Source organism: Phalacrocorax aristotelis, unplaced genomic scaffold (genome assembly GCF_949628215.1).
Source record: "Phalacrocorax aristotelis unplaced genomic scaffold, bGulAri2.1 scaffold_71, whole genome shotgun sequence".
Taxonomy (NCBI): domain Eukaryota; kingdom Metazoa; phylum Chordata; class Aves; order Suliformes; family Phalacrocoracidae; genus Phalacrocorax; species Phalacrocorax aristotelis.
Window position 1 is genome coordinate 388,284 of NW_027441314.1, and position 67,981 is coordinate 456,264.

At 56.3% G+C, this 67,981-nt stretch overlaps 1 long non-coding RNA gene across 2 annotated transcripts; it reads left to right on the forward strand.

Annotated features, from left to right (window-relative positions):
• The first annotated feature begins 24,610 nt into the window (after positions 1-24,610).
• On the forward strand, positions 24,611-47,405 carry LOC142051345 (uncharacterized). 2 transcript variants are annotated; one of them, XR_012658429.1, is made up of 4 exons: positions 30,781-32,886; positions 33,087-33,165; positions 47,061-47,118; positions 47,340-47,405. It is a non-coding gene; the product is annotated as an uncharacterized LOC142051345 (long non-coding RNA). The 2 variants fall into 2 exon arrangements; XR_012658430.1 differs by lacking the exons at positions 47,061-47,118; positions 47,340-47,405 and adding an exon at positions 24,611-25,277 and having other exon boundaries at positions 31,131-32,886; positions 33,087-33,423.
• The last annotated feature ends 20,576 nt before the right edge of the window (positions 47,406-67,981 follow it).

The window sequence follows — 67,981 nt, forward strand, 5'->3', positions numbered from 1 at the left end:
GTCTAGGTTTTTCTCTCGGCCTCTCTCTCTGTCCGGCTCCCTCTCTCTGTGTTCTAAGTCCACGTTCTCTGTCACGTAGACCCGTGCTATTTGTTTGTCCTCATCTCTCTCTGTCCAGCTCCTTGCTGCGATGTTTTATTTCTTCCCTCTCTGTCTGTCTTTGTAGCCCGTTGCCGTTGTTGGTTTTGTTTTTTTTTTTCCCACTTGTTTCTTCATGTGTCTCTGTCTGCCTCCCAGTGCCTGATCTTTAATTCCTCCTTCCCTGTAGGCCGCTGTTCCTTTTTTCCATTCTACATTGTGTTCTCTTTGGTCTGCTGTTCTTATTCATCGATTCCCTCCTCGCTGCCCTGTGGCTTGTCCCCATTTATTGTTGCCTCTCTCTCCCTCTCTCTGGCTTCTTGCCCCTGTTTTTAAAATTCCTCCCTCTCTTCTCTCTTCCCTGTTGGCCGTGTGATCTTCAGCCTTTCTCCACCTCTTTCTGCCCAGCTCTCTGCGTCTATTCATTAATTCTTCCCTCTCTGCCCTGTAGCCTGTAGCTTCTGTCCTTTCTCCATCTTGCTGTCTCTGGCTTCCCCGTGACCCTCTTTTAGAATTGTTTCTCTCTTCTCTCTGTACGCATTGCGATTCCTTTTGCTCTCCATCTCCCTTTGTTTTGGTGTTTTTTTTGTTGTTTTTCTGGCTTCCTGTCCCTAATTGTTAATTCTCTGCCTTCTCATGCTCTGTACCACGTAGCCCCATGGTTTGTTTTGTGGTGTTCCCTCCCCGGCCCCTTCCCTCCGTCGTTGGCCGTCTCGGCTCCCTGTCCCCGTGGCTTCATTCTTCCCTTTCTGCCCTGTTCTTGTCGCTTATCTTGTCTGTCTCCATCTCGCTCGGTCCAGCTTCCTGCCCCTGTTCTTCTTTCCTCCCTCGCTGTCGTGCTGCCTGCCCCAGGTTCTTTGTGCGTCTCCAGCCTGCTCCTCATCCTTCTTTGTTGGTCTGTGTCCTGCTCTTCCCCTCTCTCTGCTGCTTTTATCTCCACCTCCGTCAGGCTCCCTGTCCTCCTCTGGCCATCCTGTTCCCTGCCTCGTGCCTTCTCACTACACGCACACACGCCCCCCCACCCCCACCCCCCCCGCCCCCCCCCCAGCCGGGTGCCGCTCTTGTCTTCTCTCCTCCTACTGTCCTGTGCCCTGCTCCTCACCTTTGGTGGCCTCCCCCTCTGCCCAGCAGCCCGTCGCTCCAGGAGCCAGGCGACGGACGGTCCGTTCCCTGCCAAACCGGGACAAGCGCGTGCCGTGGCTTAGCCTCAGCTGGCAACTCTGCACCAGGGAGCTGCTTGCTCGCTCCACCCTCAGTGGGCTGGGGGAGAGAGCTGGAAGGGTAAAAGTGAGAAAAATCATGGGTTGAGATCAAGACGGTTTAATAGGTAAAGCAAAAGCTGTGCGTGGAAGCAAAGCAAGGAATTAATTCGCTCCTCCTTTTCGGCGGGCAGGTGTTGAGCTGTTTCTGGGAAAGCAGGGCTCTGTCATGTGTAACGGTTACTTAGGAAGAGAAATGCCGTAGCCCCCAAGGACTCCCCCTTCTTCCCCCAGCTGCGTGTGCTGAGCATGATGTCAAATGGTATGGAATATCCCTTTGGTCAGTTAGCTGGGAAAGCTTTCCCAGCTGTGTCCTCTCCCAGCCTACTTGCTGGTGGGGCACTGAGAGAACCAGAAGAGGCCCTGACTGTGGAAGCAGTGCTCAGCAAGAACCAAAACATCTCTACATTATTAACGGTGTTTTGAGCATAAATCCAAAACTTATCCCTTCCTAGCTACTCTGGAGAAAATGAGCACTATCCCAGCCAACACCAGCTCCGTGCGGCTGCGGCAACGGCGGCCGAGGTGGCCTTGGGGCAGTGGGAGCGTTGGGGACCCTGAGCCACGAATGGCTCCTGGGACTTGTTACGCGTGTGCGCCTGCACAAACACCTGCCCTCTCGTTTGCCCTCAGGGCTGCGTTTGCGCTGCCTTTGCGTGGGGCAAGGGGCTGTGATGGAGCCCAGGGGAGGAGGTGGTGCACTGTGGGGGTGAGGGGAGGGGGCCCCCCGTTGCTGCTGTGCCTCAGCTGCGCGCGGGGGCTGGAGGAGCCCCAGGTGCGGGCAGTGGGGCTGATGGTGCCGGCTCCTCCCTGGAAAAGGGGTGGTGCCGTGCTCCGGGGGGCCAGTGTGAGCCGAGGGCGGAGCGGAGCGGAGCTGTGGCCGAGCGTCAGCGGGCTGCGACTGTAGCGAGGGAGAAGGTGAGCGGGGGCTGGGGGGTGGGCCGCTGGGTCCCGGGTAAAGCCCCGAGGAGGGCTGCGGCGGGGCAGCGCCGGGTCGGAGCGGAGCTGTGGGGAGAGCGAGGCTGTGGTGAGGGCTCGGTGGGGGTTCCGGGTGCATCGGCGGGAGGGACGGTGCCCCGCAGGGTCAGAGAGCGGGAGGGCGGGCTCGCGGCATTCCGGGAGCTGTGGTGGTGTGGCTGTGGGCTGGCCGGGCGGCCGTGTTGTGTCGCAGAGCATGCCGGGAGCTGCAGTCCTTGTGGCGCGCGGCTGCGGTGCGGCCGTGTTGTGCCGCAGAGCATGCCGGGAGGTGTAGTCCTTGCGGCGCGCGGCTGCCGGGCGGCCGTGTTGTGGCGCAGAGCATGCCGGGAGGTGTAGTCCAGGCGCAGTGGCTGCCGGCGCTGTCACGTGGTTCGCCGGGGCGTGGCGGGAGGCGCGGTCTTCCGGCGCTCGGGTGCCGGGCGGCCGTGCCGCGTACGGTACGCGCGGTGTATTTGGGGTTGGATTCGTGTTGATTTCTGGGGGCTTGCGGGTGCGGCCGCTCCCCGAGAAGCGGTGAGTTCCCCGGGAGCTGACAGAAGGGAAGAGGGAAAGGAGGAGGACGGTGACCTTTTCCCCGTGCCCAGGGCGCAGATGATGGCCGCCTCCCCGGCTCGCCGGAGCTCCCGCTCAGCCTCCCCTTGCCCCCCCCTTGCCCCGTGCGCCTGCCCCCAGCCCCGGCACCTCCCCTGCAGCGTGCCGCGTAGCCCTTGGCCGCCCCCAGGCCCTGTCGTGAAGGCAGCGAGCCGGCCCTCAAGCGCACTGGATTCCCCCTCGGCGCAGGGGCCCTTAGCAGTAGCGCGGGGAAGGGGCGCTGTGTCCAGAAGCCCCTGCGCAAGGAGAGGCTTTGGCCAGGGTCGATCGACGGTAATGACGGTCGCTGTTTCTTCTTTCCCTCTCCCAGAGACCGTGCTGAGGACGTGGTTGTCTGTCCTTCCCCCGGGGATGCCGTTGACTGCGGCCGTCTCAGGCTCGCGTGGCTTCTCTCTGCCCGGCCTCGCCGTCCTTGCAGCGCAGGGCCGAAAAGGGATAGACAAAGCCCTTCCCGGCTGTGGAGAGGAGCTGCCTCGGCTGAAGCTGGAGACGCCAACGAAAGGTAAAGCAGAAGAAACTGAAGGCGCTCTGGCTGCCAGCTGCTTTCCTGCTGCAGGCAAGAGAGAGCCTGTCCCTGCAGGTGAGGGAGGAAGGATCCCCCTTCATAGCCCGCAGCGGGCCAGGCCACCAACGTGCACCGCAGGGTCTGTACGCGTAACCCGCAGTTCGGTACGGGCGTGTAGTGCACGAGCGAGCTAGGCTATGTGCCTAGGAAGCCTCATCTCGTAAGAGCTGTAAGACACCCCCGTGTTCTCTTCAGGTGGAGGTCGGCCTAGAGTCTGGAGCTGCAGAAGAGGCAGGGAGGAGAGGAGGGGAAAGAAGCATGTGAACGGCTAAATTGTGCCAGCAGCGCTGAGAGCGAGAGTCGCGGTGAGTCCTGGGCCAGTGGGGCCCCGTTGCCTCTCTTGTACGTCCTGGGCCCTCCCTGTCTCTCCCCCGGTCCCCTCTCTTTCCTTACCTGCTGCAAAATTATTTTTTTTTTGCGCCCCCCCCCCCCGCACCTTCTTTCTCCGTCTCGCTCTGAGTGGCTCCCTGCCTCCCCGTCTTTTCAGTCCTCCCTCTCTCTGTCCTGTAGCCTGTGGCTACTTGTTCTTTCTCCGCCTCTCTCTGCCTGGCTCTGGCTCCGTTTTTATTTTTTTACTCCTCCTGCTCTGTCCTGTAGCCTGTCGGTATTTTTGTCTTTCTCTGGCACTCTCGGTCTGACTCCCTGTGTTACCGAAAAACGCGGTAAAATAGGAAACAACTCCTCAAGACCAATTTAGTATTAAAGAGCAGGCATTCTTTATTCACGGCGCCGGATGCACGGGGGATCGCTCCTCCTGGCGTGCGTACCTCACGCACCTTTCCCGTTCAATTTGTAGATCAAAATTTTACGTATTCATACGTATTCATTATTGTCCTGTCTGCTGATCGGTACAAACTTGCTCGTTCCGTATGTAAATCGCTGCGCAGGCTCGGTGGTGGTCCGTGAGTTGGTGGTCGCGATCTCCCCCTGCCAGAATTGCCTTTTACCTTCTTGGCTGTTGATCTTGGCAGTCTTGGCTAGTTCTCTCAGTCCGCTCCACGAAACCGCGTTTTGTCGTCCTTTTCTGACAGAAGCACGTTGTCTGTTGTTCTGCTGACGTTAACGATCGCCTAGGGACTAAAATGCAGATCAACAGGTGCGCTGATTCGTACGCTCCATGTTCCCGTAATGGAACACCGTCTCTGGTTGGCTGATTTCATCGCTTTGGTTACACCTGTTCCTGTTGTTCAGTTTCTTCTTTTTTGGCTTTGTGTGATTCTCTCTGTGATTCTGTTTTTCTCTGCCTCGCTTTTCCCAGCTCCCCGTCCCTCACTTGGAATGCCCGTTGTCCTTCACCAGCTCACTCTCCCTTGGTTGCCATCCCCGTTTCTGAATTCCTCCTGCTTTGCCACGTAGCCCGTGACTTTTTTCTTAATCTCTCTCTGTCTGCCTCAACGCTCCCCCCGCGCTTTTTCATTCGTCTGCTCTGCTCTGCACCCTGCTACTGTTCTTGCCTTTCTGAGTTCTTCTCTGTCGAGCTCCCTTTCCCTATTTGTGGATTCCTGTTCTTCCTGCAGCCACCGCTGTTCCCTGTGACCTCCGTCTCTCTCTGTCCAGCTCCCTGTCCCTAGGTTTTAATCCCTGCCTCTGCCCGCTGTAGCCCGTCTAGGTTTTTCTCTCGGCCTCTCTCTCTGTCCGGCTCCCTCTCTCTGTGTTCTAAGTCCACGTTCTCTGTCACGTAGACCCGTGCTATTTGTTTGTCCTCATCTCTCTCTGTCCAGCTCCTTGCTGCGATGTTTTATTTCTTCCCTCTCTGTCTGTCTTTGTAGCCCGTTGCCGTTGTTGGTTTGTTTTTTTTTTTTTCCCACTTGTTTCTTCATGTGTCTCTGTCTGCCTCCCAGTGCCTGATCTTTAATTCCTCCTTCCCTGTAGGCCGCTGTTCCTTTTTTCCATTCTACATTGTGTTCTCTTTGGTCTGCTGTTCTTATTCATCGATTCCCTCCTCGCTGCCCTGTGGCTTGTCCCCATTTATTGTTGCCTCTCTCTCCCTCTCTCTGGCTTCTTGCCCCTGTTTTTAAAATTCCTCCCTCTCTTCTCTCTTCCCTGTTGGCCGTGTGATCTTCAGCCTTTCTCCACCTCTTTCTGCCCAGCTCTCTGCGTCTATTCATTAATTCTTCCCTCTCTGCCCTGTAGCCTGTAGCTTCTGTCCTTTCTCCATCTTGCTGTCTCTGGCTTCCCCGTGACCCTCTTTTAGAATTGTTTCTCTCTTCTCTCTGTACGCATTGCGATTCCTTTTGCTCTCCATCTCCCTTTGTTTTGGTGTTTTTTTTGTTGTTTTTCTGGCTCCCTGTCCCTAATTGTTAATTCTCTGCCTTCTCATGCTCTGTACCACGTAGCCCCATGGTTTGTTTTGTGGTGTTCCCTCCCCGGCCCCTTCCCTCCGTCGTTGGCTGTCTCGGCTCCCTGTCCCCGTGGCTTCATTCTTCCCTTTCTGCCCTGTTCTTGTCGCTTATCTTGTCTGTCTCCATCTCGCTCGGTCCAGCTTCCTGCCCCTGTTCTTCTTTCCTCCCTCGCTGTCGTGCTGCCTGCCCCAGGTTCTTTGTGCGTCTCCAGCCTGCTCCTCATCCTTCTTTGTTGGTCTGTGTCCTGCTCTTCCCCTCTCTCTGCTGCTTTTATCTCCACCTCCGTCAGGCTCCCTGTCCTCCTCTGGCCGTCCTGTTCCCTGCCTCGTGCCTTCTCACTACACGCACACACGCCCCCCCCGCCCCCGTCCAGCCGGATGCTGCTCTTCTCTCCTCCTACTGTCCTGTGCCCTGCTCCTCACCTTTGGTGGCCTCCCCCTCTGCTCAGCAGCCCGTCGCTCCAGGAGCCAGGCGACGGACGGTCCGTTCCCTGCCAAACCGGGACAAGCGCGTGCCGTGGCTTAGCCTCAGCTGGCAACTCTGCACCAGGGAGCTGCTTGCTCGCTCCACCCTCAGTGGGCTGGGGGAGAGAGCTGGAAGGGTAAAAGTGAGAAAAATCATGGGTTGAGATCAAGACGGTTTAATAGGTAAAGCAAAAGCTGTGCGTGGAAGCAAAGCAAGGAATTAATTCGCTCCTCCTTTTCGGCGGGCAGGTGTTGAGCTGTTTCTGGGAAAGCAGGGCTCTGTCATGTGTAACGGTTAGTTAGGAAGAGAAATGCCGTAGCCCCCAAGGACTCCCCCTTCTTCCCCCAGCTGCGTGTGCTGAGCATGATGTCAAATGGTATGGATTATCCCTTTGGTCAGTTAGCTGGGAAAGCTTTCCCAGCTGTGTCCTCTCCCAGCCTACTTGCTGGTGGGGCACTAAGAGAACCAGAAGAGGCCCTGACTGTGGAAGCAGTGCTCAGCAAGAACCAAAACATCTCTACATTATTAACGGTGTTTTGAGCATAAATCCAAAACTTATCCCTTCCTAGCTACTCTGGAGAAAATGAGCACTATCCCAGCCAACACCAGCTCCGTGCGGCTGCGGCAACGGCGGCCGAGGTGGCCTTGGGGCAGTGGGAGCGTTGGGGACCCTGAGCCACGAATGGCTCCTGGGACTTGTTACGCGTGTGCGCCTGCACAAACACCTGCCCTCTCGTTTGCCCTCAGGGCTGCGTTTGCGCTGCCTTTGCGTGGGGCAAGGGGCTGTGATGGAGCCCAGGGGAGGAGGTGGTGCACTGTGGGGGTGAGGGGAGGGGGCCCCCCGTTGCTGCTGTGCCTCAGCTGCGCGCGGGGGCTGGAGGAGCCCCAGGTGCGGGCAGTGGGGCTGATGGTGCCGGCTCCTCCCTGGAAAAGGGGTGGTGCCGTGCTCCGGGGGGCCAGTGTGAGCCGAGGGCGGAGCGGAGCGGAGCTGTGGCCGAGCGTCAGCGGGCTGCGACTGTAGCGAGGGAGAAGGTGAGCGGGGGCTGGGGGGTGGGCCGCTGGGTCCCGGGTAAAGCCCCGAGGAGGGCTGCGGCGGGGCAGCGCCGGGTCGGAGCGGAGCTGTGGGGAGAGCGAGGCTGTGGTGAGGGCTCGGTGGGGGTTCCGGGTGCATCGGCGGGAGGGACGGTGCCCCGCAGGGTCAGAGAGCGGGAGGGCGGGCTCGCGGCATTCCGGGAGCTGTGGTGGTGTGGCTGTGGGCTGGCCGGGCGGCCGTGTTGTGTCGCAGAGCATGCCGGGAGCTGCAGTCCTTGTGGCGCGCGGCTGCGGTGCGGCCGTGTTGTGCCGCAGAGCATGCCGGGAGGTGTAGTCCTTGCGGCGCGCGGCTGCCGGGCGGCCGTGTTGTGGCGCAGAGCATGCCGGGAGGTGTAGTCCAGGCGCAGTGGCTGCCGGCGCTGTCACGTGGTTCGCCGGGGCGTGGCGGGAGGCGCGGTCTTCCGGCGCTCGGGTGCCGGGCGGCCGTGCCGCGTACGGTACGCGCGGTGTATTTGGGGTTGGATTCGTGTTGATTTCTGGGGGCTTGCGGGTGCGGCCGCTCCCCGAGAAGCGGTGAGTTCCCCGGGAGCTGACAGAAGGGAAGAGGGAAAGGAGGAGGACGGTGACCTTTTCCCCGTGCCCAGGGCGCAGATGATGGCCGCCTCCCCGGCTCGCCGGAGCTCCCGCTCAGCCTCCCCTTGCCCCCCCCTTGCCCCGTGCGCCTGCCCCCAGCCCCGGCACCTCCCCTGCAGCGTGCCGCGTAGCCCTTGGCCGCCCCCAGGCCCTGTCGTGAAGGCAGCGAGCCGGCCCTCAAGCGCACTGGATTCCCCCTCGGCGCAGGGGCCCTTAGCAGTAGCGCGGGGAAGGGGCGCTGTGTCCAGAAGCCCCTGCGCAAGGAGAGGCTTTGGCCAGGGTCGATCGACGGTAATGACGGTCGCTGTTTCTTCTTTCCCTCTCCCAGAGACCGTGCTGAGGACGTGGTTGTCTGTCCTTCCCCCGGGGATGCCGTTGACTGCGGCCGTCTCAGGCTCGCGTGGCTTCTCTCTGCCCGGCCTCGCCGTCCTTGCAGCGCAGGGCCGAAAAGGGATAGACAAAGCCCTTCCCGGCTGTGGAGAGGAGCTGCCTCGGCTGAAGCTGGAGACGCCAACGAAAGGTAAAGCAGAAGAAACTGAAGGCGCTCTGGCTGCCAGCTGCTTTCCTGCTGCAGGCAAGAGAGAGCCTGTCCCTGCAGGTGAGGGAGGAAGGATCCCCCTTCATAGCCCGCAGCGGGCCAGGCCACCAACGTGCACCGCAGGGTCTGTACGCGTAACCCGCAGTTCGGTACGGGCGTGTAGTGCACGAGCGAGCTAGGCTATGTGCCTAGGAAGCCTCATCTCGTAAGAGCTGTAAGACACCCCCGTGTTCTCTTCAGGTGGAGGTCGGCCTAGAGTCTGGAGCTGCAGAAGAGGCAGGGAGGAGAGGAGGGGAAAGAAGCATGTGAACGGCTAAATTGTGCCAGCAGCGCTGAGAGCGAGAGTCGCGGTGAGTCCTGGGCCAGTGGGGCCCCGTTGCCTCTCTTGTACGTCCTGGGCCCTCCCTGTCTCTCCCCCGGTCCCCTCTCTTTCCTTACCTGCTGCAAAATTATTTTTTTTTTGCGCCCCCCCCCCCCGCACCTTCTTTCTCCGTCTCGCTCTGAGTGGCTCCCTGCCTCCCCGTCTTTTCAGTCCTCCCTCTCTCTGTCCTGTAGCCTGTGGCTACTTGTTCTTTCTCCGCCTCTCTCTGCCTGGCTCTGGCTCCGTTTTTATTTTTTTACTCCTCCTGCTCTGTCCTGTAGCCTGTCGGTATTTTTGTCTTTCTCTGGCACTCTCGGTCTGACTCCCTGTGTTACCGAAAAACGCGGTAAAATAGGAAACAACTCCTCAAGACCAATTTAGTATTAAAGAGCAGGCATTCTTTATTCACGGCGCCGGATGCACGGGGGATCGCTCCTCCTGGCGTGCGTACCTCACGCACCTTTCCCGTTCAATTTGTAGATCAAAATTTTACGTATTCATACGTATTCATTATTGTCCTGTCTGCTGATCGGTACAAACTTGCTCGTTCCGTATGTAAATCGCTGCGCAGGCTCGGTGGTGGTCCGTGAGTTGGTGGTCGCGATCTCCCCCTGCCAGAATTGCCTTTTACCTTCTTGGCTGTTGATCTTGGCAGTCTTGGCTAGTTCTCTCAGTCCGCTCCACGAAACCGCGTTTTGTCGTCCTTTTCTGACAGAAGCACGTTGTCTGTTGTTCTGCTGACGTTAACGATCGCCTAGGGACTAAAATGCAGATCAACAGGTGCGCTGATTCGTACGCTCCATGTTCCCGTAATGGAACACCGTCTCTGGTTGGCTGATTTCATCGCTTTGGTTACACCTGTTCCTGTTGTTCAGTTTCTTCTTTTTTGGCTTTGTGTGATTCTCTCTGTGATTCTGTTTTTCTCTGCCTCGCTTTTCCCAGCTCCCCGTCCCTCACTTGGAATGCCCGTTGTCCTTCACCAGCTCACTCTCCCTTGGTTGCCATCCCCGTTTCTGAATTCCTCCTGCTTTGCCACGTAGCCCGTGACTTTTTTCTTAATCTCTCTCTGTCTGCCTCAACGCTCCCCCCGCGCTTTTTCATTCGTCTGCTCTGCTCTGCACCCTGCTACTGTTCTTGCCTTTCTGAGTTCTTCTCTGTCGAGCTCCCTTTCCCTATTTGTGGATTCCTGTTCTTCCTGCAGCCACCGCTGTTCCCTGTGACCTCCGTCTCTCTCTGTCCAGCTCCCTGTCCCTAGGTTTTAATCCCTGCCTCTGCCCGCTGTAGCCCGTCTAGGTTTTTCTCTCGGCCTCTCTCTCTGTCCGGCTCCCTCTCTCTGTGTTCTAAGTCCACGTTCTCTGTCACGTAGACCCGTGCTATTTGTTTGTCCTCATCTCTCTCTGTCCAGCTCCTTGCTGCGATGTTTTATTTCTTCCCTCTCTGTCTGTCTTTGTAGCCCGTTGCCGTTGTTGGTTTGTTTTTTTTTTTTTCCCACTTGTTTCTTCATGTGTCTCTGTCTGCCTCCCAGTGCCTGATCTTTAATTCCTCCTTCCCTGTAGGCCGCTGTTCCTTTTTTCCATTCTACATTGTGTTCTCTTTGGTCTGCTGTTCTTATTCATCGATTCCCTCCTCGCTGCCCTGTGGCTTGTCCCCATTTATTGTTGCCTCTCTCTCCCTCTCTCTGGCTTCTTGCCCCTGTTTTTAAAATTCCTCCCTCTCTTCTCTCTTCCCTGTTGGCCGTGTGATCTTCAGCCTTTCTCCACCTCTTTCTGCCCAGCTCTCTGCGTCTATTCATTAATTCTTCCCTCTCTGCCCTGTAGCCTGTAGCTTCTGTCCTTTCTCCATCTTGCTGTCTCTGGCTTCCCCGTGACCCTCTTTTAGAATTGTTTCTCTCTTCTCTCTGTACGCATTGCGATTCCTTTTGCTCTCCATCTCCCTTTGTTTTGGTGTTTTTTTTGTTGTTTTTCTGGCTCCCTGTCCCTAATTGTTAATTCTCTGCCTTCTCATGCTCTGTACCACGTAGCCCCATGGTTTGTTTTGTGGTGTTCCCTCCCCGGCCCCTTCCCTCCGTCGTTGGCTGTCTCGGCTCCCTGTCCCCGTGGCTTCATTCTTCCCTTTCTGCCCTGTTCTTGTCGCTTATCTTGTCTGTCTCCATCTCGCTCGGTCCAGCTTCCTGCCCCTGTTCTTCTTTCCTCCCTCGCTGTCGTGCTGCCTGCCCCAGGTTCTTTGTGCGTCTCCAGCCTGCTCCTCATCCTTCTTTGTTGGTCTGTGTCCTGCTCTTCCCCTCTCTCTGCTGCTTTTATCTCCACCTCCGTCAGGCTCCCTGTCCTCCTCTGGCCGTCCTGTTCCCTGCCTCGTGCCTTCTCACTACACGCACACACGCCCCCCCCGCCCCCGTCCAGCCGGATGCTGCTCTTCTCTCCTCCTACTGTCCTGTGCCCTGCTCCTCACCTTTGGTGGCCTCCCCCTCTGCTCAGCAGCCCGTCGCTCCAGGAGCCAGGCGACGGACGGTCCGTTCCCTGCCAAACCGGGACAAGCGCGTGCCGTGGCTTAGCCTCAGCTGGCAACTCTGCACCAGGGAGCTGCTTGCTCGCTCCACCCTCAGTGGGCTGGGGGAGAGAGCTGGAAGGGTAAAAGTGAGAAAAATCATGGGTTGAGATCAAGACGGTTTAATAGGTAAAGCAAAAGCTGTGCGTGGAAGCAAAGCAAGGAATTAATTCGCTCCTCCTTTTCGGCGGGCAGGTGTTGAGCTGTTTCTGGGAAAGCAGGGCTCTGTCATGTGTAACGGTTAGTTAGGAAGAGAAATGCCGTAGCCCCCAAGGACTCCCCCTTCTTCCCCCAGCTGCGTGTGCTGAGCATGATGTCAAATGGTATGGATTATCCCTTTGGTCAGTTAGCTGGGAAAGCTTTCCCAGCTGTGTCCTCTCCCAGCCTACTTGCTGGTGGGGCACTGAGAGAACCAGAAGAGGCCCTGACTGTGGAAGCAGTGCTCAGCAAGAACCAAAACATCTCTACATTATTAACGGTGTTTTGAGCATAAATCCAAAACTTATCCCTTCCTAGCTACTCTGGAGAAAATGAGCACTATCCCAGCCAACACCAGCTCCGTGCGGCTGCGGCAACGGCGGCCGAGGTGGCCTTGGGGCAGTGGGAGCGTTGGGGACCCTGAGCCACGAATGGCTCCTGGGACTTGTTACGCGTGTGCGCCTGCACAAACACCTGCCCTCTCGTTTGCCCTCAGGGCTGCGTTTGCGCTGCCTTTGCGTGGGGCAAGGGGCTGTGATGGAGCCCAGGGGAGGAGGTGGTGCACTGTGGGGGTGAGGGGAGGGGGCCCCCCGTTGCTGCTGTGCCTCAGCTGCGCGCGGGGGCTGGAGGAGCCCCAGGTGCGGGCAGTGGGGCTGATGGTGCCGGCTCCTCCCTGGAAAAGGGGTGGTGCCGTGCTCCGGGGGGCCAGTGTGAGCCGAGGGCGGAGCGGAGCGGAGCTGTGGCCGAGCGTCAGCGGGCTGCGACTGTAGCGAGGGAGAAGGTGAGCGGGGGCTGGGGGGTGGGCCGCTGGGTCCCGGGTAAAGCCCCGAGGAGGGCTGCGGCGGGGCAGCGCCGGGTCGGAGCGGAGCTGTGGGGAGAGCGAGGCTGTGGTGAGGGCTCGGTGGGGGTTCCGGGTGCATCGGCGGGAGGGACGGTGCCCCGCAGGGTCAGAGAGCGGGAGGGCGGGCTCGCGGCATTCCGGGAGCTGTGGTGGTGTGGCTGTGGGCTGGCCGGGCGGCCGTGTTGTGTCGCAGAGCATGCCGGGAGCTGCAGTCCTTGTGGCGCGCGGCTGCGGTGCGGCCGTGTTGTGCCGCAGAGCATGCCGGGAGGTGTAGTCCTTGCGGCGCGCGGCTGCCGGGCGGCCGTGTTGTGGCGCAGAGCATGCCGGGAGGTGTAGTCCAGGCGCAGTGGCTGCCGGCGCTGTCACGTGGTTCGCCGGGGCGTGGCGGGAGGCGCGGTCTTCCGGCGCTCGGGTGCCGGGCGGCCGTGCCGCGTACGGTACGCGCGGTGTATTTGGGGTTGGATTCGTGTTGATTTCTGGGGGCTTGCGGGTGCGGCCGCTCCCCGAGAAGCGGTGAGTTCCCCGGGAGCTGACAGAAGGGAAGAGGGAAAGGAGGAGGACGGTGACCTTTTCCCCGTGCCCAGGGCGCAGATGATGGCCGCCTCCCCGGCTCGCCGGAGCTCCCGCTCAGCCTCCCCTTGCCCCCCCCTTGCCCCGTGCGCCTGCCCCCAGCCCCGGCACCTCCCCTGCAGCGTGCCGCGTAGCCCTTGGCCGCCCCCAGGCCCTGTCGTGAAGGCAGCGAGCCGGCCCTCAAGCGCACTGGATTCCCCCTCGGCGCAGGGGCCCTTAGCAGTAGCGCGGGGAAGGGGCGCTGTGTCCAGAAGCCCCTGCGCAAGGAGAGGCTTTGGCCAGGGTCGATCGACGGTAATGACGGTCGCTGTTTCTTCTTTCCCTCTCCCAGAGACCGTGCTGAGGACGTGGTTGTCTGTCCTTCCCCCGGGGATGCCGTTGACTGCGGCCGTCTCAGGCTCGCGTGGCTTCTCTCTGCCCGGCCTCGCCGTCCTTGCAGCGCAGGGCCGAAAAGGGATAGACAAAGCCCTTCCCGGCTGTGGAGAGGAGCTGCCTCGGCTGAAGCTGGAGACGCCAACGAAAGGTAAAGCAGAAGAAACTGAAGGCGCTCTGGCTGCCAGCTGCTTTCCTGCTGCAGGCAAGAGAGAGCCTGTCCCTGCAGGTGAGGGAGGAAGGATCCCCCTTCATAGCCCGCAGCGGGCCAGGCCACCAACGTGCACCGCAGGGTCTGTACGCGTAACCCGCAGTTCGGTACGGGCGTGTAGTGCACGAGCGAGCTAGGCTATGTGCCTAGGAAGCCTCATCTCGTAAGAGCTGTAAGACACCCCCGTGTTCTCTTCAGGTGGAGGTCGGCCTAGAGTCTGGAGCTGCAGAAGAGGCAGGGAGGAGAGGAGGGGAAAGAAGCATGTGAACGGCTAAATTGTGCCAGCAGCGCTGAGAGCGAGAGTCGCGGTGAGTCCTGGGCCAGTGGGGCCCCGTTGCCTCTCTTGTACGTCCTGGGCCCTCCCTGTCTCTCCCCCGGTCCCCTCTCTTTCCTTACCTGCTGCAAAATTATTTTTTTTTTGCGCCCCCCCCCCCCGCACCTTCTTTCTCCGTCTCGCTCTGAGTGGCTCCCTGCCTCCCCGTCTTTTCAGTCCTCCCTCTCTCTGTCCTGTAGCCTGTGGCTACTTGTTCTTTCTCCGCCTCTCTCTGCCTGGCTCTGGCTCCGTTTTTATTTTTTTACTCCTCCTGCTCTGTCCTGTAGCCTGTCGGTATTTTTGTCTTTCTCTGGCACTCTCGGTCTGACTCCCTGTGTTACCGAAAAACGCGGTAAAATAGGAAACAACTCCTCAAGACCAATTTAGTATTAAAGAGCAGGCATTCTTTATTCACGGCGCCGGATGCACGGGGGATCGCTCCTCCTGGCGTGCGTACCTCACGCACCTTTCCCGTTCAATTTGTAGATCAAAATTTTACGTATTCATACGTATTCATTATTGTCCTGTCTGCTGATCGGTACAAACTTGCTCGTTCCGTATGTAAATCGCTGCGCAGGCTCGGTGGTGGTCCGTGAGTCGGTGGTCGCGATCTCCCCCTGCCAGAATTGCCTTTTACCTTCTTGGCTGTTGATCTTGGCAGTCTTGGCTAGTTCTCTCAGTCCGCTCCACGAAACCGCGTTTTGTCGTCCTTTTCTGACAGAAGCACGTTGTCTGTTGTTCTGCTGACGTTAACGATCGCCTAGGGACTAAAATGCAGATCGACAGGTGCGCTGATTCGTACGCTCCATGTTCCCGTAATGGAACACCGTCTCTGGTTGGCTGATTTCATCGCTTTGGTTACACCTGTTCCTGTTGTTCAGTTTCTTCTTTTTTGGCTTTGTGTGATTCTCTCTGTGATTCTGTTTTTCTCTGCCTCGCTTTTCCCAGCTCCCCGTCCCTCACTTGGAATGCCCGTTGTCCTTCACCAGCTCACTCTCCCTTGGTTGCCATCCCCGTTTCTGAATTCCTCCTGCTTTGCCACGTAGCCCGTGACTTTTTTCTTAATCTCTCTCTGTCTGCCTCAACGCTCCCCCCGCGCTTTTTCATTCGTCTGCTCTGCTCTGCACCCTGCTACTGTTCTTGCCTTTCTGAGTTCTTCTCTGTCGAGCTCCCTTTCCCTATTTGTGGATTCCTGTTCTTCCTGCAGCCACCGCTGTTCCCTGTGACCTCCGTCTCTCTCTGTCCAGCTCCCTGTCCCTAGGTTTTAATCCCTGCCTCTGCCCGCTGTAGCCCGTCTAGGTTTTTCTCTCGGCCTCTCTCTCTGTCCGGCTCCCTCTCTCTGTGTTCTAAGTCCACGTTCTCTGTCACGTAGACCCGTGCTATTTGTTTGTCCTCATCTCTCTCTGTCCAGCTCCTTGCTGCGATGTTTTATTTCTTCCCTCTCTGTCTGTCTTTGTAGCCCGTTGCCGTTGTTGGTTTGTTTTTTTTTTTTTCCCACTTGTTTCTTCATGTGTCTCTGTCTGCCTCCCAGTGCCTGATCTTTAATTCCTCCTTCCCTGTAGGCCGCTGTTCCTTTTTTCCATTCTACATTGTGTTCTCTTTGGTCTGCTGTTCTTATTCATCGATTCCCTCCTCGCTGCCCTGTGGCTTGTCCCCATTTATTGTTGCCTCTCTCTCCCTCTCTCTGGCTTCTTGCCCCTGTTTTTAAAATTCCTCCCTCTCTTCTCTCTTCCCTGTTGGCCGTGTGATCTTCAGCCTTTCTCCACCTCTTTCTGCCCAGCTCTCTGCGTCTATTCATTAATTCTTCCCTCTCTGCCCTGTAGCCTGTAGCTTCTGTCCTTTCTCCATCTTGCTGTCTCTGGCTTCCCCGTGACCCTCTTTTAGAATTGTTTCTCTCTTCTCTCTGTACGCATTGCGATTCCTTTTGCTCTCCATCTCCCTTTGTTTTGGTGTTTTTTTTGTTGTTTTTCTGGCTCCCTGTCCCTAATTGTTAATTCTCTGCCTTCTCATGCTCTGTACCACGTAGCCCCATGGTTTGTTTTGTGGTGTTCCCTCCCCGGCCCCTTCCCTCCGTCGTTGGCTGTCTCGGCTCCCTGTCCCCGTGGCTTCATTCTTCCCTTTCTGCCCTGTTCTTGTCGCTTATCTTGTCTGTCTCCATCTCGCTCGGTCCAGCTTCCTGCCCCTGTTCTTCTTTCCTCCCTCGCTGTCGTGCTGCCTGCCCCAGGTTCTTTGTGCGTCTCCAGCCTGCTCCTCATCCTTCTTTGTTGGTCTGTGTCCTGCTCTTCCCCTCTCTCTGCTGCTTTTATCTCCACCTCCGTCAGGCTCCCTGTCCTCCTCTGGCCGTCCTGTTCCCTGCCTCGTGCCTTCTCACTACACGCACACACGCCCCCCCCGCCCCCGTCCAGCCGGATGCTGCTCTTCTCTCCTCCTACTGTCCTGTGCCCTGCTCCTCACCTTTGGTGGCCTCCCCCTCTGCTCAGCAGCCCGTCGCTCCAGGAGCCAGGCGACGGACGGTCCGTTCCCTGCCAAACCGGGACAAGCGCGTGCCGTGGCTTAGCCTCAGCTGGCAACTCTGCACCAGGGAGCTGCTTGCTCGCTCCACCCTCAGTGGGCTGGGGGAGAGAGCTGGAAGGGTAAAAGTGAGAAAAATCATGGGTTGAGATCAAGACGGTTTAATAGGTAAAGCAAAAGCTGTGCGTGGAAGCAAAGCAAGGAATTAATTCGCTCCTCCTTTTCGGCGGGCAGGTGTTGAGCTGTTTCTGGGAAAGCAGGGCTCTGTCATGTGTAACGGTTAGTTAGGAAGAGAAATGCCGTAGCCCCCAAGGACTCCCCCTTCTTCCCCCAGCTGCGTGTGCTGAGCATGATGTCAAATGGTATGGATTATCCCTTTGGTCAGTTAGCTGGGAAAGCTTTCCCAGCTGTGTCCTCTCCCAGCCTACTTGCTGGTGGGGCACTGAGAGAACCAGAAGAGGCCCTGACTGTGGAAGCAGTGCTCAGCAAGAACCAAAACATCTCTACATTATTAACGGTGTTTTGAGCATAAATCCAAAACTTATCCCTTCCTAGCTACTCTGGAGAAAATGAGCACTATCCCAGCCAACACCAGCTCCGTGCGGCTGCGGCAACGGCGGCCGAGGTGGCCTTGGGGCAGTGGGAGCGTTGGGGACCCTGAGCCACGAATGGCTCCTGGGACTTGTTACGCATGTGCGCCTGCACAAACACCTGCCCTCTCCTTTGCCCTCAGGGCTGCGTTTGCGCTGCCTTTGCGTGGGGCAAGGGGCTGTGATGGAGCCCAGGGGAGGAGGTGGTGCACTGTGGGGGTGAGGGGAGGGGGCCCCCCGTTGCTGCTGTGCCTCAGCTGCGCGCGGGGGCTGGAGGAGCCCCAGGTGCGGGCAGTGGGGCTGATGGTGCCGGCTCCTCCCTGGAAAAGGGGTGGTGCCGTGCTCCGGGGGGCCAGTGTGAGCCGAGGGCGGAGCGGAGCGGAGCTGTGGCCGAGCGTCAGCGGGCTGCGACTGTAGCGAGGGAGAAGGTGAGCGGGGGCTGGGGGGTGGGCCGCTGGGTCCCGGGTAAAGCCCCGAGGAGGGCTGCGGCGGGGCAGCGCCGGGTCGGAGCGGAGCTGTGGGGAGAGCGAGGCTGTGGTGAGGGCTCGGTGGGGGTTCCGGGTGCATCGGCGGGAGGGACGGTGCCCCGCAGGGTCAGAGAGCGGGAGGGCGGGCTCGCGGCATTCCGGGAGCTGTGGTGGTGTGGCTGTGGGCTGGCCGGGCGGCCGTGTTGTGTCGCAGAGCATGCCGGGAGCTGCAGTCCTTGTGGCGCGCGGCTGCGGTGCGGCCGTGTTGTGCCGCAGAGCATGCCGGGAGGTGTAGTCCTTGCGGCGCGCGGCTGCCGGGCGGCCGTGTTGTGGCGCAGAGCATGCCGGGAGGTGTAGTCCAGGCGCAGTGGCTGCCGGCGCTGTCACGTGGTTCGCCGGGGCGTGGCGGGAGGCGCGGTCTTCCGGCGCTCGGGTGCCGGGCGGCCGTGCCGCGTACGGTACGCGCGGTGTATTTGGGGTTGGATTCGTGTTGATTTCTGGGGGCTTGCGGGTGCGGCCGCTCCCCGAGAAGCGGTGAGTTCCCCGGGAGCTGACAGAAGGGAAGAGGGAAAGGAGGAGGACGGTGACCTTTTCCCCGTGCCCAGGGCGCAGATGATGGCCGCCTCCCCGGCTCGCCGGAGCTCCCGCTCAGCCTCCCCTTGCCCCCCCCTTGCCCCGTGCGCCTGCCCCCAGCCCCGGCACCTCCCCTGCAGCGTGCCGCGTAGCCCTTGGCCGCCCCCAGGCCCTGTCGTGAAGGCAGCGAGCCGGCCCTCAAGCGCACTGGATTCCCCCTCGGCGCAGGGGCCCTTAGCAGTAGCGCGGGGAAGGGGCGCTGTGTCCAGAAGCCCCTGCGCAAGGAGAGGCTTTGGCCAGGGTCGATCGACGGTAATGACGGTCGCTGTTTCTTCTTTCCCTCTCCCAGAGACCGTGCTGAGGACGTGGTTGTCTGTCCTTCCCCCGGGGATGCCGTTGACTGCGGCCGTCTCAGGCTCGCGTGGCTTCTCTCTGCCCGGCCTCGCCGTCCTTGCAGCGCAGGGCCGAAAAGGGATAGACAAAGCCCTTCCCGGCTGTGGAGAGGAGCTGCCTCGGCTGAAGCTGGAGACGCCAACGAAAGGTAAAGCAGAAGAAACTGAAGGCGCTCTGGCTGCCAGCTGCTTTCCTGCTGCAGGCAAGAGAGAGCCTGTCCCTGCAGGTGAGGGAGGAAGGATCCCCCTTCATAGCCCGCAGCGGGCCAGGCCACCAACGTGCACCGCAGGGTCTGTACGCGTAACCCGCAGTTTGGTACGGGCGTGTAGTGCACGAGCGAGCTAGGCTATGTGCCTAGGAAGCCTCATCTCGTAAGAGCTGTAAGACACCCCCGTGTTCTCTTCAGGTGGAGGTCGGCCTAGAGTCTGGAGCTGCAGAAGAGGCAGGGAGGAGAGGAGGGGAAAGAAGCATGTGAACGGCTAAATTGTGCCAGCAGCGCTGAGAGCGAGAGTCGCGGTGAGTCCTGGGCCAGTGGGGCCCCGTTGCCTCTCTTGTACGTCCTGGGCCCTCCCTGTCTCTCCCCCGGCCCCCTCTCTTTCCTTACCTGCTGCAAAATTATTTTTTTTTTGCGCCCCCCCCCCCGCACCTTCTTTCTCCGTCTCGCTCTGAGTGGCTCCCTGCCTCCCCGTCTTTTCAGTCCTCCCTCTCTCTGTCCTGTAGCCTGTGGCTACTTGTTCTTTCTCCGCCTCTCTCTGCCTGGCTCTGGCTCCGTTTTTATTTTTTTACTCCTCCTGCTCTGTCCTGTAGCCTGTCGGTATTTTTGTCTTTCTCTGGCACTCTCGGTCTGACTCCCTGTGTTACCGAAAAACGCGGTAAAATAGGAAACAACTCCTCAAGACCAATTTAGTATTAAAGAGCAGGCATTCTTTATTCACGGCGCCGGATGCACGGGGGATCGCTCCTCCTGGCGTGCGTACCTCACGCACCTTTCCCGTTCAATTTGTAGATCAAAATTTTACGTATTCATACGTATTCATTATTGTCCTGTCTGCTGATCGGTACAAACTTGCTTGTTCCGTATGTAAATCGCTGCGCAGGCTCGGTGGTGGTCCGTGAGTCGGTGGTCGCGATCTCCCCCTGCCAGAATTGTCTTTTACCTTCTTGGCTGTTGATCTTGGCAGTCTTGGCTAGTTCTCTCAGTCCGCTCCACGAAACCGCGTTTTGTCGTCCTTTTCTGACAGAAGCACGTTGTCTGTTGTTCTGCTGACGTTAACGATCGCCTAGGGACTAAAATGCAGATCAACAGGTGCGCTGATTCGTACGCTCCATGTTCCCGTAATGGAACACCGTCTCTGGTTGGCTGATTTCATCGCTTTGGTTACACCTGTTCCTGTTGTTCAGTTTCTTCTTTTTTGGCTTTGTGTGATTCTCTCTGTGATTCTGTTTTTCTCTGCCTCGCTTTTCCCAGCTCCCCGTCCCTCACTTGGAATGCCCGTTGTCCTTCACCAGCTCACTCTCCCTTGGTTGCCATCCCCGTTTCTGAATTCCTCCTGCTTTGCCACGTAGCCCGTGACTTTTTTCTTAATCTCTCTCTGTCTGCCTCAACGCTCCCCCCGCGCTTTTTCATTCGTCTGCTCTGCTCTGCACCCTGCTACTGTTCTTGCCTTTCTGAGTTCTTCTCTGTCGAGCTCCCTTTCCCTATTTGTGGATTCCTGTTCTTCCTGCAGCCACCGCTGTTCCCTGTGACCTCCGTCTCTCTCTGTCCAGCTCCCTGTCCCTAGGTTTTAATCCCTGCCTCTGCCCGCTGTAGCCCGTCTAGGTTTTTCTCTCGGCCTCTCTCTCTGTCCGGCTCCCTCTCTCTGTGTTCTAAGTCCACGTTCTCTGTCACGTAGACCCGTGCTATTTGTTTGTCCTCATCTCTCTCTGTCCAGCTCCTTGCTGCGATGTTTTATTTCTTCCCTCTCTGTCTGTCTTTGTAGCCCGTTGCCGTTGTTGGTTTGTTTTTTTTTTTTTCCCACTTGTTTCTTCATGTGTCTCTGTCTGCCTCCCAGTGCCTGATCTTTAATTCCTCCTTCCCTGTAGGCCGCTGTTCCTTTTTTCCATTCTACATTGTGTTCTCTTTGGTCTGCTGTTCTTATTCATCGATTCCCTCCTCGCTGCCCTGTGGCTTGTCCCCATTTATTGTTGCCTCTCTCTCCCTCTCTCTGGCTTCTTGCCCCTGTTTTTAAAATTCCTCCCTCTCTTCTCTCTTCCCTGTTGGCCGTGTGATCTTCAGCCTTTCTCCACCTCTTTCTGCCCAGCTCTCTGCGTCTATTCATTAATTCTTCCCTCTCTGCCCTGTAGCCTGTAGCTTCTGTCCTTTCTCCATCTTGCTGTCTCTGGCTTCCCCGTGACCCTCTTTTAGAATTGTTTCTCTCTTCTCTCTGTACGCATTGCGATTCCTTTTGCTCTCCATCTCCCTTTGTTTTGGTGTTTTTTTTGTTGTTTTTCTGGCTCCCTGTCCCTAATTGTTAATTCTCTGCCTTCTCATGCTCTGTACCACGTAGCCCCATGGTTTGTTTTGTGGTGTTCCCTCCCCGGCCCCTTCCCTCCGTCGTTGGCCGTCTCGGCTCCCTGTCCCCGTGGCTTCATTCTTCCCTTTCTGCCCTGTTCTTGTCGCTTATCTTGTCTGTCTCCATCTCGCTCGGTCCAGCTTCCTGCCCCTGTTCTTCTTTCCTCCCTCGCTGTCGTGCTGCCTGCCCCAGGTTCTTTGTGCGTCTCCAGCCTGCTCCTCATCCTTCTTTGTTGGTCTGTGTCCTGCTCTTCCCCTCTCTCTGCTGCTTTTATCTCCACCTCCGTCAGGCTCCCTGTCCTCCTCTGGCCGTCCTGTTCCCTGCCTCGTGCCTTCTCACTACACGCACACACGCCCCCCCCGCCCCCGTCCAGCCGGATGCTGCTCTTCTCTCCTCCTACTGTCCTGTGCCCTGCTCCTCACCTTTGGTGGCCTCCCCCTCTGCTCAGCAGCCCGTCGCTCCAGGAGCCAGGCGACGGACGGTCCGTTCCCTGCCAAACCGGGACAAGCGCGTGCCGTGGCTTAGCCTCAGCTGGCAACTCTGCACCAGGGAGCTGCTTGCTCGCTCCACCCTCAGTGGGCTGGGGGAGAGAGCTGGAAGGGTAAAAGTGAGAAAAATCATGGGTTGAGATCAAGACGGTTTAATAGGTAAAGCAAAAGCTGTGCGTGGAAGCAAAGCAAGGAATTAATTCGCTCCTCCTTTTCGGCGGGCAGGTGTTGAGCTGTTTCTGGGAAAGCAGGGCTCTGTCATGTGTAACGGTTACTTAGGAAGAGAAATGCCGTAGCCCCCAAGGACTCCCCCTTCTTCCCCCAGCTGCGTGTGCTGAGCATGATGTCAAATGGTATGGATTATCCCTTTGGTCAGTTAGCTGGGAAAGCTTTCCCAGCTGTGTCCTCTCCCAGCCTACTTGCTGGTGGGGCACTGAGAGAACCAGAAGAGGCCCTGACTGTGGAAGCAGTGCTCAGCAAGAACCAAAACATCTCTACATTATTAACGGTGTTTTGAGCATAAATCCAAAACTTATCCCTTCCTAGCTACTCTGGAGAAAATGAGCACTATCCCAGCCAACACCAGCTCCGTGCGGCTGCGGCAACGGCGGCCGAGGTGGCCTTGGGGCAGTGGGAGCGTTGGGGACCCTGAGCCACGAATGGCTCCTGGGACTTGTTACGCGTGTGCGCCTGCACAAACACCTGCCCTCTCCTTTGCCCTCAGGGCTGCGTTTGCGCTGCCTTTGCGTGGGGCAAGGGGCTGTGATGGAGCCCAGGGGAGGAGGTGGTGCACTGTGGGGGTGAGGGGAGGGGGTCCCCCGTTGCTGCTGTGCCTCAGCTGCGCGCGGGGGCTGGAGGAGCCCCAGGTGCGGGCAGTGGGGCTGATGGTGCCGGCTCCTCCCTGGAAAAGGGGTGGTGCCCTGCTCCGGGGGGCCAGTGTGAGCCGAGGGCGGAGCGGAGCGGAGCTGTGGCCGAGCGTCAGCGGGCTGCGACTGTAGCGAGGGAGAAGGTGAGCGGGGGCTGGGGGGTGGGCCGCTGGGTCCCGGGTAAAGCCCCGAGGAGGGCTGCGGCGGGGCAGCGCCGGGTCGGAGCGGAGCTGTGGGGAGAGCGAGGCTGTGGTGAGGGCTCGGTGGGGGTTCCGGGTGCATCGGCGGGAGGGACGGTGCCCCGCAGGGTCAGAGAGCGGGAGGGCGGGCTCGCGGCATTCCGGGAGCTGTGGTGGTGCGCCTGGCGGCTGGCCGTGCGGCCGTGTTGTGTCGCAGAGCATGCCGGGAGCTGTGGTGGTGCGGCTGTGGGCTGGCCGGGCGGCCGTGTTGTGTCGCAGAGCATGCCGGGAGCTGCAGTCCTTGTGGCGCGCGGCTGCGGTGCGGCCGTGTTGTGCCGCAGAGCATGCCGGGAGGTGTAGTCCTTGCGGCGCGCGGCTGCCGGGCGGCCGTGTTGTGGCGCAGAGCATGCCGGGAGGTGTAGTCCTTGCGGCGCGCGGCTGCCGGGCGGCCGTGTTGTGGCGCAGAGCATGCCGGGAGGTGTAGTCCAGGCGCAGTGGCTGCCGGCGCTGTCACGTGGTTCGCCGGGGCGTGGCGGGAGGCGCGGTCTTCCGGCGCTCGGGTGCCGGGCGGCCGTGCCGCGTACGGTACGCGCGGTGTATTTGGGGTTGGATTCGTGTTGATTTCTGGGGGCTTGCGGGTGCGGCCGCTCCCCGAGAAGCGGTGAGTTCCCCGGGAGCTGACAGAAGGGAAGAGGGAAAGGAGGAGGACGGTGACCTTTTCCCCGTGCCCAGGGCGCAGATGATGGCCGCCTCCCCGGCTCGCCGGAGCTCCCGCTCAGCCTCCCCTTGCCCCCCCCTTGCCCCGTGCGCCTGCCCCCAGCCCCGGCACCTCCCCTGCAGCGTGCCGCGTAGCCCTTGGCCGCCCCCAGGCCCTGTCGTGAAGGCAGCGAGCCGGCCCTCCTCGGCGCAGGGGCCCTTAGCAGTAGCGCGGGGAAGGGGCGCTGTGTCCAGAAGCCCCTGCGCAAGGAGAGGCTTTGGCCAGGGTCGATCGACGGTAATGACGGTCGCTGTTTCTTCTTTCCCTCTCCCAGAGACCGTGCTGAGGACGTGGTTGTCTGTCCTTCCCCCGGGGATGCCGTTGACTGCGGCCGTCTCAGGCTCGCGTGGCTTCTCTCTGCCCGGCCTCGCCGTCCTTGCAGCGCAGGGCCGAAAAGGGATAGACAAAGCCCTTCCCGGCTGTGGAGAGGAGCTGCCTCGGCTGAAGCTGGAGACGCCAACGAAAGGTAAAGCAGAAGAAACTGAAGGCGCTCTGGCTGCCAGCTGCTTTCCTGCTGCAGGCAAGAGAGAGCCTGTCCCTGCAGGTGAGGGAGGAAGGATCCCCCTTCATAGCCCGCAGCGGGCCAGGCCACCAACGTGCACCGCAGGGTCTGTACGCGTAACCCGCAGTTCGGTACGGGCGTGTAGTGCACGAGCGAGCTAGGCTACGTGCCGAGGAAGCCTCATCTCGTAAGAGCTGTAAGACACCCCCGTGTTCTCTTCAGGTGGAGGTCGGCCTAGAGTCTGGAGCTGCAGAAGAGGCAGGGAGGAGAGGAGGGGAAAGAAGCATGTGAACGGCTAAATTGTGCCAGCAGCGCTGAGAGCGAGAGTCGCGGTGAGTCCTGGGCCAGTGGGGCCCCGTTGCCTCTCTTGTGCGTCCTGGGCCCTCCCTGTCTCTCCCCCGGCCCCCTCTCTTTCCTTACCTGCTGCAAAATTTTTTTTTTTTTGCACCCCCCCCGCACCTTCTTTCTCCGTCTCGCTCTGAGTGGCTCCCTGCCTCCCCGTCTTTTCAGTCCTCCCTCTCTCTTTCCTGTAGCCTGTGGCTACTTTTCCTTTCTCTGCCTCTCTCTGCCTGCAGTGGATTCCCCCTCAGTGCAGGGGCCCTTGGCAGTAGCGCGGGGAAGGAGCGGTGTGTCCAGAAGCCCCTGCGGAAGGAGAGGCTTTGGTCTGGGTCGATCTGCGGTAATAACGGTTGCTGTTTCCTCTTTCCCTCTCCCAGAGGCTGTGCTCAGGATGGGGTTGTCTGTCCTTCCTGTTCGTCTCTTCCTCTCTCTATTCCTTTGCACTGGTCCCTCTCCCTATTGTTTATTGTTTTGCTTCTCTGAACCTTTTTTTTATTCCCAGCATTTTCCCGTGACAGGAGCGGCGAAGAAGGGAGCGGAGTATCGGGGTATCTGTGGAGAGAGCATCGGGTGTTCTCCTGTCTTTGCGGGGCTGACCCTGAGGAAGCGTGGCACGTGGGTCGATAGCATGAATATATATATTTTGTGGGTGCACAAATCCTTTTCAGAGTGTCAGAGGGGTAAGGGTTTTGTTCTGTTCAGCGTAAACATTGTTCTGTTTGGTGTATTTGTCGAAGACGAGAGTTTAGTGGGGGAGGAAGTCAGCTCTCTAGCTGGTTTGAGGTGGGCTATACGTGTTTGTCGGTCATCTCTCTCCTGCCAGATGTTTTGAACTAGTTGTATCTGGTTTTCCTAGGGAGTCACAAAGGGGTTTGGGGCTCCCCGGTGGCGGGTGCTGTGGCCAAAAGAGAAAGCAGGGTCACAGAGTGCTTCATTTACGGGGCTGGCCTCGGACATCTCCTGCACAAACTTCTGGTATGTAGTGATCGGGATTCGATTTCCTGAAGAAGGAGAGGATGATGGAGCTCATTATAAGAGCATAATCATTTTCTCTTCCTTTGGCAGTACGGGCACCCGAGGGCCAGCCTGCTTTTGAGGAACAGCATGAGGATGTCGGTGTCGACGCTCAGCAGTGGAAGGAAGCTTCTTTTGGAGGCCAAGAAGATGAAGTAGAGTGCGTATTTGTTGTGTTTGATTTTCATTGCGGGGATGGGGAGGGGTGGGACATGGAAAACGCGGTCCCGGGCAGGGGAGGTGTCTATGATGTGGGAGGCCGTGAGAGAGATCATGGACGCTGCTGGACAGGCGTTAGAACCCGTTGCTCAGGTTGGACGGACTCGGCAGAACCACCGCACCATCTTAAGTAATGCCTGCTCACGTACTGAGATTTTAGTAGTTGCCCCCGCATCAGCTTTGGCTTTTCCTCGTCGAGCTTGTGTTTTGGCAAGAAGCGTCTTTCGTTAAGCATTTGGGTCTAAGGGGTGTCCGTGAGGCTACGTGGTGCCCATCCCCATGAGATTTTGTGACCATCAAGTGATATTTAGCATCCATCTTATGCCCGTCTCCTGTAACTACTCTGCAGTTTTCGCTTAAGGCTTGATAGCGCAGCGTTAGCTGAGGGCGGCATTTACCCCGCTGGCCCTTCCACGCCGATGGCGTTTCCCCTGCCGGCCGCTGTCCGTTCCCTGTAACTGTGACTCTTGTCCCGGCAGAACCTTTGCCAAAGCCACCTTTGTGCTCCGCAGCAGTCTGTTTTCTGTCTCGAGTATGTTTCTTTTCGGTATCCGATACCCCAGAGCTGTGTACCGTTGGCTCAGGTCTCTCCTTGAGCTTCTGCGAGAAGAGAGAGCCTTCATCTGTTTTTATCCATGTGTCTCCTGGGGTGTTTTTTTGTTGTCCTTTACAATTTAGTTTTGCCCCAGCTACTGAGGTGTTAATTTAGCTGCTTCATACGGTTCCCGATACGCTTGTGTATTTCCACGTTTCTTTTCATGTTTTTTGTCCTTTGAGACTGATCCAGTTCTGTTAAGGGACTGAGCGAGAGAGAGCGTTGAGGTGACTCCGAATGGTTGATGGTTTTACAGTAAATGATTGACTTTATAACCAGAGATATTTTTTGAGAAGGGGTTCTTAAAAAATTTCATTCTGCTTTGCCATTCCGCTGGCGTAGATGAGCCCCAGCCTTTTTTCGGGAGGCTCATTCTGCTCCTGGGCTTCTCTGGTACTGTTCCTTGAGTTGGTTGCAGGTTTTGAGCTGTCTAAGATCTTTGGGTAGGTGTGTTTTGACATTCAGAGATGGGGAGGTTTCTGGCTGAGGTAAGAGATTAAGGAGCAGTCAAAGTTGAGCAGCAGATATATATTAGAAAGTACACTTGTACGAGCTTTTGTTTTTCCTTGGGTCAGTAAGTTTGTGTTGGGTGTTCAGGGGTAGCAAGATGGTCTGATAGATTGTTTTGGATTATTTGGTTTTGTGGGGGTGTTATGGTTTTGTCTGGGTTTTTTTGTTTGTGGTTTGTTGTTCTTTTGTGTGTGTGGTAGGTTTTTTTGTTTGGTTGTTTTGTTTTCCCGGAATTTTATGACTTGACCAAAGGTAGAAGCTTATATTTTTTCCACCGGTTTTGCCTGTGTGTTGTGCAAGTTGTTGACGTTATCTCTCAATAGGACTGACGGTGAGATGCTGCGGTAGGGGTTAGGGTGAGCGTGTTGTACGTGTCTGTATATGGAGCTCTAGCCTTCCTTCAGAAAGCAGCAGGGGCGTAATGCATAGTGTGTGTCGGGTTACGGAACTGCTCGTCGCCTTTCCCGATCGCCCGCAGAGTACCACGTTGTCCCGAGAACCTCTGCAGCTTGCGGCAGGTCCCTCGTAGATTATAAGCATCAGGGCTTCCGTTATTTTGTGGGCCTGTAGAGAGCACAGAGTCTGCGGGAAGCCGGAAGGTGGGAGGTGCTCGCAGAACGCGGGGCAGAGGTGGGAAGGGCGGCTCCCGAGGAGCGGCTGACAGAGGGGCTTTAGGGGTGCAAATACAGGGCAGGAGCTGTCGGGAAGGAGTGAGGTTCCTTCCCTAACAGTTCAGGAGGAGAGGAGGGGTTTTTGAAGTCTTGGTACCGGGGGATGGTTGGGAAAGGGGTGTTTAAGTGTTAGCTAATGGCCGCGTTCTGTGTGCAAGCAGCCTCCGGTAGCCCAGTCTCCTTCCCCGTATGTGTCAGCGCGGCCACTCGAGCGTGCTGTCTGCCGAGAGGTTCTCCACCCAGCTGTTCATGGAGTCGCTCAGGAGTGAGTTACCTACAAAGGGAGTGTGTGTCACTACACCAGCCATGCCCGTTTGCTTCCCGTATTGCTTTTGGCATTTGCCCTATCGGTGTCCGCCTGTGCTTGAGTCATCTGACACGAACTGTAATTTTTGTGTGTTGCGTGGTTTGACTTTTTCTTGCAGCTCAAGTAATAGGTCTAGGGTTAAGCAGGACAATTGAGTGAGGCGTGACAGCAAAGGCGAGCAGATGGCGTCGTGTGCTGTGACGGGGCAGGCTGTGAGGTCACTCGTCTGGGATTTCTGCCTTTGGGGTCTCTGTGTTGCCGAACAAGTCAGTCAAAAGGATTTGTTTGTTTTGCGTGGTGAGCTCTTGCTTTTGGAAAGCAGTGTCTAATATCTGTGTGCCTCTCCGTATTTCCCCAGAAGTGGGCCCAGCATTGAAGGTGACGGTTCCCCAGCCATCGGGGACGGACCGAGTACGTGAGCAGGCACCTGACGTGGCCACTGACCCGGGAGGCACGGATCGGGAGGTGAGGGAACCGTGTTGGCATGGCAGGGGAAAGGATGAGTCTGGAATGTGGCTGTTGGTGGAGATGCATGGCAGGGAGCCGGACACGGGAGGGAGGGGGCGAACAGAGCATCGTGAGAAGGTAGGTCAGCACGTGACAACGGAGGGGTCGTGCAGTGCGAGCACCTATGTGACTAGTTAATGAAGGGACTCACAAAACTATATGCAAAGCGGGATGTCTGCCCCGAGCTCATCGGGCAAGGTGAGCGATGAACAGGAAACCGTAGCAGCTGTTATTTTTGAGGTGTGGAATTGTTTGTGAGCGGGCGGCCGCTTCCAGGCGCAGCGGTCACCTTGTCTCTCTGGTTCTGTAGGCACCGTAGGTGGCGGTGGCCACGACATCCAGCCTCATTAGAGCGTGGGGGAGCGGAAGTTCACGGCGCTTCCGAGGAGGCTGTTGTTGCGGAAGTGGCCGGCGTTGAGTGGTGTGACACTGAGTGATGGCACCGCACATTTGGAGATGAAGAGTATCCGTGTGACCACAGCCCCATCCTACATAGCCTGTGTGGCCTTCTTAAAGGATGGCTTTTGAGCCCCCGGATTTGGAAGGGAAGCTGAGGGGCCGATGCTGTCTTTGTGCAGGTGGCCGGTCGGTTGGGGGAAGCGCAGGTGGGGCAGGCAAGGGTTGTAAAATCAGTGGAGGGTACCGTTCAGAGACCGGACACGTTTGGGCCGAGGGAGGTTGTGGTGTCCTTTCTGCAAAACAGAAGCATCTGCCAGGCAGGGGAGTTCCTGCCTGTGCTTGTGCTGTTGTGTGGATTTTGTAGTCTGTTCCTTACTGTACTTGGGTCTCGATGTGTCTGTTGTTCTCCGTGCTGAGCAGGCACCTAGGTAGCAATATTGAGGGTTTTGCAAGCCCTGGCTCATCGGCATAATGGTAACCGAGAGCTTCCTTTCTCGCATTTTAAGTCTACTGCATAGATTTGTCTTGTGTCTGAAATATTAGACCTTTATAGAAGGTCATCTTTTTGCGGCGGTGATTAAGGCGGCCTCAGTACTGCTGCTGAAGAGCAGTCTGAATACGCAGGGCCCTTTTCTGGGACCTGTTCCCTGCACCTGTACGTTCTGAGGTCTTTAAGAGTGGCTTGTCGCTCGTGCATCGTCCTAGTTGTGGGTATATGGTTTCATCGCAGGTGATGATGGTACGTGACTTCTCTGCGGATGCTATAGCTTCTTCCTCGCTGCCGTATAGATCTTCTCGCCCGGTGGCATCTCTGGGCCGGAAGTCCGTCGTCTCGGTGAGAGTTTTCTTAGGTGCCTCGATCGCGTCGCTTGTAGTATTTGTGAGCGGTGTCGGTCCGTGCACGTCGATGCCTGTGTCAGAGCTGCTCCGCCTGGGGGTGTAGCAATGGTAGAGCGGAGGAAAGAATAGCAATAAGAGTATATGGTTAATGTTAATATGCGTAGACTGTTTTGGCAACGCCCGTACAACCCTCGTCGGAGCGAGTGGCCGTTGGCAGCGGGCGAGGATGGTAATTTCCGGGGTGTTTTGTGGGTGCCGAGGGGATGACCGTAGCTGCCTGGGAGAGGCAGCTAGAGTGCTAGCTGAGCAGAGGGCACCTCTCAGCTGTTCAAGCTTGTACGTGCGTGGGGCTTAGCATTTGATTGAAGGTATTTCCTTTAATGGCATGCAGTAGTTGGGCTCTAGATGGTATTCCTACGTGGAAGCAAGACCTGTGGAATGGTTAAGCTGTTGCTGTGCGTCCAGGTGACTTGTTCTATCATGCTGTTCTTGCAGAGGATGAAGATGGAGCTGTGCAGGGTGATGGAGCAGAGCTGAGTAGAGCACACTAAGGCGGCGGGTCCGTGTGCGGGATTAAAGGGAAGATGCGACCGAAGGCTATTTGAGGAGCATTTCAGGCGAGCTGGGTCGCAGTGAGGGGGCGCATGGGGCTGGTGACTTTGTTCTCTTTGCTCTCAGGAGCACAGCGCTATCCCTAGGGGCTGGCAAGGTTCTAATTGTGGGGCCGGCGCCCATCGGGTGCTTCTTTTTGCGTTACAGTTTAAAGCGTGGATCGCTCTGATGTTTGAGGAGTTTCTGGGCAGTTGTCGTCTGCGGCGTCGTTCCCAGATGCGTGAACAGCTCTGCTCTGTCGCTGTCTGTTTTCAGGGAGCGTGATTTCTTTCCTGCATCCTTACATTCTTAGGTCTTGTAGCTGGGCTTCTTGTGCCTCCTCCCTCTCAGTTTTGAGAGGAACTTCTTGTCACGGGCCCTGACGCTCTTCTAATCTTTTTGGATCGCGTTAGGGCCTCCTTGCGTCACTGTCAGGGTTCTGCAGGTCTTGTTGCTGGACGAGCTCTTCCGTCCAGTTGTCTCTGTGTTTGCCGAGAGCGTTCTCTCGTCTCGGAGGCGCGCAGTTTGTAGTGTTTCTCATAGCATTGGTGTGTGCGTTTGAGTTTGTCTCGGACCGCCTTGTTGGCCGTGTAGAGTCGGGTAGGTGGCACAGCGATGAGAGGTTAGGGTTCATCTGTTGCTGTGCCAAGGCTGTTGGGGGAAAAGGTCGTACCGTCATCTCAGATTGAGTGGCCCTCCTCAGCGGGCGAGGACCGTTTTGTGGGCTCGGAGGCCGTGACCGTGGCTATCTGGGAGAGGCAGCTAGAGTTCAGCTGAGCAGATTACCTCTGCAGGGTGTTCAAGCTTGTACGTGCGTAGGGCTTCATGTTTGATGTCATATGTTTGTTTTTAATGGCAGGTTATAGTCGGTCTTCAGGAACCGTTAAGGTACTGCTGTGCAACCAGGCGACTTGTTTGGTATTGGTTTTGGAGATGCCGAGGGACGAGTCGTGCAGGGCGACGGAGGGGAACTGAGGGGACCGATGTAAGCGGGTGAGTCGGTGCGTGGTGTATATAGAGGGAAGATGTGACCGATGGCTCTATGACTCCGTTGCTCCTTGCGTTTGTCTTTTGTTTTGGTTTTGAAGTAGCGTAGCAATGAGCAAAGGAGGCAAGTCGAGCAAGGCGAGTGGTGATTGGTGGGCTGAAGTAGCAGCTCTTCTGAGGTGTTGTGTTGCTGGGGAAGTTATAAGCAACGCGCGTTGTTCGGGTGTTACGGACGGCGGGCGAGGTGCTGTGTTCAGCTGCAAGTGACGTAGGCCGGGTGGGAGGCTGTCGAGGGAAAGGGGTGCAAGACGGGGATTGGTGCGGGCAGGCTGTGGCATCGGGCAGCATCTCAGGAGGTGCCTTTTCGCTTGGCTTTTTGCAGGTGCCGCTGGCAGGCTCGGAGCGGTGCTGCCGCATGCCTATGAGAGGTCTGAGAAGGTGGGGCAGCGGCCAGCATCTAAGACCAGAGAATGCTGTGGTCCGTCGTCGAGCTCTTCAGTTTTGTAGGTAACACGTGGGCCGTCTTTGGAACGGCGTATGAGCATTAGAAGTGAGCTGGGTAGTAATGAGGAAGTCATGGGGCGGTGATTTCTCACGAGCGTAACGGTAGTTTACTGTGTGTTCATACATTTGGTGCCACAAGCGATGACGGAAGCGGGGTGTGATGCTGGAATCTGTGCAGAGCAGGTGAGCCGATGGGCATGTTCGTTTTGATGAGGGGGGTGCTCTGGTAGAGATCTGTGTTGACCTGTGTGATACTTATTGCTGGCCCTGGTGTTTTTTGGTTTTTTTTTTTGTTTTTTTTTTTTATTTTTTTTTCCACGTGATGAAGAGGCACCTGGCCACTGCGAGAATATCCTGGTTAGCTGGTGTGTTTCTTGTTGTGAAAGGATTCATAATCTGGCCCATCTGAAAGCCCCGCAGTGTGACTTTTGTTAGGAAGAGATTTTATAAAATTGAGATATTTCTTATTCAGTGAGGTTGCATTCTATGAACTTGCCATCAGAGTGCATCTTAGAGACAGTGTCTTTGTCAGCAGAACTCATCAGCACAAGACTTGCAAAGTATTGCTTTTTTTTTTTAAGATAAAAAAATCAATGGTCCTTGCGGAGATCCAAGCACAGCACATACTCCAGATGTTGATGGCATTGGTAGTGCTTGGGTTCCCAGTTGTAACAGTCGAGATACCATAAAAATACGGTTCCCCTGTATGCTTCGGTACAGCCGAACGCATTAGCAGGTCTGCCGGTCCTTCTTGGTAGCCCCGTGTATTGCAACACTGGGGATTTGATTTGCGTGTTTTTTTTGTTGTGGTATTTTTTTTCCCCAAAAAAAGTAAAACCGTATCGGGGATCTCTTCACGCACCGATTCTTCTGTCATAAATGAAAGTTTAAAAAAAGCTAACAGTGTCTGATTTACGACGTGACTTGCGCTGTTTCAGCTGTAACTGCCAAGCAGATGTAGGGTACGATTTGTTAGGTGTACTTAAGCGCAGGTAGGTATTTGTTGTGAATATTTAATGAGGGGCGACTGAATGTTGGGGGGCGGGGGGGTTTCCTGCCGGTATTTTGAGGGAGCGCTCTTAAGTATTTTATTTCAGTCTCGCTTTCGACGCGCGTTTCCCTGGCAGTTCAGCAGCACCTCTTGGGCGGGGCAGCTGGGCGGACGTCCCTCCCGACTCCGTAACACGCCAAAACCCCCCAGTCACGTTGCTGCTGTGTATTTTGGAGATAGATAATCTTATGGCGGGCGTGAACGGCTGTGCGAGTTAAATGAACGCAGAAGGAAAATGGAAAGCTTTTATAGCCTAGACGCTCATATTGGATGTGCGTAAACACGCGCCCGCCTTCTCAGCACAAAGTGAATTACTGAGACTTATTCTTAATTTTTTACGTTACTCTTTCAAGTTTGACGCTTCACTTCAGGCTTCGTGGAGCCAGGCAGCAAGACGTGCGGCGGCAGGGCGAGGGCTGTAGCTGCTGCGGTGGATCTGTAAGCGGAGGTTCCGGTACAACTTTGCCCCGCAGCCTCACGGGGTTATCTCCCCGCAGCGGTGCCGTAAGGAAGGGATGAGACGTTTTCCAGCACCAGCCAGAGCGTTCAGTGTTACACGAAGAATCTGTTCAAAATGGTATCGGTTAGTCTTAATACTGTTTTCAAGTGTTCCAATCACTCTAGCTTTTAAAGGATGTGTTGTGTTTTGAGATGACCTGTTTGCCTAGGATCTTGCTGCGGCTCAATTTCCTTCCTATCCCTTAGGCTGACTGAGCTCCTCCGTTTTCTTCTGTGCTATTTTATTAACGTGCTGAAATATAGTTTGGGATTTCTGTTTTTCAGATGTCTTCTAAGTGTCTCGTGATGCTCAAGAGATGCCCCCCGGCCCGGGTTTGCCTGCTGGTCGTTAAGCGTGGTGAAGGTAAGGGGCCATCCCTCTGCCTGGAGGCTCCCGGCTCTGTCTCCAGCAGGTGCCCCGCAGGTGCGGCCGCAAGGGCTGCCTGGAGGGGAGAGTCGGGGCCCCCAGGGACCGGGGCTGTTTGTTGCCCCAGGGAGCCCGTCCCAGAGCGGTAACAGAGTGGGAGCATGGCCGAGCAGAGCCTGAGAGAGATGTGACACTGTCCTCTGGCACGCTCCCGCTCCGCTGTGGGGTGGCCGCCAGCCTGCGGACAGGGGCTGGGGGGGCTGCCCCACCTTTTAGATATTAGCAGAGCTCCCCTTTTTTGGGGGGGTGGGTGGGGTGGGTGTGTGTACCTTTGTAAATGACACTATTAATGAGCTGCAGGTTGGAGCAGATTCCCTTGTTTAGTGCCCTTCTTGGGGTTGAATCACAGATTCTTAGGTTGGAAGGGACCTCAGGGATCACCTAGTCCAACCTTACTATAATAAAATAGGGGGAGTCCTGGGCGGGTGATGATGTCATGCAGGGCACCCCAGTGTCAATGGGGGAGCTGATAATGCATCAGAGGAGCAGGTCAGTGTGTGTGGGTCATCTAGGGGTTCCCCCCCCTCAAAAAGGGGGGTTGCAGCCCAAAAATGCCAGAAAATTCAGGGGGCTATTAAGAAAAATATTTTAAGAAGCAAACGTGGGTGTGAGGCACTGAATTAGAGAAAACCTCTTATTTTATATATATTGAAAAGTATTATTACTTTATAGATGTATAAAGGGATTTTAGGATAGAAAGAATTCTACATTGAGATACGGGATTTTAAAATACAAAAGTAACTCGCCTGTCTACATATATTTAAAATAAAAAATAAAGGCGTTTAAAATGAAGAAAAAGGATTTATGAAGGAATTCAAAATAGAAGGAAGTCTGACTAGAGCGAGCATCTACACTTACTGTGTATTACATAGTCTAAGTAGATGTCTAAATAGAGAAGTTGAAAAAGATTCAAGTGTCAGAAAAGTATAAGTAAGCAGATAGCTAGTCTAAATAGGTGTTCTATGTATGTATTGATATGTAAGTCTAAACAGGTATGTGGAAATAGCTATTCTGTGTAAGTGTAAATAGTCTAAATAGATGTGTAAAATATATGTATTCCATAAGCATATGGATGTGTAAGTACACACATAAGTGTAAATGTCTATGCTATATAAGGTTTTTAAAATGCAAAGAAACCCTATTTATACATAGGATTTATAAATTGGACAACGCCCCTCAACTCCCCCCATCAACTCAAGACACAAATGTGCTTTCAAATGCTGCCCCTCTCGCCTTCTCCTTTTCCTATCCCAGTGTGGGCCTGATTCCCCCAAATGGGGATTTTCCCCTATGGGGCCGCATATGCGGAGTGGGAGCTGCTGCCAGGGTACAAAAGAACCCCAAACCTTTTGAGTCTGGGTCTGCAGTGGTGGGGGGTGGTGGAACCAAAGCAAACTGGAAGAGTCAACTCCAGGTGGATTTGTGCAGCTGGAAAGCAAGAAAATGGCTGGGGGCTATGAAAGGGGGAAGGGGCTCTTAAGATGCAAAACCAGAAGTTAACTGTTCTATCTCTGAATGCTTATCCAGCTGAAAGTTAATTGTTGCGGAACGCTTGTCTAGCCACTGTGTAAAATAATTAGCAAGGAGGCCTGGAATCCACTTGCGAAGGACAAATTCCTGAGAAGGATGGAAAATTGTCTAAAGAACCAGGTAAAACAGTAGTTTAGACAAGTGTCAAGAGATAACTGAGTCTGCGCAAAACCAAAAGGTTACTAGCGGTGATGAAGAGGAGCCAGCAGCCTTCATCTTTACTACCCCCGATCACCACCACGAGGAGGCACTGCGCAAGCTCAGTTGGGAAAGATTTATGGAAACTACTTTTTTGGCTAATTTTAATACGACGTGGGGAAAGGTCATGCATATCTATAGGCGTATTGGGAAATTGTATGTATCTGTAATGCTTTACTATATAAATGGAAGACAAACTATCACAGAGGTGCGCATGACTTTGGTGGGACTACCCCCCGTGCTGCCCAGCACTGAATAAACATACCTACTTCACAATCTTACAGATTGTGGAGTCCGCTTTCCGCACATCAGGTAGGTGGGCTGGGGAGTGACAAAACAAACACACACCACAAAAAAAAAAACCTACAAAAAACTCCAAATGAAGAAAACCCATGGACCAGCCACTCTCATCCACAAAACATAAACTGAAAATCAGCAATTCTTGTGGTTCAAAAACACAAACCCCCCCACTTTATACAATGTTTTTGAAAAAAAAAACCCAATTTTTATATTATTAAAAAAAAAAGGACTCAAAACACAAATCCCCAAGAAACCCAGCAAAATGGAAAACAACACAACCCAAAGATAAAAAAAAACCCCTCCAAAGCAATAATTGACCAACCCAACCCTATAAAAAAAAAAACTATGAAAATCCTGTTTTGGGGATTACTAGGTGTGAAACACCTGCATTTGGAAGGGCATTTCTGGGGCTTGTCTGGAATGGATTCTCCGCAGTGGGTCAGTTATCTGGAGCGGATCATCATCTGCAGGTTATCCCAGGTGAGTTGCCCATTGTGGATTATCCTGGGGGGACCCCCTGGTGTCAGTCATCCCCATGCATGTTCCCCATGGAGTGTCTGCCCAGACATTCCCCCATCCAGCAGTGTCTGTCTCCTCCCCCACCCTTCCTCTCCATGTGTCTGTGCCCTCCCTTCCACTGAAATGGGCCTCCTGCATGAGGTTTTCTCCTGTGTGGGTTTTTTCTTGGTGACATGCCCTCACTTACCCTGGCCTCCTGTTCTGTGCTCGCTGAAGCCTTGTGCTTATGCAGGATGAGCAGAGCAGGGTCCTGGCAGTGCAGAGGCGAGGCGAGGTGCTGACAAGCCAATGAAGGCCAAGGCTCAGCAGTGCACAACTCCTTTGCAGGTCAGCCACTGGCATCTGGTCTGCCTGGCTGCCCTGTGCCCTGACGCACAGCTGCCCCCATCACCCCAAGCAGCCTGCCTTCAGAAGGGCAGCTGTGTTCCCCTGATTTTACTCCTTTAGGTTTGGCACTTTGGGCTTCATTGAGTAAGCATGATGTGCAGCAGCAGCAGTGAAAGAGCTGTAGCTGTGGTGGTGAATCGGTAAGCATAGGTTCTTGGTACGCTATAGCATTGCCCTGCAGTCTCATAGGGTTATCTCCCTGCGGCAGTGCCGTAAGGAAGGGATGAGGCTTTTTCTAACACCAGCAAGAATGTTTAGTGTGGTACCATTTTGGTCAGATTTTTAGTATAAATAGCTGTTAATAGTTTTTTAAGTGTTCTACTCACTTAAGCTGTAAAGGATATGTTGTGTTTCAAGCTGATTCATTTACTTAGAAACCTCCTTTGACTGAACTGATAGACTATGCCTTAGGCTGACAACAGTTTGTATTTTCATCTGCTCCCATTTTTTTAATATGGTGACATATAGTTAGATTTTTGTTTTTCCAACATCTTGATGAAAGCATCTCGGTATGCTCAGTAAATACGTCCCCACCCATGCTTGCTTCCTGTTACTCGGGGCACACTAATGTCACTATGGGTGGGGAAATGATGCAGCAGAGCAGCAGGTGAGGGGGGATGGTGCGTGAGGGATTTTAGATGGTGGTCAGTGTAGGGCCACAGTGGAAGAATCACAAGCTGAACACAGCTGTGAGAACGCAACCTCCAAGGGGGGAAGCGGGAGGAATGTCATTGCACAATATGTTGTTGCAACCCAGAACCGCCGTTAGCTGGCAGAGCACGTACCCGGCAGGCCTTGTTGCATGTGCCGGCCACGCGTGCAGCAACGTCTAGGCAGTACTTTTGCCTTGAATCTGCTGAGGGTATAAAAAGGGGCGGCTCAAAGCAGAGCGGGGGGGAGACAGAGCACGCTCTGGGAACCACAGGGGACACCCTGAAGGTGCCACGCCTACCTCCCTTCTCCATGATGACCTTGCTCACGGTCACCCTCCTGCTCGGCGGTGTCTCGGGCATAGTCAGGTTGGTCAGACTCCGATGAGGGGAAAACAATATGCTAGTAACTGCTTCTGCAAGGCTCTAACAGAGCAATAAATACTGTTGTGCTTTTGAAATATCATATGTTGGGTGAATTTTGTGCATAGGAATCCTGCTAACCTGTTACAGATGGGGGTGTAATGGGGGGTCCCTCCCCAAAGAGTCGTGGGGGGATTATTACATATTATAAACTATAAGTATGGGTGTGTGACATTGCAATAAAGGAAAAGGGTTTTTTTTCTATTTTGAATTCCTTCCTCTATATAGAGTTTAAAATGCACAAAAAAATTATGTCTATACAAGTTTTTTATATTTTAAGAGCCTGTACATGTTTCTACTTTAAAATAAACTTTTTACCTACTGTATAGTACAAAGAACTTGGAATATAAAAAATTTAAAGTTTTTTCTTTATTTATAAGTTAATATTGGTTTTCAAAATATATAAGAAGTCGTCTGCCTGGATAAAGCTATCTGAATTTAGTGTGTGTTCTATAATAAGCCTACCGCAGGGTCACAGGTTGGAAGGTTCTCAGGGATCATCTAGTCCAACCCTTCTGTTAGATATTCTATGTAATCTAAATAAAGATAATAAAATAAGTGTAAACAGGTATAGAGATAAGTAGATATCTCAGTCTAAATAGAGAAGTGTAAAATTAGTGATGATATATGTAAGTTTAAACAGATAGCTAAATAGAAGTTCTGATAAAAGTGTTGATCGGTATGTCTAAATAGATGCATAAATATTCTATAGATGTATATAGATATAGTCACAATAGATAATATCTGTTTACACTAAGTTATAAAACATCTATGTATTCCCTGAATATACATATATTTAGGTAGATACTTCAGTGTTAAAATATCTGCTATATAGGGTTTTTACAACACTAAGAAAAACACTATTTATAGAAGGGTTTCAGAAGCTCAACCCCCCCCTTCATACGTACTGAAGTTATAAAAGCGCTTTCTAAAGCTGCCCCTTATCCCTTTTCCGCTCCAAGTCAGGGCCCATCCTCCCAGTTGGTGACTTGCTCCTGCAGGGCTGCGCTTGCAGAGCGAGAGCTGCTGCCACAGCACTAATGCATCCCCAAATCCCCGATTCTGGTCCACCTACCTCTCTGGTGCCCCAAAAGTTGTTGCTCTTTTGCCAGTTCTGCCCTGTACGCTTCACCTCTTTGTTTCTGGTTCCCATGTGCCTTGTTCCAGCTCTTTCCTCTGTCCTTCCTCCCTATTTATTCTTTTTCCTCTGTCACACTGCTTTTGGGTGCTGACCCTGGTAGCCAGCTCACTGCAACCATATCTGACGCGTGTGAAGGGACAAGGCTTCGCTGCTTCCTGCGCATTCCCAGATGCGTTTGCAGCCCCTGGGCTTCGGGGTGAGTGGCTGCAGCTGGGTCCAAGGGAGAAGATGATGTGCTGTTGGATGCAGCCGGTGAGTCTGAGGACAGGGCTGGCCCTGCTGTGCCAAGGGGCTCTAGCTGGGGAGAGGGCTGCCGGGACACTCCTGCCTGCAGGAGCTGGCTGAGGAGTGAAAGGAAGGGTGTTCCACAGGCAGGTGCCTCCAGCAAGGAACAGCGTGTCGTTGAGCAAGGAAGGATCCATCCCGGCCAGAGCACGCCGCCAGCACAAGGTAACAGGATATCAGCAGCTCTGTTGGCTATGTGCGTTGGCCCCCGTGTGTCCAGGAAACACGGTCGGAGAGGAGTCTCGGGGCACCCGCCTCCTGCTCCGGGAGGGGCATGGTTTGGGCAGCCAGCACTGTGGAGGGGGAAGGGGCAGAGGGAGAGAGAGAAACCTCAGGGCTGTGAAGGTGTCCTGCCCACAACAGGAGCTGCAGTGAGTCGCACAGCTCCTCCCATGCATCTGGGCCTATCCCTGCTATGCTTTTCCCAGTGTCTGTCTGCCTCCTTGCCTGTCCCTGCCTCTGTCTCCTTCTCAGGCTGCACAGCTCACCAAAGCTTTTTGGTCTTCTGCCAACACTGCCCTGCACCCCATCGCCTTCTATGTGTCCTTTCTATACCTCTCCTTTTCTGGCTCCACTCCTGCTATTTTTTTCTTCCCTATTACTTGTAAAAATTGCATTTCTAGGTCTGCCTCTACCCAGCGACCTATCTCCATTTCAGTGACTGACTCTGCTCTGCCCCGGCTTGCTCTTCCTACATCCTTTCTCTGTGGCCATCTATCTGTCTCCCTCTCTTGATATTTAACTTCTACCCACATGGCCAGAACCCCGTTGATTTTTACATTTGCGCTGTCTGTCTACGTTCAGTTCCGCGTCCACGTTTGTTTCTTCCTGCCTGTCCTCAACTAAATCACTTTTCCAATTTTGTTTGTCTTCATTGATTTAGTTTGCGGTCCCTATTTCTTACTTTTTCCTGTCTGACCCTTACTCCATTGCTTTTAAAATTCTCTTTCTAGGTTTAGTTTTACGAAGCTGCCAATCCCTAATTTTAAGGGTTATTTGTTGCTCATGCACCCCATTGCTTTTAAAATATTTTATCAAGGTGACTTTTTTTTTTAATAGAGTTAATAAGGTTGGAAAAGGCCTGTGGTATCATTGAGTCCAATCATCAACCCAACACTACGGTGCCTCCTACAGCGCCACGTATACGCATCTTTTGAACGCCTCCACGGAGGGCAACTGCCCCACCTCTCTGGACAGCCTGTTCCAATACCTGACGACTCTTTGGGTAAAGAAATTTTTCCTAATACCCTCTCTGATCATTCCCTGATGGAACTCGACACCATTTCCTCTTGTCCAATCGCTAGCTCGTTGGGAAAAGGAACCTACACCCAGTTTACTACAACCTCCTCTGAGCCTCCTCTTCTGCAGACTTAAACAACCCCAGTTCCCTCAGCCGCTCTTCATAAGACTTGTTTTCCAGACCCTTCCCCAAGCTTTGTTGCCCTTCTCTGGACATACTCCAACTACTCAATGTCCTTTTTGTCCTGAAGGGCCTGAAAGGGAACACAATACTCAAGGTGCGGCCTCACCAGTGCCAAGTCAGGGGTACGATCACTTCCCTACTCCTGCTGGCCATGCTATTTCTGATACAAGGCAGGACCCCATTGGCCTCCTTGCCAACCCAGGCAGACCGCCGCCTCACGTTCAGCCGGCTGTCAACCGGCACCCCCGGGTCCTTCTCTGCCGCACAGTTTTCCAGTCGCTCTTCCCCAAGCCTGTAGCATTGCATGGGGTCGTTGTGACCCGAGCACAGGACCCGGCACTCAGCCTTGTTAATTCTCATAGAGTTGACGTCAGGCCATGGGTCCAGCCTGTCCAGATCCCTCTGCAGAGCCTTCCTACCCTCGAGCAGATGAACACTCCCGCCCAACTTGGTATCATCTGCAAACTTACTGAAGGCACACTGTCCCCTCATTCAGAGCATTGATATAGACATAGAACAAGACTAGTCCTAAAGTTGACCCCTGGGGAACAGCGCTCATGACCAGCCACAAATTTGGTTTAACCTCTGTCACCACTACTCTTTGGGCTCAGCCATCCAGCTAGTTTTGTACTCAAGGAGTACACCTGTCCAAGCTAGGAACCACCAGCTTCTCCAGGAGAATGCTGTGGGAGACAGTGTCAAAGGCTTTACTGAAGTACAGGTAGATAACATCCACGGCCCTTCCCTCATCCACTAGGTGGGTCACCTGGTCATAGAAGAAGACTGGGTTGGTCAGGCAGAACCTGCGGTGTCTGGGCCTGATCCCCTGGTCATCCTGTACATGCCTGGTGAGCGCACTGAAGGTGAACCATTACTACCCTGGTGATAAACAGCCAGTCTACTAGAGACTGAGGCCAAGAAGGCCTCAAGTACCTCAGTCTAGTCCTCAGTGGCAGCATTCCCCACCCCGGCCCCCAGTAGAGGCTGGAGAGTCTCTTTGGCTCTCTTTCTGTTAGCATATATGTAAAAGCATGTTTTGTCATCTCTAATAACAGTGGCCAGTTGAGTTCTAGCTGCGCTTTTGCCTTCCTGGTTTGCATAACAAGCTCTGTGTTCTGTTCCTGACTTGCCTACCCATTCTTCAAAAGCAGTAAACTCTCCTTTCCCTGCCCCCCCGAGCCACCACAAAAGCTCTCTGTTCAGCCAGGCCTGTCATCTTCCTGCCCGTTTGTCTTACTGCACACAGGGACAACCTGGTTCTGCACCTTCCAGATTTCCTTCTTCAACGTCCAGCCTTCCAGGACCCCTTAGCCCTTCAGGACTTCATCCCAAGGAACCCTTTCAACCAGTGTCCCAAAGAGTCCAAAGCCTGCCCTCCGCAAGTCCACAGTATATATTTTGCCAGCCCCCCCTTCCTTATTTTGCCAGGCATCAGGAATTCTATCAGGGTGCAGTTGCTAGGCGCAAAATGGCTTCCAACCCCCACATCTCCCACCGGTCCTTCTGTTTCTAAAGAGCAGGTCAGTCGAGGCACCTCCCCAGTAGGCTCATTTACCAGCTGCATCAGGAAGTTACCTTCCACGTGCTCCATGAACCTCCTAGACAGTTTCCTCTGCTGCGTTTTCTTTCCAGCAGACATCTGGTAAGTTCAAGTGCCCCATGAGAATAAGGGGTAGCAACTGGGAGAGTTCTGCCAGCTGCCTGTAGAATTCTTCAGCTACTTCTTCATTGCAGTCAGGTGGTCTACAGCAGACCCCCAGCTGGATAGCTGCCTCGTTGGCCTTTCCCCTCATCCTTACCCATAAGCCGTCAACCTCATCCTCCCAATCATTGAGCTCTCTACAACCAAAACACTACCTAACGTACAGAGCCACCCCACCACATCTCCTTCCTTGCCTAACCCTTCGTAAGAGATTAGAGCCATCCATCGCAGCACTCGAATTGTACGAGGCATCCCACCGCATCTGGTGAGAAACCGTACTAGGAGCAGCTAAAGTCACTTGGTTTATTAAGCCTAGAGACAGGGAGACCTCATCTCAGTCTGCAGCTTCCTCACAAGGGGTGGAGGAGGCACAGGCGCCGATCACTTTTCTCCGGTGACCAACAATAGGACCTGAGGGAACAGCAGGAGGATGGTCCAGGGGAGGTTTAGGGTGGGTATTAGGAAAAGTTTTTTCACTCAGAGGGCCACGGAACAGGCTCCCCAGGGAAGCAGGCACAGCGCCAAGCCTGACAATAATCAAGTAGCACTAGGGCAACACCATCAGAGGCATGGGGTGAATTTGGGGCTGTCCTGTGCAGGGAAAGGAGTTGGACTCTAATCCTCGTGGGTCCCTTCCGACCCAGAACGTTCTATGATTCTGCGATGTCTGCGATGGCAAGAAAATCAAAGCTATCCCGCTGCACAACAGCTTCTATCTCCTGCCTTACGGCATCTATGCTGTGTGCATTGGGGTAGACCTGCTCAAGGTGGGATATTGATTTCACCCTCGAGCTCGGCACGCCGCCCCATGGCTCTTCTTTAGCGAGCCTGGCTATATCCCTTCCCCTCCAAGTCTCCCTTAAAGCCGCCTCCCCGAGCCCTGCAAATTCCCAAGGAAGAATGCTTTTCCCCCTTTGAGATAGATGAACTCCTTATTCAATCCCTTTTAATTTTTTTCCAGCGGTACCCTAACCACCCTTGCGTTTATCGTGTTCTTTTTGTGTACTATTATCACCTTTACTGTGGTCATTTGTTCATTTTCAGCTCTTTCCTTAGCACCATCGCTTTTAAAATTTTATGTCTGTGTTTTATTTCTATTACTATTTTTTAGTTGTTATTGTCTCTTAATCCCTCGGCTTTTAAACTTTCCTACTTTTGTCTCGTTCGCCGGTGTTACTTCTCAATTATTTTTCATAGCGCTCTCGCTTTTTACATTTCCTTTTCACGTCTGTTTTGGGTCACTGTCCTTATTGCATAAGATTGTCTTTATTTCCTAATACGCACTGCTGGCTAGGCTTTCTTTCTACAGCAACCTCAGTTCTCTTTGCTGTCTTTGCAAAATTATTTCTCATCTCTCTTTAGCGCCCTTGCTTTTTCCATTTCCTTTCTACCTCCCTTCTAGGTTACAGTCTCTGTTTTAATTTTTTCTTTTATTTCCCTACAAGCCCTTCCTTTTTAAATGTTATTTATAAGTTAACTCTCATTCCTTTGGAAGTTTAAAAAGTTATTTCTTCTATTTCACTAATGACCTTGCTTTTTCCACTTACTTTCTACATTTCCATTTTACTTGACCGTTGCTATTTTTAATTTTTTCCCTCATTTCTTGAATCGTATTTTCCTCTAAAATTTTGTACAATTTTATCTGGTGTCTTTGTTTTAGTTATTTCTTGTCCTTAGTAGCAGTACCTTTGCTGTTTTAATAATAGGGATGGAAAATAGAAAAATATTATTAGTTTGCTCTAGGTTTCCCTAATCCCTGACACTTTTTAGATTTCTTCCTTTAGCCCGTTTCCTGTGCTTATTTTGCTCTGTTTTCTTTCAAGTATATGTCTTCCCTTAACACCATCACTTCACCAGTTTTCTTCATCCATCTGTTTGCTGTCCCTATGTTTTAAATTTTATCTTTAGTTCCATAATCCCCCTTGCTTTTTAAACCTTTTCTATGCCAATTTTTCTCCCTTTGCTGTCTTTTTAAAATTATTTCTTCTCTTCCCTTAGCGTCACAGCTTTTAAAATTTGCTGTCTCTTTTAGATGGCTGTCCCTATCTATTTTTGCCCTTCCTTTTCCTAATCTCTTGCTTCCTAAATGTTCTGTCTACTTTTATTCCCTTTGCTGTTTCTCAGAATTATTTCTTGTCTTTCATTAGTACTGCTGCATTTTAACTTTCTTTCCGCTCCCGTTTCAGTTTCCTGTCCGTCTTTTCATTTTTCTCTTTGTTTTTCTAACATCCCGCACTTGATTTTTTTTTTCCCCTACATCTCCAAGTCACTTGGCCTTTGGTGTTTTATGTTTTTCCCTATTTCTTTACTATCAGTTTTTAACTCCTCTGCCTAATGTTATCCATTGGCTGTATTAACACTTGAATAATTTCTTGTCTTTTGTTAGTGTCGCAGCTTTTAAAATGTCATCTTTTACCTCATAGGCCTTTTACCTCACCGCCTTAGACGTTCCCCAGCAGCACATTGTTGTCACAATCGCACCTCTCCAAGACATCTGTTCCCAAAAAAGAGCAATCTTTTTCTTTTCTATGCCATCTAGGATGCCTCCCGAGACCTTCCCTGTGCTCCACAGCATTTTGGTAGCATTTACTCTCCTTTTCAATCTCTTATCCCGCGAGCCTTTTGTGACCCCTCCGCTCCCAGTCACCGTGTGTCCAGAGAGCCCCTTTTCGTCCCACAACCCTGTTTTAGCTCAGTAGCAGGCTTTGGTCTTCCCTTGTTATCTCGGAACCCAGTCTTCGGGTTTGCTTGTGCCTCGGAGCGCTCTTAGCATACCGTCTGCTGACTACGGTACCTCCAGCCGGTCCCCAGCTCCTGAGGAGATCTGTAATCTGGTCACACCCCTCCAGACTGTATCCTCCTTTCCCAGAGCATTCTTTTGTCTCTGCGCCTCACCCAGGACCCCTCAGGGCGCCGCAACACCTACCGGCCCCTTTGAGGTCACATTCTGCGCACTTTTAGCTTTGCCGTGGCACTCACACCCCTCTCTCACCATCTGAAGATTTTCTGAGTCTGTATATGCTGCGCACAGCAGTCATTCTGTCCTTTCTTCCTTCTGTTTGTGCCTCTATTTGTTCCCTGGCTTTCTCATGTTGCGTTTACTGAGCTCAGATGCCCTCTGGATGTAATTGTCACATCCCCAAATACTTTTCTGTCTCTCTGCCTTCCTCAGGACATCTTCTATCCTAGTCACAGTCCTTTCCTAGACTCTCCTCAGGCTCCAGCTCCAAGGCTGCTTTGGTGTCTTGGGCTCCCTCGGGACTCCTCTGCTCCATTTGCTGAGTTCCCACGAGACATCCCCTCATAGAGATAGCCCAGGGCCCTGTTCTAGCTCAGAAGGGCACTTTTCACTCCTCTTTACCCTCCAGCTCTATTCCTGAGTCGGTATCTGTTACCCCGATCACTTTTTTCTTTCCTCAATTCTTTGCCGCCCCCCGTTCCAGCTCCCCCGAGAATATCTGTTAGTTTGGTCAATTCCCTTTTGAGCTTCCTGCATTCTCACCACTGCTTTAGTTTCTCTGGTCCATTACAAACTATTCCTATCCCTGTGACAACGCCTCTTGTTCTGCCAGAACCTTTCCTAAAGCCATCTTTGTACTCCGCAGTAATTAATTTGTTTTCTGTCTTATAGTATGTTTCTCTTTGCTATCTGGTACCCCAAAAATATCTACGGGTGGCTCTGATCTTCTCTTGAGATTCTTGGAGAATCAATAGCCTGGGTCTATTTTTAGCAACACATGTCTCAATGAGTTTTTATTACACTTCCCCTTTTATTCTTTATTTAGCTGCTTATATGCTCATTAGGACACTTCATATAACTTTTGATACCGCTCCTGTATTTCCCTTTTTAAATTTTTGTCCTTTGAGACTGCTATCAGTCTCTTAAGGAAATCAGAGTGTCAAAATTACTCTGAATTATCAGTGATTTATAGAAAATAATTTCATTTGAACCAGAGATTTAATTCACTTTGCCATTCAGTCATATCTAGACTATAGCTCTGCTAGTATGTAGATAGTATGTGTGGTTTTGCTAGAAATGAACCATAATTGTATAACTCTTCTGTTTTACAGAAAAGTAAAACATACAACTAATGGTCATAATAGTGCTATTATAATCCAGGAGGTGCTCTTCTATATAAATTAGTAAGACATTGTTTTTCCCTGTATACATCCTAGGAAAATGAAGTTTAATTTCTTACCTGGCCACATTGCTGATGCAATACATGTAGGTGAAGAAAAACAAATAGTAGTACAATTACAGTAAGAACCACTCTTTTTGTCTTTTCCATGCTGTTAACATAAAGCACTTGAGAAAACTCCCTGCTGTTCCTTCAGCTGCCTTTATACCCTGTGGTGGTTCACCCCTCCCCTTTCCCAGGTGATTGTGGGAAGGTTGGTGGGCGGGGCCCGGGGTATAAGAGCCACAGCCTCTGGTGAGGGAGCTCCCTTCCCTCCTGGGTTTCTCCAGTGTGGGTGCTTTGGTGTTCCTGTACTTAATTGTAAGTTTTGAGCTGTTTAAATATTTTTGGATAGGTATGTTTTGATATTTAAAGACATGCAGATGCTTGTGAGAGGTAAGGCTTTTAGAACTCAATAAGGGTTGGTGGCATTTAAATTTGAAAGATCATTTGTGTCTAAACTTATATGTTTTTCCTTATTTAATACTGCATTGGAGGTTCAGGTGTGGTAAGATGGCTTGATAGTATGTTGTTCTGTTATTTTTTTCTTTTTAGTTTTGAGTATGTTTCTTTTTATTATTGGAATTCTCTATTGAATCAAAATTATTTTCATAAACTCTCTTGCGTAATCTAGAAGGTGTTGACATTAACTGTTAAGGGTATTGATAAGATGTGGTTGGGGTTAGGGTGAGTGTTCTGTATGCATTTATGTATGGGAATTTATATATGCAGTTTCTTTAAGAAAAGAAGAGCAATACAAGTGTATAGTTAATATCAATAGACTTCTGTAAAACCCTGTGTAGGCTTGTGCAGAGCCAATAGCCAAAAGCAATGGGAAAGGTCAGTAACTTTAGTAGTATTTTGTAGATGTTAAGAAGATGACTGTAGCTGGCAGCTAGAGTGCTAGCTGAGAGTACATGCTAACGGTCTTCAGGTTTGTACGTGTATAGGGTGTAATGCTTGAGTTAACGTATGTCCTTTAATGGCAGGTGGTAGTTGGGCTCTACATGGTATTCCTACATGAGAGCAAGACCTATGGATCATTTAAGCTATTTCTGTGCATCCAGGTGACTTCTACCATGTCCTTTTTTTCCAGAGGCAGAGGAGGAGTTGTTCAGGGTGACATAGGAAAGCCGAGGAAATCCTGTAAGAAGGTAGGACGGTGTGTGGTATATAGAAGGAACATGTGACTGATGGCTGAATGACTCTGCAGTGTGTTTTGGGGAGTTAGAAGGCAGTAAGGAATGAGCCAAGTGTGAGCTGGACACAGGAGGGGAGTTGAGCTAGGTGATTGGTGTGCTGAAGTAGCAGTTCTTTCTGAGGTGTTGTGTTGATAGCGAAGGTAAAAGTGACCTCTGTTACTTGTGTGTTACAGATAATGGGTGAGCCTCAAAGTGGCAGCTGGAACTGACAGAGGCTGGGCAGGCAAGCTGTCAAAGAAAAGATGTGTGAGAATGGGATTCGGCGTGGGTAGGTTGCTGTTCTGGGTAATATCGTAGCATGTATCTTGTTTCTTAAGTTTTTGCACGTTCCATGTAGGCTTTGCGGGAGAGACACAATGTGGTGATGAGACTTCAGAGAAGGCTATGGTGAGCGGTGACGGGTGGGCTGAAGCGTAGCGATTCGTCCTGAGGGGTCGCGTCGCAGGTGGTTGCGAGCAACATGCGTTTGGCTCTTGCAGGTGGTGGGCGAGCCTCAAGACGGCAACCGGATCTGATGGAGGCCAGGCAGGTGAGCTGTCGAGGAAAAGGTGCGTGTCTGAGATGTCTGAGATGGGGGGGTGGTGGTGATTGTGCGGGTATCCTGAGACTCCCGCAGCACCCGAGCGGGTCCTTTTTTGCTTGGGTTCTTGCAGGTGCCGCACGCAGGCTTCGGAGGGGAGACGCCGCGTGCCGACGAGAGGTCCGAGAGGTGAGGGGCTTGAAGGCCAGGCGGCTGTTTGAGAGCAAGGTGTCGTACGGCCACTCAGTTGAAGCGTTTGTCTCTGGTTTTGCAGGTTGTGCGCCGGCTGCCTTTGGGCCTGGATGCGCGTTTGAGGTGAGCTGGGTCGCAGAGGGGAGGGGCGCGGGGCTGGTGTGGTTCGTTCTTCCTTTTTTGGCGGAGCGACGGTAACTTTGTGTGCCCTGTGGTATCTCTAGGGGCCGCAGGGGATGGCGTTCGTCCTCGTCCGGAACGGGCACGGAGCAGCCGGGTGAGCGGAGCAGCCGGGCGCGCGTGAGGTGGGGGGCGTTGCGGGGGTGGGTCCTTGTGGAGTGATGGGATGCCGGCTGACAGGGCTGCTGTGTGTGTATTGTTGTTGTTTTTGTTTAGGTGATGAAAAGGCACCTGGCCCGTGGAGGACCGATGCAGTGGGCTGACCGTGCGCTTGTTCTTCTGAAGGATGGGTGGACTGAGACTCTCGGCCCCTTGAAAGCTAAGTTGAGGCAACGGTGCTGGGGAAGGGGTTGGGGGAGGCAGGGGTTTTAAGGATGGTGCAGCGGAGCGGGCTGTCCGGGAAGCGGTCCCCTTTGAGAGCAGGGAAAAGGAGCGGGTTCCTCTTCAATGTGACGGGAACGTGTGCCGGGCAGGGCGGTTCCAGGCTGTGTGCGTTATTGTGCAGTGTGTGTGTTTCGTGTTGGGTGTCTCCGACCTTCCTCGGGTCTCGGTTGCTGTCTTTGTTCTTTAGGAGCCAGGCAGGTGCCTCGGCAGCGTTAGTAGGGCCCGGCGAGGCCCTAGTCGTGGGCTCGGCGCCCGTCGGGCGCTTCTCTTTTGGCGTCGCAAGCTTCGGGCGTGGATCGTTTTGGCGTCTCGGACGGTCGTCTTGGGCGGCGTCGTTCCCGGCTGCGTGAGCAGCGCCGCTCTGTCGCTGTGAGTTTTTTGGGACTGGCGTTTCTTCCTTGCATCCTTAGGCGGTTAGGTCTTGAAGCTGGGCTGCTTGCACGTCCGTCGTCTCGGTTGTGAGAGGAAGCTCTTGTCACGGGCCGCGAAGCTGTCGGCGTGCTCTGGCGTTGCCGTAGGGCCTGCCGACGTCACCGTCGGGGTCCCGCAGGCGGTCTTGCCGGACGGGGGGTTTCCGTCTGGGTGTCGTCGTTCTCTCCGAGAGCTGCCTCTCATCCTTCGGGGCGCGTGGCCTGTAGCGTTCTGTGTAGCGTTGTTCTGTGTTTGTCTTGGAGCCGCCCTGCCCGGGGATGTAGAGTCAGGGCAAGGCGGGTGGTGCTGGCATCTCGGGATGCGCCCAGGCTGTGGCGGGGGTGGGGGGGAAGGAATTTTGCAGCCGTCTTGGATCGACTGGCTGTTGTCGGTGGGTGAGGGAAGTAATTCCTGTTGGGTTTTGTGGGCCCCCAGGGAACAACCGTAGGTGTCTGGGGGAGGGAGCTAGAGCCTTAGCTGAGCGGGTAGCGTGTCAAGGGTGTTCTGGCTTGTCTGTGTGCTGGGCTTACTGTTTGATGTATTGTGCTCATGTTTAAGAGCCGCCCTAGTTGGGCTCTCGAGGGGTGTTCCTACGTGCGATCGAGACCTGCGTCGTGGTTCAGCTGTCGCTGTGCATGCAGGTGACGTGTTTGGCATCGGTTTGGCAGGTGCCGAGGGAGGAGTCGTGCAGGGTGATGGAGGACGGCGCTGTAAGCAGGTGAGTTGGTGTGCGGTGTATCTGGAGGGAAGATGTGGCTGTTGGCTCTATGAGCCCGTTGTGGTAATTTTTCTTTGTGGACGCATGCGAGGAGCCGAGCGGGATCTGGGCACCGGAGGGGTGCCCAGGCACAGGGTGAGCGGTGACGGGTGGGCTGAAGCGTAGCGATTCGTCCTGAGGGGTCGCGTTGCAGGTGGTTGCGAGCAACGTGCGTTTGGCTCTTGCAGGTGGCGGGCGAGCCTCAAGACGGCAACCGGATCTGATGGAGGCCGGGCAGGTGAGCTGTCGAGGAAAAGGTGCGTGTCTGAGATGCCTGAGATGGGGGGTGGGGGGGGGGGTGGTGTTTGTGCGGGTATCCTGAGACTCCCGCAGCACCCGAGCGGGTCCTTTTTTGCTTGGGTTCTTGCAGGTGCCGCACGCAGGCTTCGGAGGGGAGACGCCGCGTGCCGACGAGAGGTCCGAGAGGTGAGGGGCTTGAAGGCCAGGCGGCTGTTTGAGAGCAAGGTGTCGTACGGCCACTCAGTTGAAGCGTTTGTCTCTGGTTTTGCAGGTTGTGCGCCGGCTGCCTTTGGGCCTGGATGCGCGTTTGAGGTGAGCTGGGTCGCAGAGGGGAGGGGCGCGGGGCTGGTGTGGTTCGTTCTTCCTTTTTTGGCGGAGCGACGGTAACTTTGTGTGCCCTGTGGTATCTCTAGGGGCCGCAGGGGATGGCGTTCGTCCTCGTCCGGAACGGGCACGGAGCAGCCGGGTGAGCGGAGCAGCCGGGCGCGCGTGAGGTGGGGGGCGTTGCGGGGGTGGGTCCTTGTGGAGTGATGGGATGCCGGCTGACAGGGCTGCTGTGTGTGTATTGTTGTTGTTTTTGTTTAGGTGATGAAAAGGCACCTGGCCCGTGGAGGACCGATGCAGTGGGCTGACCGTGCGCTTGTTCTTCTGAAGGATGGGTGGACTGAGACTCTCGGCCCCTTGAAAGCTAAGTTGAGGCAACGGTGCTGGGGAAGGGGTTGGGGGAGGCAGGGGTTTTAAGGATGGTGCAGCGGAGCGGGCTGTCCGGGAAGCGGTCCCCTTTGAGAGCAGGGAAAAGGAGCGGGTTCCTCTTCAATGTGACGGGAACGTGTGCCGGGCAGGGCGGTTCCAGGCTGTGTGCGTTATTGTGCAGTGTGTGTGTTTCGTGTTGGGTGTCTCCGACCTTCCTCGGGTCTCGGTTGCTGTCTTTGTTCTTTAGGAGCCAGGCAGGTGCCTCGGCAGCGTTAGTAGGGCCCGGCGAGGCCCTAGTCGTGGGCTCGGCGCCCGTCGGGCGCTTCTCTTTTGGCGTCGCAAGCTTCGGGCGTGGATCGTTTTGGCGTCTCGGACGGTCGTCTTGGGCGGCGTCGTTCCCGGCTGCGTGAGCAGCGCCGCTCTGTCGCTGTGAGTTTTTTGGGACTGGCGTTTCTTCCTTGCATCCTTAGGCGGTTAGGTCTTGAAGCTGGGCTGCTTGCACGTCCGTCGTCTCGGTTGTGAGAGGAAGCTCTTGTCACGGGCCGCGAAGCTGTCGGCGTGCTCTGGCGTTGCCGTAGGGCCTGCCGACGTCACCGTCGGGGTCCCGCAGGCGGTCTTGCCGGACGGGGGGTTTCCGTCTGGGTGTCGTCGTTCTCTCCGAGAGCTGCCTCTCATCCTTCGGGGCGCGTGGCCTGTAGCGTTCTGTGTAGCGTTGTTCTGTGTTTGTCTTGGAGCCGCCCTGCCCGGGGATGTAGAGTCAGGGCAAGGCGGGTGGTGCTGGCATCTCGGGATGCGCCCAGGCTGTGGCGGGGGTGGGGGGGAAGGAATTTTGCAGCCGTCTTGGATCGACTGGCTGTTGTCGGTGGGTGAGGGAAGTAATTCCTGTTGGGTTTTGTGGGCCCCCAGGGAACAACCGTAGGTGTCTGGGGGAGGGAGCTAGAGCCTTAGCTGAGCGGGTAGCGTGTCAAGGGTGTTCTGGCTTGTCTGTGTGCTGGGCTTACTGTTTGATGTATTGTGCTCATGTTTAAGAGCCGCCCTAGTTGGGCTCTCGAGGGGTGTTCCTACGTGCGATCGAGACCTGCGTCGTGGTTCAGCTGTCGCTGTGCATGCAGGGGACGTGTTTGGCATCGGTTTGGCAGGTGCCGAGGGAGGAGTCGTGCAGGGTGATGGAGGACGGCGCTGTAAGCAGGTGAGTTGGTGTGCGGTGTATCGGGAGGGAAGATGTGGCTGTTGGCTCTATGAGCCCGTTGTGGTAATTTTTCTTTGTGGACGCATGCGAGGAGCCGAGCGGGATCTGGGCACCGGAGGGGTGCCCAGGCACAGGGTGAGCGGTGACGGGTGGGCTGAAGCGTAGCGATTCGTCCTGAGGGGTCGCGTCGCAGGTGGTTGCGAGCAACGTGCGTTTGGCTCTTGCAGGTGGCGGGCGAGCCTCAAGACGGCAACCGGATCTGATGGAGGCCGGGCAGGTGAGCTGTCGAGGAAAAGGTGCGTGTCTGAGATGCCTGAGATGGGGGGTGGGGGGGGGGTGGTGTTTGTGCGGGTATCCTGAGACTCCCGCAGCACCCGAGCGGGTCCTTTTTTGCTTGGGTTCTTGCAGGTGCCGCACGCAGGCTTCGGAGGGGAGACGCCGCGTGCCGACGAGAGGTCCGAGAGGTGAGGGGCTTGAAGGCCAGGCGGCTGTTTGAGAGCAAGGTGTCGTACGGCCACTCAGTTGAAGCGTTTGTCTCTGGTTTTGCAGGTTGTGCGCCGGCTGCCTTTGGGCCTGGATGCGCGTTTGAGGTGAGCTGGGTCGCAGAGGGGAGGGGCGCGGGGCTGGTGTGGTTCGTTCTTCCTTTTTTGGCGGAGCGACGGTAACTTTGTGTGCCCTGTGGTATCTCTAGGGGCCGCAGGGGATGGCGTTCGTCCTCGTCCGGAACGGGCACGGAGCAGCCGGGTGAGCGGAGCAGCCGGGCGCGCGTGAGGTGGGGGGCGTTGCGGGGGTGGGTCCTTGTGGAGTGATGGGATGCCGGCTGACAGGGCTGCTGTGTGTGTATTGTTGTTGTTTTTGTTTAGGTGATGAAAAGGCACCTGGCCCGTGGAGGACCGATGCAGTGGGCTGACCGTGCGCTTGTTCTTCTGAAGGATGGGTGGACTGAGACTCTCGGCCCCTTGAAAGCTAAGTTGAGGCAACGGTGCTGGGGAAGGGGTTGGGGGAGGCAGGGGTTTTAAGGATGGTGCAGCGGAGCGGGCTGTCCGGGAAGCGGTCCCCTTTGAGAGCAGGGAAAAGGAGCGGGTTCCTCTTCAATGTGACGGGAACGTGTGCCGGGCAGGGCGGTTCCAGGCTGTGTGCGTTATTGTGCAGTGTGTGTGTTTCGTGTTGGGTGTCTCCGACCTTCCCCGGGTCTCGGTTGCTGTCTTTGTTCTTTAGGAGCCAGGCAGGTGCCTCGGCAGCGTTAGTAGGGCCCGGCGAGGCCCTAGTCGTGGGCTCGGCGCCCGTCGGGCGCTTCTCTTTTGGCGTCGCAAGCTTCGGGCGTGGATCGTTTTGGCGTCTCGGACGGTCGTCTTGGGCGTCGTCGTTCCCGGCTGCGTGAGCAGCGCCGCTCTGTCGCTGTGAGTTTTTTGGGACTGGCGTTTCTTCCTTGCATCCTTAGGCGGTTAGGTCTTGAAGCTGGGCTGCTTGCACGTCCGTCGTCTCGGTTGTGAGAGGAAGCTCTTGTCACGGGCCGCGAAGCTGTCGGCGTGCTCTGGCGTTGCCGTAGGGCCTGCCGACGTCACCGTCGGGGTCCCGCAGGCGGTCTTGCCGGACGGGGGGTTTCCGTCTGGGTGTCGTCGTTCTCTCCGAGAGCTGCCTCTCATCCTTCGGGGCGCGTGGCCTGTAGCGTTCTGTGTAGCGTTGTTCTGTGTTTGTCTTGGAGCCGCCCTGCCCGGGGATGTAGAGTCAGGGCAAGGCGGGTGGTGCTGGCATCTCGGGATGCGCCCAGGCTGTGGCGGGGGTGGGGGGGAAGGAATTTTGCAGCCGTCTTGGATCGACTGGCTGTTGTCGGTGGGTGAGGGAAGTAATTCCTGTTGGGTTTTGTGGGCCCCCAGGGAACAACCGTAGGTGTCTGGGGGAGGGAGCTAGAGCCTTAGCTGAGCGGGTAGCGTGTCAAGGGTGTTCTGGCTTGTCTGTGTGCTGGGCTTACTGTTTGATGTATTGTGCTCATGTTTAAGAGCCGCCCTAGTTGGGCTCTCGAGGGGTGTTCCTACGTGCGATCGAGACCTGCGTCGTGGTTCAGCTGTCGCTGTGCATGCAGGTGACGTGTTTGGCATCGGTTTGGCAGGTGCCGAGGGAGGAGTCGTGCAGGGTGATGGAGGACGGCGCTGTAAGCAGGTGAGTTGGTGTGCGGTGTATCTGGAGGGAAGATGTGGCTGTTGGCTCTATGAGCCCGTTGTGGTAATTTTTCTTTGTGGACGCATGCGAGGAGCCGAGCGGGATCTGGGCACCGGAGGGGTGCCCAGGCACAGGGTGAGCGGTGACGGGTGGGCTGAAGCGTAGCGATTCGTCCTGAGGGGTCGCGTCGCAGGTGGTTGCGAGCAACGTGCGTTTGGCTCTTGCAGGTGGCGGGCGAGCCTCAAGACGGCAACCGGATCTGATGGAGGCCGGGCAGGTGAGCTGTCGAGGAAAAGGTGCGTGTCTGAGATGCCTGAGATGGGGGGTGGGGGGGGGGTGGTGTTTGTGCGGGTATCCTGAGACTCCCGCAGCACCCGAGCGGGTCCTTTTTTGCTTGGGTTCTTGCAGGTGCCGCACGCAGGCTTCGGAGGGGAGACGCCGCGTGCCGACGAGAGGTCCGAGAGGTGAGGGGCTTGAAGGCCAGGCGGCTGTTTGAGAGCAAGGTGTCGTACGGCCACTCAGTTGAAGCGTTTGTCTCTGGTTTTGCAGGTTGTGCGCCGGCTGCCTTTGGGCCTGGATGCGCGTTTGAGGTGAGCTGGGTCGCAGAGGGGAGGGGCGCGGGGCTGGTGTGGTTCGTTCTTCCTTTTTTGGCGGAGCGACGGTAACTTTGTGTGCCCTGTGGTATCTCTAGGGGCCGCAGGGGATGGCGTTCGTCCTCGTCCGGAACGGGCACGGAGCAGCCGGGTGAGCGGAGCAGCCGGGCGCGCGTGAGGTGGGGGGCGTTGCGGGGGTGGGTCCTTGTGGAGTGATGGGATGCCGGCTGACAGGGCTGCTGTGTGTGTATTGTTGTTGTTTTTGTTTAGGTGATGAAAAGGCACCTGGCCCGTGGAGGACCGATGCAGTGGGCTGACCGTGCGCTTGTTCTTCTGAAGGATGGGTGGACTGAGACTCTCGGCCCCTTGAAAGCTAAGTTGAGGCAACGGTGCTGGGGAAGGGGTTGGGGGAGGCAGGGGTTTTAAGGATGGTGCAGCGGAGCGGGCTGTCCGGGAAGCGGTCCCCTTTGAGAGCAGGGAAAAGGAGCGGGTTCCTCTTCAATGTGACGGGAACGTGTGCCGGGCAGGGCGGTTCCAGGCTGTGTGCGTTATTGTGCAGTGTGTGTGTTTCGTGTTGGGTGTCTCCGACCTTCCTCGGGTCTCGGTTGCTGTCTTTGTTCTTTAGGAGCCAGGCAGGTGCCTCGGCAGCGTTAGTAGGGCCCGGCGAGGCCCTAGTCGTGGGCTCGGCGCCCGTCGGGCGCTTCTCTTTTGGCGTCGCAAGCTTCGGGCGTGGATCGTTTTGGCGTCTCGGACGGTCGTCTTGGGCGGCGTCGTTCCCGGCTGCGTGAGCAGCGCCGCTCTGTCGCTGTGAGTTTTTTGGGACTGGCGTTTCTTCCTTGCATCCTTAGGCGGTTAGGTCTTGAAGCTGGGCTGCTTGCACGTCCGTCGTCTCGGTTGTGAGAGGAAGCTCTTGTCACGGGCCGCGAAGCTGTCGGCGTGCTCTGGCGTTGCCGTAGGGCCTGCCGACGTCACCGTCGGGGTCCCGCAGGCGGTCTTGCCGGACGGGGGGTTTCCGTCTGGGTGTCGTCGTTCTCTCCGAGAGCTGCCTCTCATCCTTCGGGGCGCGTGGCCTGTAGCGTTCTGTGTAGCGTTGTTCTGTGTTTGTCTTGGAGCCGCCCTGCCCGGGGATGTAGAGTCAGGGCAAGGCGGGTGGTGCTGGCATCTCGGGATGCGCCCAGGCTGTGGCGGGGGTGGGGGGGAAGGAATTTTGCAGCCGTCTTGGATCGACTGGCTGTTGTCGGTGGGTGAGGGAAGTAATTCCTGTTGGGTTTTGTGGGCCCCCAGGGAACAACCGTAGGTGTCTGGGGGAGGGAGCTAGAGCCTTAGCTGAGCGGGTAGCGTGTCAAGGGTGTTCTGGCTTGTCTGTGTGCTGGGCTTACTGTTTGATGTATTGTGCTCATGTTTAAGAGCCGCCCTAGTTGGGCTCTCGAGGGGTGTTCCTACGTGCGATCGAGACCTGCGTCGTGGTTCAGCTGTCGCTGTGCATGCAGGTGACGTGTTTGGCATCGGTTTGGCAGGTGCCGAGGGAGGAGTCGTGCAGGGTGATGGAGGACGGCGCTGTAAGCAGGTGAGTTGGTGTGCGGTGTATCTGGAGGGAAGATGTGGCTGTTGGCTCTATGAGCCCGTTGTGGTAATTTTTCTTTGTGGACGCATGCGAGGAGCCGAGCGGGATCTGGGCACCGGAGGGGTGCCCAGGCACAGGGTGAGCGGTGACGGGTGGGCTGAAGCGTAGCGATTCGTCCTGAGGGGTCGCGTCGCAGGTGGTTGCGAGCAACGTGCGTTTGGCTCTTGCAGGTGGCGGGCGAGCCTCAAGACGGCAACCGGATCTGATGGAGGCCGGGCAGGTGAGCTGTCGAGGAAAAGGTGCGTGTCTGAGATGCCTGAGATGGGGGGTGGGGGGGGGGTGGTGTTTGTGCGGGTATCCTGAGACTCCCGCAGCACCCGAGCGGGTCCTTTTTTGCTTGGGTTCTTGCAGGTGCCGCACGCAGGCTTCGGAGGGGAGACGCCGCGTGCCGACGAGAGGTCCGAGAGGTGAGGGGCTTGAAGGCCAGGCGGCTGTTTGAGAGCAAGGTGTCGTACGGCCACTCAGTTGAAGCGTTTGTCTCTGGTTTTGCAGGTTGTGCGCCGGCTGCCTTTGGGCCTGGATGCGCGTTTGAGGTGAGCTGGGTCGCAGAGGGGAGGGGCGCGGGGCTGGTGTGGTTCGTTCTTCCTTTTTTGGCGGAGCGACGGTAACTTTGTGTGCCCTGTGGTATCTCTAGGGGCCGCAGGGGATGGCGTTCGTCCTCGTCCGGAACGGGCACGGAGCAGCCGGGTGAGCGGAGCAGCCGGGTGAGCGGAGCAGCCGGGCGCGCGTGAGGTGGGGGGCGTTGCGGGGGTGGGTCCTTGTGGAGTGATGGGATGCCGGCTGACAGGGCTGCTGTGTGTGTATTGTTGTTGTTTTTGTTTAGGTGATGAAAAGGCACCTGGCCCGTGGAGGACCGATGCAGTGGGCTGACCGTGCGCTTGTTCTTCTGAAGGATGGGTGGACTGAGACTCTCGGCCCCTTGAAAGCTAAGTTGAGGCAACGGTGCTGGGGAAGGGGTTGGGGGAGGCAGGGGTTTTAAGGATGGTGCAGCGGAGCGGGCTGTCCGGGAAGCGGTCCCCTTTGAGAGCAGGGAAAAGGAGCGGGTTCCTCTTCAATGTGACGGGAACGTGTGCCGGGCAGGGCGGTTCCAGGCTGTGTGCGTTATTGTGCAGTGTGTGTGTTTCGTGTTGGGTGTCTCCGACCTTCCTCGGGTCTCGGTTGCTGTCTTTGTTCTTTAGGAGCCAGGCAGGTGCCTCGGCAGCGTTAGTAGGGCCCGGCGAGGCCCTAGTCGTGGGCTCGGCGCCCGTCGGGCGCTTCTCTTTTGGCGTCGCAAGCTTCGGGCGTGGATCGTTTTGGCGTCTCGGACGGTCGTCTTGGGCGGCGTCGTTCCCGGCTGCGTGAGCAGCGCCGCTCTGTCGCTGTGAGTTTTTTGGGACTGGCGTTTCTTCCTTGCATCCTTAGGCGGTTAGGTCTTGAAGCTGGGCTGCTTGCACGTCCGTCGTCTCGGTTGTGAGAGGAAGCTCTTGTCACGGGCCGCGAAGCTGTCGGCGTGCTCTGGCGTTGCCGTAGGGCCTGCCGACGTCACCGTCGGGGTCCCGCAGGCGGTCTTGCCGGACGGGGGGTTTCCGTCTGGGTGTCGTCGTTCTCTCCGAGAGCTGCCTCTCATCCTTCGGGGCGCGTGGCCTGTAGCGTTCTGTGTAGCGTTGTTCTGTGTTTGTCTTGGAGCCGCCCTGCCCGGGGATGTAGAGTCAGGGCAAGGCGGGTGGTGCTGGCATCTCGGGATGCGCCCAGGCTGTGGCGGGGGTGGGGGGGAAGGAATTTTGCAGCCGTCTTGGATCGACTGGCTGTTGTCGGTGGGTGAGGGAAGTAATTCCTGTTGGGTTTTGTGGGCCCCCAGGGAACAACCGTAGGTGTCTGGGGGAGGGAGCTAGAGCCTTAGCTGAGCGGGTAGCGTGTCAAGGGTGTTCTGGCTTGTCTGTGTGCTGGGCTTACTGTTTGATGTATTGTGCTCATGTTTAAGAGCCGCCCTAGTTGGGCTCTCGAGGGGTGTTCCTACGTGCGATCGAGACCTGCGTCGTGGTTCAGCTGTCGCTGTGCATGCAGGTGACGTGTTTGGCATCGGTTTGGCAGGTGCCGAGGGAGGAGTCGTGCAGGGTGATGGAGGACGGCGCTGTAAGCAGGTGAGTTGGTGTGCGGTGTATCTGGAGGGAAGATGTGGCTGTTGGCTCTATGAGCCCGTTGTGGTAATTTTTCTTTGTGGACGCATGCGAGGAGCCGAGCGGGATCTGGGCACCGGAGGGGTGCCCAGGCACAGGGTGAGCGGTGACGGGTGGGCTGAAGCGTAGCGATTCGTCCTGAGGGGTCGCGTCGCAGGTGGTTGCGAGCAACGTGCGTTTGGCTCTTGCAGGTGGCGGGCGAGCCTCAAGACGGCAACCGGATCTGATGGAGGCCGGGCAGGTGAGCTGTCGAGGAAAAGGTGCGTGTCTGAGATGCCTGAGATGGGGGGTGGGGGGGGGGTGGTGTTTGTGCGGGTATCCTGAGACTCCCGCAGCACCCGAGCGGGTCCTTTTTTGCTTGGGTTCTTGCAGGTGCCGCACGCAGGCTTCGGAGGGGAGACGCCGCGTGCCGACGAGAGGTCCGAGAGGTGAGGGGCTTGAAGGCCAGGCGGCTGTTTGAGAGCAAGGTGTCGTACGGCCACTCAGTTGAAGCGTTTGTCTCTGGTTTTGCAGGTTGTGCGCCGGCTGCCTTTGGGCCTGGATGCGCGTTTGAGGTGAGCTGGGTCGCAGAGGGGAGGGGCGCGGGGCTGGTGTGGTTCGTTCTTCCTTTTTTGGCGGAGCGACGGTAACTTTGTGTGCCCTGTGGTATCTCTAGGGGCCGCAGGGGATGGCGTTCGTCCTCGTCCGGAACGGGCACGGAGCAGCCGGGTGAGCGGAGCAGCCGGGCGCGCGTGAGGTGGGGGGCGTTGCGGGGGTGGGTCCTTGTGGAGTGATGGGATGCCGGCTGACAGGGCTGCTGTGTGTGTATTGTTGTTGTTTTTGTTTAGGTGATGAAAAGGCACCTGGCCCGTGGAGGACCGATGCAGTGGGCTGACCGTGCGCTTGTTCTTCTGAAGGATGGGTGGACTGAGACTCTCGGCCCCTTGAAAGCTAAGTTGAGGCAACGGTGCTGGGGAAGGGGTTGGGGGAGGCAGGGGTTTTAAGGATGGTGCAGCGGAGCGGGCTGTCCGGGAAGCGGTCCCCTTTGAGAGCAGGGAAAAGGAGCGGGTTCCTCTTCAATGTGACGGGAACGTGTGCCGGGCAGGGCGGTTCCAGGCTGTGTGCGTTATTGTGCAGTGTGTGTGTTTCGTGTTGGGTGTCTCCGACCTTCCTCGGGTCTCGGTTGCTGTCTTTGTTCTTTAGGAGCCAGGCAGGTGCCTCGGCAGCGTTAGTAGGGCCCGGCGAGGCCCTAGTCGTGGGCTCGGCGCCCGTCGGGCGCTTCTCTTTTGGCGTCGCAAGCTTCGGGCGTGGATCGTTTTGGCGTCTCGGACGGTCGTCTTGGGCGGCGTCGTTCCCGGCTGCGTGAGCAGCGCCGCTCTGTCGCTGTGAGTTTTTTGGGACTGGCGTTTCTTCCTTGCATCCTTAGGCGGTTAGGTCTTGAAGCTGGGCTGCTTGCACGTCCGTCGTCTCGGTTGTGAGAGGAAGCTCTTGTCACGGGCCGCGAAGCTGTCGGCGTGCTCTGGCGTTGCCGTAGGGCCTGCCGACGTCACCGTCGGGGTCCCGCAGGCGGTCTTGCCGGACGGGGGGTTTCCGTCTGGGTGTCGTCGTTCTCTCCGAGAGCTGCCTCTCATCCTTCGGGGCGCGTGGCCTGTAGCGTTCTGTGTAGCGTTGTTCTGTGTTTGTCTTGGAGCCGCCCTGCCCGGGGATGTAGAGTCAGGGCAAGGCGGGTGGTGCTGGCATCTCGGGATGCGCCCAGGCTGTGGCGGGGGTGGGGGGGAAGGAATTTTGCAGCCGTCTTGGATCGACTGGCTGTTGTCGGTGGGTGAGGGAAGTAATTCCTGTTGGGTTTTGTGGGCCCCCAGGGAACAACCGTAGGTGTCTGGGGGAGGGAGCTAGAGCCTTAGCTGAGCGGGTAGCGTGTCAAGGGTGTTCTGGCTTGTCTGTGTGCTGGGCTTACTGTTTGATGTATTGTGCTCATGTTTAAGAGCCGCCCTAGTTGGGCTCTCGAGGGGTGTTCCTACGTGCGATCGAGACCTGCGTCGTGGTTCAGCTGTCGCTGTGCATGCAGGTGACGTGTTTGGCATCGGTTTGGCAGGTGCCGAGGGAGGAGTCGTGCAGGGTGATGGAGGACGGCGCTGTAAGCAGGTGAGTTGGTGTGCGGTGTATCGGGAGGGAAGATGTGGCTGTTGGCTCTATGAGCCCGTTGTGGTAATTTTTCTTTGTGGACGCATGCGAGGAGCCGAGCGGGATCTGGGCACCGGAGGGGTGCCCAGGCACAGGGTGAGCGGTGACGGGTGGGCTGAAGCGTAGCGATTCGTCCTGAGGGGTCGCGTCGCAGGTGGTTGCGAGCAACGTGCGTTTGGCTCTTGCAGGTGGCGGGCGAGCCTCAAGACGGCAAGCGGATCTGATGGAGGCCGGGCAGGTGAGCTGTCGAGGAAAAGGTGCGTGTCTGAGATGCCTGAGATGGGGGGTGGGGGGGGGGTGGTGTTTGTGCGGGTATCCTGAGACTCCCGCAGCACCCGAGCGGGTCCTTTTTTGCTTGGGTTCTTGCAGGTGCCGCACGCAGGCTTCGGAGGGGAGACGCCGCGTGCCGACGAGAGGTCCGAGAGGTGAGGGGCTTGAAGGCCAGGCGGCTGTTTGAGAGCAAGGTGTCGTACGGCCACTCAGTTGAAGCGTTTGTCTCTGGTTTTGCAGGTTGTGCGCCGGCTGCCTTTGGGCCTGGATGCGCGTTTGAGGTGAGCTGGGTCGCAGAGGGGAGGGGCGCGGGGCTGGTGTGGTTCGTTCTTCCTTTTTTGGCGGAGCGACGGTAACTTTGTGTGCCCTGTGGTATCTCTAGGGGCCGCAGGGGATGGCGTTCGTCCTCGTCCGGAACGGGCACGGAGCAGCCGGGTGAGCGGAGCAGCCGGGCGCGCGTGAGGTGGGGGGCGTTGCGGGGGTGGGTCCTTGTGGAGTGATGGGATGCCGGCTGACAGGGCTGCTGTGTGTGTATTGTTGTTGTTTTTGTTTAGGTGATGAAAAGGCACCTGGCCCGTGGAGGACCGATGCAGTGGGCTGACCGTGCGCTTGTTCTTCTGAAGGATGGGTGGACTGAGACTCTCGGCCCCTTGAAAGCTAAGTTGAGGCAACGGTGCTGGGGAAGGGGTTGGGGGAGGCAGGGGTTTTAAGGATGGTGCAGCGGAGCGGGCTGTCCGGGAAGCGGTCCCCTTTGAGAGCAGGGAAAAGGAGCGGGTTCCTCTTCAATGTGACGGGAACGTGTGCCGGGCAGGGCGGTTCCAGGCTGTGTGCGTTATTGTGCAGTGTGTGTGTTTCGTGTTGGGTGTCTCCGACCTTCCTCGGGTCTCGGTTGCTGTCTTTGTTCTTTAGGAGCCAGGCAGGTGCCTCGGCAGCGTTAGTAGGGCCCGGCGAGGCCCTAGTCGTGGGCTCGGCGCCCGTCGGGCGCTTCTCTTTTGGCGTCGCAAGCTTCGGGCGTGGATCGTTTTGGCGTCTCGGACGGTCGTCTTGGGCGTCGTCGTTCCCGGCTGCGTGAGCAGCGCCGCTCTGTCGCTGTGAGTTTTTTGGGACTGGCGTTTCTTCCTTGCATCCTTAGGCGGTTAGGTCTTGAAGCTGGGCTGCTTGCACGTCCGTCGTCTCGGTTGTGAGAGGAAGCTCTTGTCACGGGCCGCGAAGCTGTCGGCGTGCTCTGGCGTTGCCGTAGGGCCTGCCGACGTCACCGTCGGGGTCCCGCAGGCGGTCTTGCCGGACGGGGGGTTTCCGTCTGGGTGTCGTCGTTCTCTCCGAGAGCTGCCTCTCATCCTTCGGGGCGCGTGGCCTGTAGCGTTCTGTGTAGCGTTGTTCTGTGTTTGTCTTGGAGCCGCCCTGCCCGGGGATGTAGAGTCAGGGCAAGGCGGGTGGTGCTGGCATCTCGGGATGCGCCCAGGCTGTGGCGGGGGTGGGGGGGAAGGAATTTTGCAGCCGTCTTGGATCGACTGGCTGTTGTCGGTGGGTGAGGGAAGTAATTCCTGTTGGGTTTTGTGGGCCCCCAGGGAACAACCGTAGGTGTCTGGGGGAGGGAGCTAGAGCCTTAGCTGAGCGGGTAGCGTGTCAAGGGTGTTCTGGCTTGTCTGTGTGCTGGGCTTACTGTTTGATGTATTGTGCTCATGTTTAAGAGCCGCCCTAGTTGGGCTCTCGAGGGGTGTTCCTACGTGCGATCGAGACCTGCGTCGTGGTTCAGCTGTCGCTGTGCATGCAGGTGACGTGTTTGGCATCGGTTTGGCAGGTGCCGAGGGAGGAGTCGTGCAGGGTGATGGAGGACGGCGCTGTAAGCAGGTGAGTTGGTGTGCGGTGTATCGGGAGGGAAGATGTGGCTGTTGGCTCTATGAGCCCGTTGTGGTAATTTTTCTTTGTGGACGCATGCGAGGAGCCGAGCGGGATCTGGGCACCGGAGGGGTGCCCAGGCACAGGGTGAGCGGTGACGGGTGGGCTGAAGCGTAGCGATTCGTCCTGAGGGGTCGCGTCGCAGGTGGTTGCGAGCAACGTGCGTTTGGCTCTTGCAGGTGGCGGGCGAGCCTCAAGACGGCAACCGGATCTGATGGAGGCCGGGCAGGTGAGCTGTCGAGGAAAAGGTGCGTGTCTGAGATGCCTGAGATGGGGGGTGGGGGGGGGGTGGTGTTTGTGCGGGTATCCTGAGACTCCCGCAGCACCCGAGCGGGTCCTTTTTTGCTTGGGTTCTTGCAGGTGCCGCACGCAGGCTTCGGAGGGGAGACGCCGCGTGCCGACGAGAGGTCCGAGAGGTGAGGGGCTTGAAGGCCAGGCGGCTGTTTGAGAGCAAGGTGTCGTACGGCCACTCAGTTGAAGCGTTTGTCTCTGGTTTTGCAGGTTGTGCGCCGGCTGCCTTTGGGCCTGGATGCGCGTTTGAGGTGAGCTGGGTCGCAGAGGGGAGGGGCGCGGGGCTGGTGTGGTTCGTTCTTCCTTTTTTGGCGGAGCGACGGTAACTTTGTGTGCCCTGTGGTATCTCTAGGGGCCGCAGGGGATGGCGTTCGTCCTCGTCCGGAACGGGCACGGAGCAGCCGGGTGAGCGGAGCAGCCGGGCGCGCGTGAGGTGGGGGGCGTTGCGGGGGTGGGTCCTTGTGGAGTGATGGGATGCCGGCTGACAGGGCTGCTGTGTGTGTATTGTTGTTGTTTTTGTTTAGGTGATGAAAAGGCACCTGGCCCGTGGAGGACCGATGCAGTGGGCTGACCGTGCGCTTGTTCTTCTGAAGGATGGGTGGACTGAGACTCTCGGCCCCTTGAAAGCTAAGTTGAGGCAACGGTGCTGGGGAAGGGGTTGGGGGAGGCAGGGGTTTTAAGGATGGTGCAGCGGAGCGGGCTGTCCGGGAAGCGGTCCCCTTTGAGAGCAGGGAAAAGGAGCGGGTTCCTCTTCAATGTGACGGGAACGTGTGCCGGGCAGGGCGGTTCCAGGCTGTGTGCGTTATTGTGCAGTGTGTGTGTTTCGTGTTGGGTGTCTCCGACCTTCCCCGGGTCTCGGTTGCTGTCTTTGTTCTTTAGGAGCCAGGCAGGTGCCTCGGCAGCGTTAGTAGGGCCCGGCGAGGCCCTAGTCGTGGGCTCGGCGCCCGTCGGGCGCTTCTCTTTTGGCGTCGCAAGCTTCGGGCGTGGATCGTTTTGGCGTCTCGGACGGTCGTCTTGGGCGGCGTCGTTCCCGGCTGCGTGAGCAGCGCCGCTCTGTCGCTGTGAGTTTTTTGGGACTGGCGTTTCTTCCTTGCATCCTTAGGCGGTTAGGTCTTGAAGCTGGGCTGCTTGCACGTCCGTCGTCTCGGTTGTGAGAGGAAGCTCTTGTCACGGGCCGCGAAGCTGTCGGCGTGCTCTGGCGTTGCCGTAGGGCCTGCCGACGTCACCGTCGGGGTCCCGCAGGCGGTCTTGCCGGACGGGGGGTTTCCGTCTGGGTGTCGTCGTTCTCTCCGAGAGCTGCCTCTCATCCTTCGGGGCGCGTGGCCTGTAGCGTTCTGTGTAGCGTTGTTCTGTGTTTGTCTTGGAGCCGCCCTGCCCGGGGATGTAGAGTCAGGGCAAGGCGGGTGGTGCTGGCATCTCGGGATGCGCCCAGGCTGTGGCGGGGGTGGGGGGGAAGGAATTTTGCAGCCGTCTTGGATCGACTGGCTGTTGTCGGTGGGTGAGGGAAGTAATTCCTGTTGGGTTTTGTGGGCCCCCAGGGAACAACCGTAGGTGTCTGGGGGAGGGAGCTAGAGCCTTAGCTGAGCGGGTAGCGTGTCAAGGGTGTTCTGGCTTGTCTGTGTGCTGGGCTTACTGTTTGATGTATTGTGCTCATGTTTAAGAGCCGCCCTAGTTGGGCTCTCGAGGGGTGTTCCTACGTGCGATCGAGACCTGCGTCGTGGTTCAGCTGTCGCTGTGCATGCAGGTGACGTGTTTGGCATCGGTTTGGCAGGTGCCGAGGGAGGAGTCGTGCAGGGTGATGGAGGACGGCGCTGTAAGCAGGTGAGTTGGTGTGCGGTGTATCGGGAGGGAAGATGTGGCTGTTGGCTCTATGAGCCCGTTGTGGTAATTTTTCTTTGTGGACGCATGCGAGGAGCCGAGCGGGATCTGGGCACCGGAGGGGTGCCCAGGCACAGGGTGAGCGGTGACGGGTGGGCTGAAGCGTAGCGATTCGTCCTGAGGGGTCGCGTCGCAGGTGGTTGCGAGCAACGTGCGTTTGGCTCTTGCAGGTGGCGGGCGAGCCTCAAGACGGCAACCGGATCTGATGGAGGCCGGGCAGGTGAGCTGTCGAGGAAAAGGTGCGTGTCTGAGATGCCTGAGATGGGGGGTGGGGGGGGGGTGGTGTTTGTGCGGGTATCCTGAGACTCCCGCAGCACCCGAGCGGGTCCTTTTTTGCTTGGGTTCTTGCAGGTGCCGCACGCAGGCTTCGGAGGGGAGACGCCGCGTGCCGACGAGAGGTCCGAGAGGTGAGGGGCTTGAAGGCCAGGCGGCTGTTTGAGAGCAAGGTGTCGTACGGCCACTCAGTTGAAGCGTTTGTCTCTGGTTTTGCAGGTTGTGCGCCGGCTGCCTTTGGGCCTGGATGCGCGTTTGAGGTGAGCTGGGTCGCAGAGGGGAGGGGCGCGGGGCTGGTGTGGTTCGTTCTTCCTTTTTTGGCGGAGCGACGGTAACTTTGTGTGCCCTGTGGTATCTCTAGGGGCCGCAGGGGATGGCGTTCGTCCTCGTCCGGAACGGGCACGGAGCAGCCGGGTGAGCGGAGCAGCCGGGCGCGCGTGAGGTGGGGGGCGTTGCGGGGGTGGGTCCTTGTGGAGTGATGGGATGCCGGCTGACAGGGCTGCTGTGTGTGTATTGTTGTTGTTTTTGTTTAGGTGATGAAAAGGCACCTGGCCCGTGGAGGACCGATGCAGTGGGCTGACCGTGCGCTTGTTCTTCTGAAGGATGGGTGGACTGAGACTCTCGGCCCCTTGAAAGCTAAGTTGAGGCAACGGTGCTGGGGAAGGGGTTGGGGGAGGCAGGGGTTTTAAGGATGGTGCAGCGGAGCGGGCTGTCCGGGAAGCGGTCCCCTTTGAGAGCAGGGAAAAGGAGCGGGTTCCTCTTCAATGTGACGGGAACGTGTGCCGGGCAGGGCGGTTCCAGGCTGTGTGCGTTATTGTGCAGTGTGTGTGTTTCGTGTTGGGTGTCTCCGACCTTCCCCGGGTCTCGGTTGCTGTCTTTGTTCTTTAGGAGCCAGGCAGGTGCCTCGGCAGCGTTAGTAGGGCCCGGCGAGGCCCTAGTCGTGGGCTCGGCGCCCGTCGGGCGCTTCTCTTTTGGCGTCGCAAGCTTCGGGCGTGGATCGTTTTGGCGTCTCGGACGGTCGTCTTGGGCGGCGTCGTTCCCGGCTGCGTGAGCAGCGCCGCTCTGTCGCTGTGAGTTTTTTGGGACTGGCGTTTCTTCCTTGCATCCTTAGGCGGTTAGGTCTTGAAGCTGGGCTGCTTGCACGTCCGTCGTCTCGGTTGTGAGAGGAAGCTCTTGTCACGGGCCGCGAAGCTGTCGGCGTGCTCTGGCGTTGCCGTAGGGCCTGCCGACGTCACCGTCGGGGTCCCGCAGGCGGTCTTGCCGGACGGGGGGTTTCCGTCTGGGTGTCGTCGTTCTCTCCGAGAGCTGCCTCTCATCCTTCGGGGCGCGTGGCCTGTAGCGTTCTGTGTAGCGTTGTTCTGTGTTTGTCTTGGAGCCGCCCTGCCCGGGGATGTAGAGTCAGGGCAAGGCGGGTGGTGCTGGCATCTCGGGATGCGCCCAGGCTGTGGCGGGGGTGGGGGGGAAGGAATTTTGCAGCCGTCTTGGATCGACTGGCTGTTGTCGGTGGGTGAGGGAAGTAATTCCTGTTGGGTTTTGTGGGCCCCCAGGGAACAACCGTAGGTGTCTGGGGGAGGGAGCTAGAGCCTTAGCTGAGCGGGTAGCGTGTCAAGGGTGTTCTGGCTTGTCTGTGTGCTGGGCTTACTGTTTGATGTATTGTGCTCATGTTTAAGAGCCGCCCTAGTTGGGCTCTCGAGGGGTGTTCCTACGTGCGATCGAGACCTGCGTCGTGGTTCAGCTGTCGCTGTGCATGCAGGTGACGTGTTTGGCATCGGTTTGGCAGGTGCCGAGGGAGGAGTCGTGCAGGGTGATGGAGGACGGCGCTGTAAGCAGGTGAGTTGGTGTGCGGTGTATCTGGAGGGAAGATGTGGCTGTTGGCTCTATGAGCCCGTTGTGGTAATTTTTCTTTGTGGACGCATGCGAGGAGCCGAGCGGGATCTGGGCACCGGAGGGGTGCCCAGGCACAGGGTGAGCGGTGACGGGTGGGCTGAAGCGTAGCGATTCGTCCTGAGGGGTCGCGTTGCAGGTGGTTGCGAGCAACGTGCGTTTGGCTCTTGCAGGTGGCGGGCGAGCCTCAAGACGGCAACCGGATCTGATGGAGGCCGGGCAGGTGAGCTGTCGAGGAAAAGGTGCGTGTCTGAGATGCCTGAGATGGGGGGTGGGGGGGGGGGTGGTGTTTGTGCGGGTATCCTGAGACTCCCGCAGCACCCGAGCGGGTCCTTTTTTGCTTGGGTTCTTGCAGGTGCCGCACGCAGGCTTCGGAGGGGAGACGCCGCGTGCCGACGAGAGGTCCGAGAGGTGAGGGGCTTGAAGGCCAGGCGGCTGTTTGAGAGCAAGGTGTCGTACGGCCACTCAGTTGAAGCGTTTGTCTCTGGTTTTGCAGGTTGTGCGCCGGCTGCCTTTGGGCCTGGATGCGCGTTTGAGGTGAGCTGGGTCGCAGAGGGGAGGGGCGCGGGGCTGGTGTGGTTCGTTCTTCCTTTTTTGGCGGAGCGACGGTAACTTTGTGTGCCCTGTGGTATCTCTAGGGGCCGCAGGGGATGGCGTTCGTCCTCGTCCGGAACGGGCACGGAGCAGCCGGGTGAGCGGAGCAGCCGGGCGCGCGTGAGGTGGGGGGCGTTGCGGGGGTGGGTCCTTGTGGAGTGATGGGATGCCGGCTGACAGGGCTGCTGTGTGTGTATTGTTGTTGTTTTTGTTTAGGTGATGAAAAGGCACCTGGCCCGTGGAGGACCGATGCAGTGGGCTGACCGTGCGCTTGTTCTTCTGAAGGATGGGTGGACTGAGACTCTCGGCCCCTTGAAAGCTAAGTTGAGGCAACGGTGCTGGGGAAGGGGTTGGGGGAGGCAGGGGTTTTAAGGATGGTGCAGCGGAGCGGGCTGTCCGGGAAGCGGTCCCCTTTGAGAGCAGGGAAAAGGAGCGGGTTCCTCTTCAATGTGACGGGAACGTGT